Source organism: Lolium rigidum, chromosome 7 (assembly GCF_022539505.1).
Source record: "Lolium rigidum isolate FL_2022 chromosome 7, APGP_CSIRO_Lrig_0.1, whole genome shotgun sequence".
NCBI classification, from domain to species: domain Eukaryota; kingdom Viridiplantae; phylum Streptophyta; class Magnoliopsida; order Poales; family Poaceae; genus Lolium; species Lolium rigidum.
Genome location: NC_061514.1, coordinates 65,603,488 through 65,675,576, shown reverse-complemented (window position 1 = coordinate 65,675,576; position 72,089 = coordinate 65,603,488). Strand labels below are relative to the sequence as shown.

The 72,089-nt window shown below is 44.1% G+C and overlaps 3 protein-coding genes across 3 annotated transcripts; all 3 read left to right on the top strand.

The window, feature by feature from the left end:
• Positions 1-24,605: 24,605 nt before the first annotated feature.
• Positions 24,606-25,875, top strand: LOC124675338 (ethylene-responsive transcription factor ERF025-like). The gene has a single exon (XM_047211409.1). It carries the CDS (start codon positions 24,792-24,794, stop codon positions 25,362-25,364), a length of 573 nt encoding a protein of 190 aa, XP_047067365.1. The 5' UTR covers positions 24,606-24,791; the 3' UTR covers positions 25,365-25,875.
• Positions 25,876-30,518: 4,643 nt separating this feature from the next.
• Positions 30,519-37,146, top strand: LOC124671469 (dehydration-responsive element-binding protein 1E-like). Its single transcript, XM_047207837.1, has 4 exons — positions 30,519-30,529; positions 31,347-31,515; positions 33,161-33,626; positions 36,722-37,146. Exons 1-4 carry the CDS (start codon positions 30,519-30,521, stop codon positions 36,973-36,975), a joined length of 900 nt encoding a protein of 299 aa, XP_047063793.1. The 3' UTR covers positions 36,976-37,146.
• A 5,560-nt stretch (positions 37,147-42,706) lies between these two features.
• Positions 42,707-47,282, top strand: LOC124671468. The gene is made up of 4 exons (XM_047207836.1): positions 42,707-42,825; positions 42,935-43,490; positions 43,646-43,853; positions 46,442-47,282. Exons 1-4 carry the CDS (start codon positions 42,707-42,709, stop codon positions 46,915-46,917), a joined length of 1,359 nt encoding a protein of 452 aa, XP_047063792.1. The 3' UTR covers positions 46,918-47,282.
• Positions 47,283-72,089: the final 24,807 nt, after the last annotated feature.

Below are 72,089 nucleotides of genomic sequence, written 5' to 3'. Positions count from 1 at the left end.
TATATATATATATATATATATGCTCGATCAATATCGTAAGACAAGTTATCTTATATATTTATATGTACGAACCTGTACGCTTAGAAATATACGAAAACTATTGAAATGAACTCCTAACACAACTCCTGCCGTGGCACAGAAAGTGTCCAAATTCCTGCCGTGATAGCCCTAACCCTAAACCCTAACAAAACAAAACCGCGGCACAGAAAGTGTCCTAATTCCTGCCGCAGCAGAGACTATTTAGTCGCGGCCCGTGTTTCGAGCCAGGACTAAAGGTGTTGGCCCCAGCCCGCTCCGCGGCCTCCACGTGGAGGGACATTGGTCCCGGCTGGTAGAAGGACCGGGACTAAAGATTGCACCTCTAGTCCCGATTATTTGATCGCGATTGGGGAACCGGGATTAAAGGTTCTTACGGACCGGGACTGAATGTCTTGTCTCCACTAGTGGTGTTTACCGTTGTGGAAATATTACCAAAGGTTTACCCGGTCTCTTATCAAGGTTGGAACCTCTTAAACTATAGAGATGTCATCCATACTCTCGTACCTCCAAAGCACCATTAAAAATGACAGAGGAATATTTTTCTACATACGTTCCAGGAAACAAGTCTCTTTCTACGGGACCGTGGATGTCGCAACCGAGGAGCAGCCTTCTCTAGAATCTGGTTAGCAAGTGGACCACAAAAGTCCATGCCCAAAGGCAGCGTTAGAACACCAACGCAAAGACGGGTGTATAGCAAGGTTTAAAATAGCGTGCTAAATGAAATAGCGTCGGTCTCCTTCAAACGCTATGGACGCTATATCATGCTAATTTCGTGCTATATTTTAAATAGCGTTTTGAAAAAAAAAATTAAATATAGTCTAAAAATAAAGGATTTCGCTAAAAAGGTTGGATATTTAGTCCAAAAAATGACTGAATCATACATACATAACCACATACAGCAAATAGATCTCTAATTTTTCAGAAGGCTAACATCAGTATTTCACAAGGCAACAACATAATATAAATTCTTTTTTAAGAATCATCAGCATTAGCAATATTAAGTTCTACTAGTCTAGAAAAGGAACCAACATATTGTAGTTCATCATCACGAAAAAGTGAAAGCAACTTAGGTTGAAAAAATAGCGCGCTAACGCTATGAAGTTTTAGCACATATATCATGCTATTTCACAAATAGCGCCATAGCGAGCAAAATTACTAAAATTTAGCGTAGACCCTCCAAATATGCTATTGCGTGGTATTAGCGGAGAAATAGCGCGCTATTTAAAACCTTGGTGTATAGGGCGTCGCCTCCGCGGAAGAGTAGTCGTCTGGCCTCGACCGGCGACGTACACAGATGCCCCCGACAACAACTCAACGTCTAGGTCGACCAGGACCCCGCCGGGGTGGTGTGGAGGCGCCCCACGTGTGCAAATTGCTCTCGCATCATGCAAGCTACGGGTGCTCACATCATGATCCGGCCGTGGGCGTCTACAACTACAAGGCCGTGCGCGTCTACGAGTCATGAGTGGGTAATGATCCGTATGTCTGCTTGTGAAAAAGGACAAATTATTCCCTCCGTCTTTATTTATTTCGTGCCCTATGTTTAGTCAAACTTTATTAAGCTTGATAAAAATATACGAAAACATAGAAGCACCATAATACCAAATGCACAAAATATGAAATATACTTTATGGTGATTTCTAATACTATAGATTTTATATGGTTAAATTGTATAAAGTTTGACCTTGCCTAAACCTAAAATGCAAAATAGTTGAGTACACACGTCACTCGTCTTTTCCCAAAAAAAAAAAAACTGTCACTAGATTTTTTTGGCTACTATGGAATACTACCCTCTTCAAAATATAACGCGTATAAACTTTGTAAAAGTTCATCTAAGTTGCATAAATTTTATGGTGATTCTAATACTATGTATTTTATATTTTTTATATTCTTTCATAAATATATTTTGATGTGTATAAATTTTGACTTCAACTAAATCGAAAATGCAAAATAATTGAGTGCACACTCACTCGTCCTTTTCCAAAAAAAAAATCTTACTGGACTTTGTTGGCTACTATGGAATACTACGATCATCAAAAATACAACGCGTATAAATTTAGTAAAAAGTCGTCTCTCTTCCTTTTAGAAATTTGCATACAAAAAATATGAACATCTACAATATAGAACATGCACCAACATGCTACCATATAAAAATATTGTATTTATTCAACATTGTAGACATTAACCACATGGCACATGTGGTCAACTCCCTACATAAAAAAAAATATGTCATGTTGGTTCCTATTCAACAAGATTTATGCCATGTTATTGAACAAAATATACAAGAACTTCTTCCTAGCTAAGAGATCATACCTTTCATCCCAAAGATAAATCAGTTATCCTGATTGTACCAGGTGTTATCCTTTTAAAAATAATTTCAATCATGTTATTTTAAATTCATGTACTCATGAATTCCAAGAGATGCCACTAAGAGATAATCATTATTTACAACTTGTTTTTATCTTCTCTATATGTTGTGAGATGTCCAAGATAAAACTATTTTTTCTCCATCACAATATGTTGTAATAAGAAGAAACCGGTAGAGCAAGAAAATAGCCACGAACCCAGGTGTAGGTGGAACCATTTTTAAAATAATTTTTTTATTTCAATGTTTCAAGAAAAAATGAAACAATCCACGCATTTACATACTACCTTGATACTCATTTGTGCAAATTTATGGAAAAAATGATCGTATGTGCCTACAAAAAAATAGAAAATGGAACTTTTATTCTTTAAATGGTACAAATCAAGTTCTTATATTGTTACTTGGATACCTTGTCTCTTTCTCAGAAGTTCCATACTTTTCTATTCAAGTTTCAAACTTGACATTCACATACATATACATTCTCTACCCGCATAAATATGCCATTTTAGAATATATATTTGTTACTGATTTTATTGTTTAAAAAGGGTTCACATGTATCTAGGTTCATAAAATTCATGAACAGTATAACTTGTGCGGTGTCAAACTAGAAAGCTATAGCGTCTACCTATACCAAAGCACCGGAGAGATTATCGGTGTGCTTGGTTTGTGCCAAGATTGCTCTATCAAAATTTTAACTAGCCAATATTTGGTTGAGTTTTTCTTTGTTCACAAGTTGATCAACATTGGCTCTAACACAAACTAGAGCTAGCAGTGAATGACCCGGACTTTTGGCTCTCGGGTGCAGGCGCACCCTATATACTCTAAAAAATGTAGTAATTTCAAATAAAGTTAAAAAAATTCTAATCCTTTTGGGAATCAAAGATAATCAAGTATTGTACTCGTATAAATTTGTTTGGCCAAAAAATGTTTCACATTGACTTCAGGCAAAAAAAATAACAAATCTATGACGAATATAGCGTGAATAGTACTTTAATATAGGACCTTTTTTTCACCCATGAAACAAGAGAAGTTATTCCATGGTGAATCTTTCGTATACGAGTACAATACATGATCATCTTTGATTCCCAAAAACATTTGAATTTTTTTGACCTTTTCTGAATTATTATATTTTTTTTTCATATAGGGTGCGCTTGCTCCCAGGTTCACCCATGCAATTTCGTAGCAGTGAAGCATTGACAAGCTACAAGGTTGACAACTATCTAAACAAGAAGTAATTTTTGGTCATGACAAGCAAAATTTCCATGATACGCTTTGTAGCAATCCAAACACACTAAATGGTGCACCAACCACACGATCAGACGTTACTAAAATATTGACCAACTCAGACGTGACGTCCTGCTTGGCTTTTCCGCGTTGTGCAATCACGTTGCACAACGTAACGTCTGAGCGGTCGCAGCCTGAGGTGAGGTGAGCTTCAGTGCTGGCAGTGGTTACATAGAGCTTACAGTTGCAGTTGGCAGCGATGCAGAGCCAGGTGTAACCGTGTTAACTGCCGAAGCACTGACGGTCCGTACGACACAAGACACTCTTGAGACGGCCGGACAGGGGTCGAGCCGTCGAGGTCGCCTGTCGCATCGTGGGATGAGACGGCAAGAACGCGGGGCAGTCATGGCCCGCCGTCGCGGTCCATCGGAAATCATCTGAAGCAGCCTCGAGCTGAGCGGGGCCAGGTCGCGGATCTCCGTTTGGCAGCCAGCTCTACGCGGCTGCCGCCATGGCGTCTGATATATGTATCAACCAGTCGCATCGAATTTGACATGCGATATTTTGGAGCGCCGACTTGTTGGTGACTGCGTCGTGTGTGCTTTCTATGAGCCGAGGCAGTCGATAAACTGCAGGTCATTCCGACGAAATAGGAGAACTGGGAAAACACACCTCGCTTTGTAACAGGCGTCGCAATCCCCACTTTGCGGTGATTCTATTCCTATGCCATCGGTGGTTTTTATCTCTATCTCTATGTTGCCATCATTTTTGGCCATGATTCCCTTCTGCCACCGCTAGTACACACCACACAATTATGGGGCTTTACCCAGTCATGGTTTCAAGAGTTTTTATGTGAAAAATAATCGGTACATGATTTAAGTACTCAAGTTGTCAAATTATATTAAGGGATTGTGAGAATTTTAATCCCGCTGAGAGGATATATTGGAAGCCGTCGGATTTCGTAGCGTAAGGTGGATGTCAATGGAAAAGAAAGAACAACTTTTCTTTTGCCTCAGTCGCGTCGTGGTGCGGCCGAGCGAATGTTTGCACGCCATTACCATCCCTCAAATTCATCAGTTCTCATCTTTATTCCGATGACTACAATGCAAGGATCATGCATGCCAGAAGTAACGTACCTTAAGCGGATTTATACTTAGAAACATATTGTTTCTCAGTCAACATTTTGAACGAACCAATGAACTTCCTATGTTCACTAATATAATACGTTTTTATAAATCAGATTACTCCCTCTAACCCATAATAAGTATAAAAATTGCAGTGGGGTTTTCCCCACTGTTTTACCATCAAAAAAGAAAACCCATAATAAGTATCAGGGTCTTAGTTTAAATTTAACTTATGGGTCAAAGGGAGTAGTTTGCTCAAACATCTTGTATTCGCGAACGGAGGGTTCGTGCACGTAAAACTTGAAACTTACCATGCATGGTGTGGTGGGATCTAAGCTTATTTCAGTTTGCTAAAACATCTCATATTACATACCAGAGCGAGTAGCCATACTATGATTCGTGCACATAAAAGTAATGAAATTTACCATGCATGTTGGCGGGATCTAAGCCATTTCTTAATTTTATTAGCACATGCACAGTGATAAAATAACCGGAGAATATATGAAGAAAGAAGTATCTTATCTTCAAGGCCGTCGATGTCGCCAACGAACAGCGGCCACTCTGTCCGGAGCCCTAAACGTCAATAACAAAGGGCCATGCAAAGTACAAGCACGAGGAGGGCGTAAGTACACCTGTGCTGAGGGTGTCGCCTCCGCGGATGCGTCGTCGGGAGCTCGGGCCGCGACCGCGATGTACGTACACCGTCATCGACAGTGTCGTCGATGGCCCCGATCCCAACTGCCGTCCAGGTCGAGCTGGTCCCGATGTGGAGGCACGTGCCATTGTCAATACTTTGCATCGTCTCTACAAAGATCCGGCTATGTACAGGTTTGTTGCGTGTCTAAAAGGTCGTGGACGACGATATATATTGCTTTCGCACACGAGTTCTCTAGCTTCACAACTCACGAGCAGTCACTAGTCACTACTTGTCGCCTTGGTCCTAGTTCCTAACATCTTCAGAAACAACTAAGAAATTAAGAAATACTCCCTACGTCCGTATCTTAGAAGTTTTGGCAATCTGTTAGATCAAATCTTTTTTTTTAACGGGAGCAAAAGCTTTGCCCCAATCCATTAATTAATTAAAAAAGAGTGTTTGGACAAGATAGTCCTTACAAAACAAGGTAAAACAAGACCTCACACTCCCGTCATGATTTCGCCCAAGCGTTTAGCGCCCGCATACACCCACAAACGGGCTTCTTTCTTAATCTTATCTAGCAAAACTAAAGGGGCCGTTCATTCCAAATTTCCCAAGTGACAAGGAGTGTGAGGGAGGCAACGGCTTTGCGGTTTGGCGTTGATCCGCTAGTCATGGTAGTGCACCAATGCTTGACCGAGAGGCCCGCCCATTGGGATGGTTGAATGTCGGGTATGCCTAGCCACGTCCGTAAGGAGGTCCAAAGCCGTGCGGTGTATCGGCACTCCACAAAAAGATGACACACCAACTTCATTGTTTGCTTGCAAAGAGGGCACAAACCCCGATTGGACCAACCCCGTTTTTGTAGCCGGTCGACGGTCCAAATCTGGTTTTGAATAAGAAGCCATGCAAAGAACTTTGCTTTAGGGGTGGCCCAAACCTTCCACACCGTCTTATGCATGATAGAGAGGGTGGAGCCAAGGAATTGCACTTCATAGACGGATTTGGCCGAATAGAGCCCATTCTCTGTAAGCTTCCAAGAGATGGAGTCCTCCACATGGTCGTCAAGGTGCACATCAAGAAGCAAGGTCCAGAGCTCAACAAATTGGGAGAGATGATCCATAGTGAAGTTTTCATCCAAAGTGATTTTGTGCACCCAAGCATTCTCTTTGAGAGCATGGCAAACCTTCCAATTCTTTCTCTTGGAGATATTGTATATGAGGGGGGCGATGTCAATAGGCTTCCGACCCCCAAGCCAAGGAGCATCCCAAAAAGTCGTCTTACACCCGTTGCCAAGAGTGATGGAGGTGGCGGCATAGAAGATGTCCATGTCGTTTGGTACAAGGGTTTGTGGCGCCCCTCCAAATTTTGGTGTTGTCGGTCCACTCAAGCCAAGGACAACGGAGACGGAGAGCCGTGGCGAATTTATCCAAGTTAATGACTCCAAGTGACATAGGCATCCCAAATGGGCCTGCCTCATATAGTACCCGGGGTTTATTGAAGGCCCACTACCCGAAGAATAAGAAGACTCGAGAGCCCAAGATGTATTTAAGGAAAAGATAGAATTGTAATAGGAAGTGTTATTTGGCGGGATGAGTTAGAAACCGTCCCGGACTATGTAATCCTTGTATAGCACGAATCCCTCGGCTCCACCTATATAAAGGAGGGGTCGAGGGACGAGAAGATCATCGAATCATTGTCTACAAACCCTAGTTTTCATATTCGTCGAGTACTTTTCGGCTGAAACCTTCGAGATCTACTTGCCCTCTACTTCTAACTAAACCCTAGCCTATAATCCATAGGCATTGACAAGTTAATCCCTTGTCAATTGGCGCCGTCTGTGGGGATTAGAGGCGTAAGGATCTGATCTCGATGGCACGTTCAAGATCTTCGACATCGTCAACCGGGAGCAACACTATGGATCGAGGTAAACGGATCGCTACTCGGTCCTGTTGATTTTGTTCCTCACCCACCCTCCCGTTTGGATGCATATGCGTATGCGGCGGAGCCCTTGGAGATGACGTTCGGAAGGTTCCACTTTCGCGTCAAGAAAGAAGGATCGTATCGTGTCGAAATTCCGATTTCGTCGGGATCATCGGCGGTCGATTCTGAATTTTCAAGCTATGCATCATCAACTGAGTCAGAAGAAGAAACTTCGGCAACATGCTACGTCAGCACCAGAGCAAGAGAGAAACTCGCCAAGATCTTCAGCAACGCATCGTCTCGGGTCATCCGCGGACTCATATATAGCGATGGCTCAAGCGATGTCGACGATTACGACTTCATCGACAAATCTCTCACGGTGGGCAAGGTCTTCATCAATCTCAACAATGATGTCACCAAACCCAACATAGATCCGAGTACAAAATATCATCAGATTTATGCTATCGAAGATCAAGAGGAAACATCGGAGGCTTTCGATCAATTGGGAAATCCTTTTGTCGATCCCTCAGATCTAAGGAGAGGTATGGGCACTAAATACGTCGGGCCCACACCACGCGTCAGAGTCCAACTTCCACAGGCAGCACTGGGATAGAGCGGCAAAAGCCATAGATGGTTCGGAACCAATGACGACAACAGCTACGAGCTCAAGAACTGCAAGCTTATCAATATATGCTCGCACGAACTGCCCGAGAAATAGAAAAACGAGACGACTGAGCTAAACGGAGAGAAAGGAGGCAGCTTCCGCATCCGACGAGGAGAAGGGCGGACCTAAGTGGACAATCTAGAGTTTCGGGTGATAGCCACAGGGAGGCTCGGAACGAGAGGAAGATCAAGGCTACAACACATACCCGAAGCGAAAGAGAGTACTTGGTTCAAAACCTCGACATGTCCTTTATGACGATAGATACAAGAGGAAATATTATCCCTAAGACACCGGAAGCTGGGTATATGGCGACACAAGCTTACATCCTCGCATCCAAGCCGCCCCCGGGAGATCCAAGGGAAACATTATACAACATGGCATTGGCGGGAGTTGGAGCTATGGGGACAGCGTTCGTAGCAACGCCTCCCGAAGGAGCAGACAAGGCAAAATAGTCCACAACCTGCGGCGAGCAACGGCGGCAGCTCCGGAAGGACCAAGTGGAGCAAGAGACACGGGAGTACAAGCGAGGGTCGATAGAGCAAGGCAAAGCGAGAAGAGATCATCGGCAGTCCCGGAGCTTAATGACGAGGATATGTGTGGTCTACCGTGCTTCACGAGAAGAGTCCGAAAAACTCGAGTCCCCTCGAGATTCAAGTTACCCGATCACTTCAAAAAGTTCGACGGCTTGCAAGACCCGGAGGACTGGTTAATTGATTACCTCGAGACGGTGAAGCTAACTCGGAGGAACTAGAGCAACAGCGATGCAAAGTATTCAGGTGCACTTAAGTGGAGCCGCTCGATCTTGGATCAAAAAACTTCCGCCAGGATCCATCGACAGCTGGGAAAGTTTCGAGGACGTTTTCGTCAAGAACTTTAGATCCACATGCAAGAAGCCTGCATCGTTGGAAGAGTTGAGGGCGTGTCGACAAAAGCCGGATGAGTCAATGAGAAAATACATCCAAAGGTGGAACATCATAAAAAACTCGGCGAGAAAATATATCCGACGAGAGAGCAATAGATGCGTTTGTCGCAGGAATCGAGGCGCGGAGATTTTGTCGAGGACTTGGGAAGGACCAATCCAAAAACGAGTATCCGCGTTGATGGAGATAGCAAATAGATGGGCGGACGGAGAAGACGCTGTCCACAATAAACGACACAGGTCGCCGAGAGGAGGACCGTAGTCGAAATTATCGAACGAGGCGACGATTTCCTCGGCGGTATCCGAATTACGACGCCCCGGGGCAAATTTCGGCGAGGATTTCGGTCAAATACAGGAGCAAGCAACAGAGATGATTATCAGAGAAGCAATGAGCAGCGAGGCGATAATAGGGACGATTCCCGTAACAGGCAAAATAGTGGGCCAAGGTTTCCACGACCTTTTATGTCTCCCGAAGAAATGCTGAACGGACCATGCCAGATGCATTTTTTCCTCGATAGCAATGGAAAAAGACAGTCAGGACACCCTGCGGAAAGATTGTCGAAATTTCCAAGCAATGTTCGGATGTGCGAGAAACGCTCACGCACGAGCAAAGCACGAGAGAAACCCTCGGGAGCCTAGGAGCGAAATTCATCTACCGCCACCTCCCGCGATTACGAGAAGGCAATCAACACCAGCTCAGAATAGCGGCAGCACCAAGCACCACCACCCTATGTTGATCCTAACTCCAACGGAGCAGGTGTCGATGATTCAGAAGGGAAGGCCATCCAATAGAGCTCAAAAAGTAATCTCGCGACAGTGTTCATGGCGGAGAAAATGCCTCCACCAACAGGTTGAGTACCTCAATTGGTCGGGACAAGACATCGGCTTCACCATAGCGGACCACCCGCAGCAAGTTCCTCGACCGAGGCGGTCGGCACTCATTCCGCCGGCGGTTATCGCAGGATTTGACGTTTCTCGAGTATTCATAGATGGCGGCAGCAGCCTAAACCTCATGTATGCGGATACATTGAGGAAGATGAACATATCCTTAGCAAACCCGAAGCCAACGGACACAAGGTTCCACGGCATCACACCGGAGAAACCAAGTTACCCATTGGGGAAGATTAACCTCGACGTTCGGTTTGGAACCCGAGAAAATTATAGAATCGAGAAGGCTGGAGTTTGAAGTCGTGGATTTCCCGTCGCAGTACCACGCTTTGTTGGGACGACCAGCATACGCTAGATTTATGGCGGTACCACACTATACATACCTGTTATGGAGATTGCCTGGACCCAAGGGACCAATCACGGTCAAAGGGAGTTTTGCTTTAGCTGATAAGTGCGACAAGGATTTCCATCGATTGTCAGAAACCTTCGGGATGCAAGCGGAATACTTGGCGTCGAAGAGCATGACTGATTACGACGTACGGCCAGACGTCGGAAAGCCAAACAAGGAATCAACTTTCAACACGAGAGAAAAATTCTAAGGAGGTGCGGATTCACCCGACGGATCCAAAAAGACGACATCCATTGCAAACAACATGGATATCGCATAGGAAAGCGCGCTCGTCGAGTTCCTCCGTGAGAGCTGGAAAATCTTCGCATGGTGTCCAGCTGACATGCCAGGAGTACCCGGGGAACTTGCCGAGCACCACCTAAATTTGGATCCAACGAGCGAAACCAATCGGACAACCTTTGCGGCGCTTTTCCGAACCAAACCGCAAATCCATGCTATCGAGAAATAAATCGACTAGAGGAAGCTGGTTTTATCGGAGAGATATCTACGAAGCCACATGGGTAGCTAACCCGGTGATGGTGCCAAAGAAAAACACGACAGTCCTTCGCATGTGCGTCGACTTCACGTGTCTCAACAAACATTGCCCTAAGGATCACTTTCCCCTCCCAAGGATCGATCAAATTATCGACTCCACGGCAGGTTGTGAACGTCTTTCCTTTTTGGATGCATATTCTGGTTATAACCAGATCAGACTAAAAGAAGATGACGAAGCCAAGACAGCGTTTATTACACCTTACGGCGTGTTTTGCTACAAGACAATGCCCTTCGGTCTAAAAAATGCGGGAGCAACATATCAGAGGATGATGCAGAAGTGTTTAGCAACACAGATTGGGAAAAACGTGCAAGTATACATCGATGATGTCGTCATAACATCAAAAAAGGGGGCAACGCTGATCGAGGATCTCAAAGAAACTTTTGACAACCTCGACAAATTCTCGCCTCAAGGCTGAACCCGACGAAGTGTTCTTTTGGGGTCCCGGCGGGAGAACTTACGGGATTTCTAGTTTCAGCAAGAGGGATTGAAGCAAATCCCGACAAAATACAAGCCATAGTAACAATGAGGAAGCCAACAAAGTTGAAAGAAATACAAGCAACTAGCCGGGCGAGTCGCAGCTACGAGCGGATTCGTCGCCGGAGTTAGGAGAAAAAGCACTACCATTTTATGCGGCGATAAAGCAAGGAGATAAATTCCGGTGGAACGAAGAAGGCTGATCGAGCTTTCGAAGATCTAAAGCGAAAAATATCGACACCACCAATCTTAGTGGCTCCTAAGGAAAAGGAACCTCTCCTACGTATATTGCAGCCACGCCCCAAGTGGTTAGCACGGTGTTAGTTGTCGAAAGAGAAGAAGAAGGGAAAATCCATGGAGTGCAGCGACCGGTATACTTCGTGAGCGAAGTCTTGTCGCCCTCGAAACGAGAGGTACCCTCGGTACCAAAAGCTAGCATATGGAGTGTTCACGACGAGCACGAAAATTGCGCCACTATTTTTCGGCACACCCGATCATAGTGGTCAATGAAGCTCCTTTGTCAAATATACTTGAACAACCCGGAAGCTACGGGTCGTGTCTCCCTTTGGGGAATAGAACTTTCCCCTCGGGACATCACGTATGAAAAAAGAAAAGCAATAAAGTCGCAAATACTACCGGACTTCATCGCAGAGTGGATGGAGTTGCAAAATACAGGACCCCCAGATTTATCGAGAACCTGGACTATGAACTTCGATGGGTCCAAGAGGCTAGAAGGGGCTGGCGCAGGAGTAGTACTCATATCACCTGAAGGCGACAAGTTGAAGTACATCCTTCGTATGACGTTCCCCAACGCATCTAACAATGAAGCGGAATATGAGGCTCTCATACACGGGATGAAAATGGCGAAAGCCTGCGGAGCAACTCGACTAAAAATCTTTGGCGACTCACGGTTGGTAGCTCAGCAAGTTATGAACCAATGTGACGCGAGTCAATGATAGCATGATGGCATACAAGGAGGTGTACAATGAGCTCGAGAAATTGTTCGATGGATGCGAAGTAAAACATATTAGCAGATTGAGCAACGACGAAGCCGACGTTCTTGCAAACATCGGGTCGCGGTGCCTTGCGGTCCCACCGGGCGTATTTTGGGAGGAGATAACGAGAGAGATCCACCGAGACGACAAAATCAAAAAAAAGGAGAAGAAACCCTCGGGGGCTATCAAGGAGAAGCAAGAGGAAGAAGAAGAAGAGCAAGACCTGGTCCTAGTAATACGAGATACCATGGATGCAGCCATACATATCATATATCCTCGGGAAAGAAATACCGGATGATCCAGTTGAGGCAAGGCGAGTAATCCGACGCTCCAAAGCTTTCACGGTGGTTAAAGGAGAATTATATAAGCGAAGTATTTCGGGCGTCTTGCAAAGGTGCGTTACACCCGAAGAAGGAAGAATAATTCTAAAGGACGTACATGAAGGAATATGTGGCCACCACGCAAGTAGTCGAGCTATCGCAGCCAAGGTTTTTCGGGCAGGATTCTACTGGTTGACAGCAATAGAGGACGCTAAGGACATAGTGCGAACTTGCGACGCGTGTCAAAGGTTTGCCGCAAAACCTCACTCTCCAGCAGCAGAGCTAGCACCAATACCTTTGTCATGGCCCTTTGCACAATGGGGACTCGACATGGTAGGCAAGTTACATAAATCGTCGCCGGGAGGAAAGGAATACATGCTAGTAGTCGTCGACAAATTCACAAAATGGATAGAAGCGAAGCCGATAAATTCACCGGATGGAGCATCCGCGGTAAAATTCATAAAAGACCTCGTCTTCAGATTTGGAGTGCCCCACGGCATCGTCACGGACAACGGCGGTAACTTCACGTCCAATGAATTCAAAGACTATTGCGAAGAGGTGGGTATCAAGCTGAACTTTGCATCGGTTGCACATCCTCAAACCAATGGGCAAGTCGAGAAAGCCAATGGCATCATCTCGCAATGGCATCAAGAAGCGCTTGTTAGGACCACTAGAAAAAGCTCGACATACCCGGCCCGAGGAACTACCAAGTGTGTTGTGGAGTATCCGAACAACTCCAAATACAGCGACACAAGAAACTCCGTTTTTTCGGTACATGGAGCGAAGCGGTACTACCAATCGAGATAGAGCACAACTCTCCACGTGTCGCGGAGTATGACGAAGAAACGTCGAGAAAAGCATTAGAAGATGACGTGGACGCACTTGATGAAGCTCGAGATGAAGTATTATCTCGAGTAACCAAATATCAACAGGACTTGAAGAATTACCACAGTCGACGTTTGCGGCCAAGATCTTTTCAGGTGGGCGACCTAGTTCTTCGGCTCACGCAAAAAGTCATGAAAAACTCGAGTCACCGTGGCTCGGCCCTTACATCGTCACGGAAGTAATCGGAGGAGGAGCATACAGGATAAAGGACAAGAAGACAGGGGTGGAGGAGCCAAACCCCTGGAACGTGGCGCAACTCGGGCGGTTCTACGCCTAGAGTCGAAATATAGTCCTTGTAAAACTTCAATGTACTCGAAACGCCCGCGAGTTTTCGGACGCACTCTTTTCCTTTTTCGGGGCACCGAGTGGGGCCGGAGAAGGTTTTTAATGAGGCGGGCTCGCGGTGCTGCAATATAATAAAGATAGTGGCTATATCACCTTCTTCTTTGTCAACGCGACCAAAGTCATCGCTCCGACGAATTTCAATATAGTTCATCGATAAAAGAAGAAAAAAATCTTGCCTTGGTATTCAAATACCTCGTGAGTCAATAAAAATACAAAATAGTACTCAATAAAAGCTCGGGGGCTCATACTTGCCTTCAATATATAAATGCCTTGGTCCACAACCTCGCAAATATACAAATATAGAAAAAAGTCACCGAAACACTCGGGGCTAGACAAACATAGAAATATAATGGTTGCTTTACAATATGGTCATGGACTACAAAGAAGAAATTTCTACAAGAAGCAAATAACTAGTCTTGATTCAGTATGTCGTCAAGAGTAACTCTGTTCTCTTCAGGAGCAGCACCAAGAAAGTCGGCATAATGGCCATCGGCAAAAAAGTCGGCATCCATCCGAAGAAGGTCCTCAATCATTTCTTCGGCTATAGGTGTAACCTTCGTGTTAATCCTATCAACACCAACTCTCCGGCGTTTTACCTTTTGATGAACCCTCTCGACAACTTGGGCAAGGTCAAGCTTTGAGTGACAGATCTGGAGCATGATAAGAGCAAATCTGGCACCAGCTACCAGTTGTGCTTTGACAAAATCGTGGATACTGCGAGCATCCTTGAATCTTTCCATCAATTCAGGAAGAGTTTTTGGTGGGACATTACGAGGAAACATGGAGTTGTAAACCATGGATAAGGTTTTGGTACAGAAGTGAAGGAAATCACGGGTTTGAGAAGTACGATCCTGAAATCTGGTAATTTGGCGGGTCCTCTCCGGAGTGGCCCAAAACAAAGAACCATGGTCCAAGGAAAGATTGACAAGGAGGTTTGTCCTAGCGTTTACCCTTTCTTCCTCGACGACGAAGCATCAATAAAGGCACCTATCAACACAACGAAGGGACAACCTTTAGGAGACAATAGCATGAAGATGAAAGATATCACAAGACGAGACAAACATACCCGACATATCCGCAACTGGCTTCATTCATTAACTCGAGCATGAAATTTTCTCGAGTAACCGCTTTTTCAGCTTCGTAAACAAGCAATCTCCTTAGCAGCCATAGCCTCGTGGACTTGCTCGAAGGGCAACTTTTTCGGCTTCGGATGATTTACGAGACTGCTCCATCATCACAAGTGTTTGCTTTTTCGCATATCGAAGTTGTTGTCGAAGATCATTCAATTCTTGCGACGGGGTATCATCGACGAGTGCGATATCGAGTACAGTTCTCTCCGCGCGGAAGAAGGCGAAGCATTGGAAGGAGTAGGAATTGGAGTATAGTTATCAAATATCAACCGAAATTTAAAACGAACAACATTAAAAAACAGGCAAAGATAGAGTTCTTCATTAATCTCTCGAGAATAATTACAAGGGCGCTACGGTGGAGCTAGGGAAATACGTGTCGCCAAAAGACTACTTTGGCGACAAGAGCAAAAGAAGCAAAAGAAAAACGAGAGGCATGCAACTAGACCTCCGGCCTTGATGAACTAGGAGTCGACGTTGGCTGGATCCCGAGATACGCCAAGATTTTCTTCGTATTGGGCTTGGCCGCCTTCATCGGTGACTTCCACCTCGACTGTTCTATCGGATCGGTGTCGCCAACCTTCGTCCGGTCGAGAGTCCGCCGACTGTCGGCAACCTGAGCAACGGTATTTTCAACGGCTACCTTCATGTTCTCATGGCGCAGCTTCAGCCCAAGATCTTCCGATGTATTGAACATCTTGGCGAGGTCAAGGAAAGTCGAAGGTTCCTCTTTCTTCGGGAAGAAGTAGGGGAACAACGCCGACAAAGCCCCACTGGCATTGGCCACACCTTCACGAATTTCGCGTCCATGGGACTCTAGAAGAGAAAGTGCGTCAAGGAGAGGGTCATTGACAGATTTCTCCAGATCAAAATCTTGGTTGGTTTGAGCTGCCACATAAAACAGAATATTAGTCGAAAATCAAGAAACAAGAAGTACAAACAAAAAAGAAGGGACAAGCGATATTACTCAGCGTGCGTCGACTTTGCGAATTCAAGCGCTTGATGATCCCTTGTTCTCGTGCAACCTCGCGCAGATTTTTGCTCGTGCAAGGCAGATTCAAGCATCTTTGAGCCTTTGCTGCAATTCTTCGACACTAGCAGCCTTTGCCTTGGCATCGTCGGCTTCAGCTCGGCTTCGCTAGCGGCAAGTTCAGCCTTCTTGCGAGCCGTTTCACTTTTCTCAAGATTCCGAGAAAGTGTCTCGGCACGTTCGTTAGCCTCCGCAAGTTTTTCGTTGAGAAAGGAAAAGAAAGAGAAGAAAGATTCAAAATAGCGACAAGCGTAAGGAGTAAAAACTCAAGGAAAAACAGCAAGTACAACGAGTCGTTACCTTCGGCTCTGCTGGCATACTCGCGGTACCCAATAAATTGGGACCCGATGCGGATGAGATCCTTGATCATAGGTCTGTCAAAGAAAAAAGTAAGAAGGGAAAAACTTCGGCATTACAATAGTAAGGGTCCGCAAAAGCAAAATAGAGGAAATATAGATCTCGATAAACTTACATCATCTAAGAGCTGCGACGAAGAGCTGCCCAATTGAGGAGGAGGCTCAACGACCATTTCAACCCTTGCCCTTTTTGGCGAAGGGACAAGGGGGCTTGACGGTGGAATAGTAGTGACGACGTTTTGTTGGGGAGACGATGTTTCATCTCCTTCAACTAACGTGTCTGAAACAAGCACGATACGTGACGTGCTCGGTCCGAGGAGCTACGTCGATGATCGGTACTTCTTCCTCATCACTAGTAAACAAAAATTGACGAGTATAAAAAGCAAGACGAGAGTTAAACCTTTCGAGTACATCAAAAAAGGAGGAGAGATAAAATTGACTTACGAGCTGATGAGGGACTCAAAATAAGGATCATAAGCTGCCTTCGGATCCGAAGGAACAACTTCTTCAGCCTTAGAAATGCCAGAATCCTCGACTTCAGTCATTTTCCTTTTGTTCTTCGGAGAAACAGCAGGAGGAAGGGATTCAGTCGACTCACTGGCCTCAGACTCAGCCTCTCTCTCATGAGAAGCCGCAGATTTGTGAGAACCCGCAACTTCACTTTCAGGAACAGAAGAGCCCTGAGTATCGTCGGCAACGATGGTCATTTCTTCGACCTCTCCACCCTCAGGAAGAGGAGGAAGGGAAGTTACACTAGGATGATCCTGAAAAAATAGAAACCAAAGAAAAAGTAAAGACATGACAACACAATGAAATGCAGGAAAAAAGGTGCAACAAGATAAAAACGCGGAAAGATAAAATACCTTGGGGAGTGGATTGGTGGAGCTGTATGGTTCCACACGACAAGAAGAAGGAACTGGATCTTTGCCCAGGCGAGAAAGTCTTCGAACCAACTTCTCCAAGTCCTTGGTGGAAAGGTCACCGGAGATTCCGTTGGCGTCATTTTCACCGTAGTACGTCCAAAGGGGATTTTTGCGAGCTCGAAGAGGCTGCACTCTAATCCTAAGGAAATAGGCGGTGATTTGAACACCAGATAGCTCCTCGCCTCGAGTATTTTGAAGCTGGCGAATGCGAGACATGAGCGCCTCTGTCGCCTTTTCTCTTCCTCAGAAGCTTCGGCATCCCAGGAGCGACGGCGCTGAATTTTGGCACTCCCGTCGAAGGGAATTATGTTGTGCTCAACGGAGTTGGCGCTTTCTTCGTGAATGTAAAGCCACTTCTTGCGCCATCCTTGGACGGAATCGTGAAACTTGACGTCGAAATAATCGACATCGATACGAATACGGATAACAACGCCACCTATGTTATAAGTGACGTTGTGGGAGCCATATGCGGCGGAGGCGTAAGATGCGTTTCCAAAGAGCCCAATTAGGAGCGACTCCAAGAAAGCATTCGCAAAGGGTGATAAAAATAGAAATGTGAAGGATGGAATTGGGGGTCGGATGATGCGGTTGAATCCCATAGACAAAGAGAAGACCGCGGAGGAAATCATGGATTGGGGTAGAGAGGCCGCGGATAAGATGATCAACGAAACTAACCCGATACTCCATTGGAGGCTTGGGATAGCTTTCTTCACTGGGAAAGCGGATGGCGCCTTCCTTCTTCATCAGGCCAAGCCTTTTCATCAGGTTGGAGTCTTGGTTGGAGATCTTGGATCTCTCCCACTCAAAATCTTCGGCGGCCATCGCGGACTGCGGAGTGCCGTGGCGGGTCAAACGCGCACGCGGCGGCATCCACGGAAGCGGGTTGAGCAATGTATGCGAGAGCGGGAAATCGGCGAAGATTGGGCGCAGAGGAAGATTTGCGAAGAGGAACAGGTGAGCGGCGCAAGCGAGGGGATGAACGGAGGATGAAGACAGGTTTATATAAGATTTGGGTGAAGCAGTGTACCGTTGGATGAGGAAATCGTGTGGTGAGAATTGATTTTCTGGTTACAAGGGCAAAAAAGTATTTTTACGGGGATAGGCGTTACCGCACGAGCACCAGTAAAAGCGGAGGACGTGTGTCCCCCATTTGCACGACGTGTCAACATGGTGGGAACGATGGACCCACAAAGCAGAAAAATATCGACCGATGATAGAGTTGAAGAAAATTTGACAAGGGAAAATATGTCGACAAGAGAAAGGAGAATCGCGACAGGATAAGTTATTTGAATGCATCAGGAGCCTTTGGTCAGAAACAAGTTTTTGCCCAAATGCTCGGGGGCTACTTCGAAAAAAGAAAACTTTCGACAATGGCAAATATAGAAAATGTTGAGCCTACAACCAAGCACAAGTTCTTGGCTGTAGCCTCGGGGGCTACTCCCATCGGGAGCGCTGTTCGCGCACCCGATAAAAAAAAAAAAAAGAAAGAGAGAGAAGAAGAAGGAGGAAAGAATATCAAGAGATAATGGCAATATAGTGACAAGGTGGACTAAAATGTTGAGCCTACAACCAAGCACAAGTTCTTGGTCTGTAGCCTCGGAGCTACTCCCATCGGGAACGCCGTTCGCGTGCCCGATGAAATTAACAAAGGAAAAATAGAACAAGCAAGAGAGTATATTTCGAGTTATCATTAACTCTCCATATACTCCCATCGGGAAAGCAATATAAGTCATATTTGACTCAATAAAATGTGCCATTCCAACAGCTCGGAAAAGCACTCGACAATATATTCTCGGAACGCCGAAGTTGCGATCAATTTCGAATGCCGCAAAATTGCGAAGGTAAGACCCCGGACCTATTCGTTGGGCGTGGCATCGCCGAAGACTGCGCTCGCTACCTTTATCCGTATCAACGAGATACGAAGAAAAATCCTAACGGACGCGTTAGGTACTCGATAAATTTAACCGGGACTCGACGGAATGGTAAGACCTTAAGCGGCGCCTGTCGAAGTTTACACCAGTATCCCGAAATCATGTCCGGGGACGTGATTTTGAAGTAGGTTTTTGCGGATTGCCACTAGAGCGGTTAACTAGTACCCGATCCGTCGGATGAACTAGCCCCAACTACCAATATCCCTGTACAATATAGAATTTTATGAGAAAGAGTATGAAAGTTAGAGCTTTCGAGTAAAAATAAACGAGTGGAGATTTTCCTTGATTCTAATGATTCAAGCAAAATCTCGGGGGCTACTTGACATAGGCATCCCAAATGGGCCTGCCTCATATAGTACCCGGGGTTTATTGAAGGCCCACTACCCGAAGAATAAGAAGACTCGAGAGCCCAAGATGTATTTAAGGAAAAGATAGAATTGTAATAGGAAGTGTTATTTGTAATCCGGCGGGATGAGTTAGAAACCGTCCCGGACTATGTAATCCTTGTATAGCACGAATCCCTCGGCTCCACCTATATAAAGGAGGGGTCGAGGGACGAGAAGATCATCGAATCATTGTCTACAAACCCTAGTTTTCATATTCGTCGAGTACTTTTCGGCTGAAACCTTCGAGATCTACTTGCCCTCTACTTCTAACTAAACCCTAGCCTATAATCCATAGGCATTGACAAGTTAATCCCTTGTCACCAAGGCCCCCAAGCATTTTTGGGCGACAAACCGTTTCCCAATTAACTTTGCATTTTGCACCGGTGGTGGTGTTTAAGGCCGACCAAAGGAAGGCCCTCTAAATCTTGTTGATGAACTTGAGCGTGGCCGATGGCACGACAAGGGGAGTAAGGTAGTAGGTGGCTTGCGAGGAGATGACCGATCGAACGAGGGTCTGTAGTAACAAGATTGCCATTCCAAGAGGGAAGCTTTCCCGCACATTTTTCTTCAAGAGGTTGAAAATCCACCCACTTTAGTTGCCTAACCGAGAGTGGTAGACCAAGATACTTCAAGGGGAAAACGGATCGCATGGTCGGGATGCCATGGAGGGTGTCCTCAAGGTTCAAACCACCGCAACGAATTGGGACCACGGTGCTCTTTTGAAAGTTTGTGCGAAGGCCGGTGACTTCGCCAAAGCTCTCAAGGATCTTGCCCAAGTTTTGAATGTCATCATTGATTGGGGCAACAAAAAATTGTTGCGTCATCCGCATAAAGAGAGGTTCTAAGGATTGAACCATGTCCCCGTAGTTTGTGAAGCAACCCGTGAGTGCTGGCCCGGTCAAGAATTTGTGTGAGCGGGTCAATGGCTAGCACAAAAAGGAGGGGGGTAGAGGGTCCCCTTGCCTAAGCCCCCGACCATGGGAAATGGGAGCACCGGTGATGCCGTTGAGGAGCACATGGGACGAAGCGGTGGTAAGTAAGGCGGTGTTCCAATTCGCGAAACGTGGCGGGAAACCCCGGCGTTGGACAAGGTCAACAATATACTCCCAACGGATGGAATCAAAGGCTTTCCGGATGTCAAGCTTGAAAAGTAGCGCCGGCGTCTTGCTTTTGTGGAATCTTTCTGCAAGGTTCTTGACATAGAGAAAGTTGTCATGTATACTTCTTTTCTTTATGACGGCACTTTGGGCATTGGAGACAAGGTCATTCATGTGCGGACTTATGCAAAGCGCAAGCACCTTGGCGATGATTTTCGCAATAGCAAGAGGGCGACATTGGAGGAGTTGAGCCAATGGAAATGCTCCACATGAAGGCTCTCGAAACGGTGCACAACCTCCATGACGTCATCCTTGATTGTGCCCCAACACCTCCTGAAGAACATACCGGTGAACCCATCCGGACCGGGTGCTTTGTCAAAAGTCATTTGATCAATGGCGTTCTTAACTTCGTCCTTGGTGAAAGGGTCCCCAAGCCCATCAAGGGCCGGCTCGTCGAAGTGGATTTATAACAATTAAATCTTCTTTCCTAGGTTCTCCGCGGCCGATGACCGTGAACGACTTCCTATTTGTCAATGTGATCCGTGACCCATCCTTGGTTGTGCTTGAGGCGGTAAATGTGATTTTTCCGTCGACGAGCGTTAACCTTCCAAGTGGAAAAACTTCGTGTTGGCGTTGCCTTCCTTAATATTGGTGATGCGGGAGCATTGCTTCTTGCGAGCTCTCTCAAACATCGTATGTTATGAAACAGAGATACTAATTAAGATGTGTGTATGTATGTATGTATGTATAATGCTTGAAGGGCCTTTGGCTGAAATTTATTAAAATAGAGAAGAAAGAGTTTTACAAAAAGGCCAGAACGTGGCCAGAGTCGGCTGAGGTAGCCGAAGGCTAACAAAAATACGAAGGCTAAACAAAAACACCCACAACCATAGCAACAGAGGGAGCCACCTCAAGGCAGAACGTCCCAGGGTGTGAAGCAAACCTAGAACTCCATAATGCATCCATAAACTCGCCATGAACGGATGTCTTCCATAATAAGCTCGAACAGGCGCTCGACCGTGCTGCTCTCCTGCTGGAAAATGCGGACGTTCCTTTCTTTCCAGATCTTCCATGTATGTATAATGCTACGTTTGCGCACGCGTAATGCAATGTTTGCATGTCATACATCATACCCTGATCAATTATATTATTGACCTTATCAAGTCTTTTGTAGTCCTATATGACCTTACATGGACACCCAAATAAATTCATTAGAATAAGAATATCTCAAAAGATGTAATACACACAACCAATTGGTTCAAAGCACATGGGCCGATGAAGCTACTTTTAAGACAGAATGCTGTAGTCAGCGTTAGGTTACAAGATGTTGGAACCATCATACAATGGAGAACTAAACGCACGCACACCACACAAGCAAGATCATGACTACATATGAAGTGCAAACGATTAAAGGTGTAGGCCTGTAGAGAAACCTAGTTGCATAGCAAAATGCATGCTTGGACGAAAAAGGCATAAAAAAGGCGAGACCCGATCTAATTTTTTTTATGTCAGTTCAGTGTTTAAGGCCACTATGTGGATTTCATGATGAACGGAATCGGGGGCGGACCCCTAAAAAGCATAATACGTTGTCAGAAATTTGCAAGAAAATCAACCCAACCATAGAAACAGCACGAGTTAGAAAAACCCTAACATTGTCGATTAGCATTATGAATGCATTATCATTGTCAAATTTGCATTCTCCGGTATAAACTTTGGGCAGTGGGGATAGCATATCCAAGAGATCAAAGGAAGTGAAAGTATCTTTCGGAAACTAAATAGAAATTACCAACAACAAAATCTAATCAAAATTAAAATCAAATTAAAATTTGACAAATAAATATCGCAAATATGAGTTGTGGCGCTCTGACTCTTTTTTCTCGGAGTACGCCATGAAAAAGACGCATCGTTTCCATAGAAGAATTGGGAAGCAGCCAGTCCAATGCCCATAAGCATTGTGGTCATCAGCAGATCTAGCGCCCCTAGTCAGCCGCTCCAGGCTTGCCAGCGTACCACACTCTATGTAGTACATTGTTTTATTTGACTTAGTACATTGTTATATCTAAAAATTGACGTGTTAAATATGTATGTCCATGCTTTCAGAAGCTTCTGGGTCTGGTGACGGTAGCTTTCTCCCCTTTTACATATACTTATTACGCACATGAAGGATGAGCGACTCAACTCTCTTGTATTCAACTTCACAACTAGAAATATATAAAGCATGTTCACATAACAGGTGTTGTATATCGTAAATTATGAGTCCTCTATTAGTTTTGATCATATTTTATTTTCAATAATCAGCATTCATGTCCTTCTTTGGTCTTTGTTGCTTGGCTTCCGCAATCTTGGTGGGCCTTCCAACCAAACGTTACTATCCCGCTCATATAGAAAAAAATTTGACTGATAATTTGATCAACAAAATCTAAGATATACACCATAAAAAGTGTACAATTGGAAAGTTAGTTTGAATATGAATCTAATGGTATACTTTTTGTGGCATATATTTCATATTTTGTTGATCAAATTAATGGTTAATGTTTTTCTTGAACTTCGTAATAACCTAATAAACTGGTATGGAGGTAGTAACATGTAAAAATGTAAATTAACGACCCGGTTTGTTCTGTGTTAACTTAGAATCACCTTAATTCTCGGTTGACTAACTATATATGTAGTTTATGTGCAGCCGGGGAAAAATATGTGCGCTTGCATATTCACATGCAATTCTCTTGTGTATGGATCACGATGTGAATTTAACGGTTCCATAGTCGATCTAGAACTAAATAATTCTCGGTTGACATAGAACTAGCGGATGGGATAAGTTAACTAATCACATTTATGTTACTTTAAGTGTGAATCGTTATTTCTATATCAGAAAAGTTGTCATTGTGAGGTCTAAGTGGATACATTGCAGCTTGAAAAAGGGTCACCTGACTTAGAAAAGTACATTCCCTTAACTGATGCATAGCAACATAAGTTGGACATATCACGGTGGATTGTATATAACTCCAAGATTTCCAAGCGACAAAACAAATATAGGACAATAAGAGCACAAGTGATAATTTATTTTGTCAAAAGTGTGAGTCCTTCCGGTCATACTGATGGTCTATTTGGCTTGCACGATTCCACAAATAGAGTAACACAAAATAAAACATGAATGCAATCTCCTACTTGTTTGAACTATACATTATTTTACTTGCACCAAAATTGGTTTCCTTGCACCAAAAGGAAACGAAATATTATTTGGATAAGGTTTTGTTGATTGAAATTTTCTATGAAATCGCAGTTCAAAAGATTTCTTAGAAAACATCATGTAGGATTCAGTTTTAGAGATCGAATACACCCTGTATACTACCTTTGTTCTTGTATATAAAGCCACAAACTCATTTTTTTTTGTGACTCACAAAATCATATTTTAGGTATCAAGAAAACAAAGTCAACTAATAACTAACACGATTAATTATGTGAAATAAACCTATGTTGTTGGTTAATCGTATATGTTGCATCTGACGTCCCCTCGATGGCTGCGTGCAACACTCACATTAATGAGCACCATGACCCTGAGATAGAAATCTAATTTTTTTTATTAGCGTTAGACATGAAAATTTTATTTTTGAATAGCAACCTTGTATTAAAAAAAGGGAGTGCTAAAAATTTCTGAAGATTCAAATCCGCCAAAATTTCTAGATCGAGAAGAATTATATTTCCATGTGAACAAGAAATATATCTAATGAGGTAGACCCATGGAGCTAACAACATTATACATTACAGATACAAAAAAAAAACTCTCACCCACGTCTGAAGAAAAACAGAAGGCGAAAAAAAAAATGAAAGCTACACATCGTTCCATGATTAGAAAGCCCGAAAGCGACGTGATTCTTTCCCAAACTTACCTTATAGTTGTTTGCTTCCCGGGCACCAGCTCATCGAGAGCGAACGCAGGCCATGGCGTCCCTCACGCGCGCTTCCCGCCCTATTCTTTGCCTGGTCTCCCCCTTATATAGCCGACTTCCTCCTCGTGCATTTATGGACGAACTGGATGCGCGCCGCCGCCGGACACTCACACAGTCCCCCACTGACCCCCACCAACGCAGTCCTTCGATCGATAGCTGTTTATGCTTCATAGCGATTATAACTATAGTATAAGCTAGCCAGTGCAGCTAGCTAGCTAGAGCCGCCATTACCCTAGCTCGCTGATCGAACAATGTCGACGGGGAAGCACCCCTTCTACCGCGGCATCCGGAGCCGGTGCGGGAAGTGGGTCTCGGAGATCCGCGAACCTCGCAAGGCGCGCCGCATCTGGCTCGGGACCTTCCCGACGGCCGAGATGGCCGCCGTGGCGTACGACGTGGCCGCCCTCGCCCTCCGCGGGCCAGACGCCGCGCTCAACTTCCCGGCCATCGCCGCCACTCGCCCCGCTCCGGCGTCCACCTCCGCCGAGGACATCCGCGCGGCGGCCGCCGCTGCTGCCACCTCGTTGCAGCACGATTGCTCTGCCGGCATTGGCATTGCTCCCGCGCAGCAGCAGTTCGGCGGGAGCAGCAGCGCCGCCGCATCGTCGGCGGGCGGCGGGGCGCAGCAGGACCAGGCGGGTATTGGGTTCGACCAGTACTTCCTGGATGAGGAGGCGCTGTTCGAGACGCCACAGTTCCTGCGCAACATGGCAGCTGGGATGATGATGAGCCCACCGAGGCTCAGCCCCGACTCCTCCGATGGATCGCCTGACCCTTCCGATGCCGGGGAGAGCCTCAGCCTCTGGAGCTACCGTGACCCATAGCTCCATCATCGATCATCCTGCTGCCTTAATTAATGCTACAACTGCTATTGCTGCGACAGGACTACTATACTGAACTATGGAACCTAAATAATGAGGATTGAGGAGATAGGTAAGGAGGAGGCGCATACCGGTGTGGAGCCCCGTTTTTTCTCATCGGTGACGTACGCATGGCAGATGTTCTACCTCTATCTCTCCTCTCCTATGTCTGTCTAATTTTTCCCCTTCTATTTGATGTGTTTTTGGAGCTTCTGGTTTGATAAGAGCCAGAAGGGAGGTCTTGGGCTCTCTTTGCAGTATCCGACCGTAGCAGCATATGAAGCTAGCTTCTGGGCGATACTTGCTTAAAATGTCAAGTAGGTCAGGGGGAGGGAGGCATGTATGCACTGTTTATGTGGATATAGTTGTGTAAGTTTGTACTGAATGTTGAAAATGATAGTAATATATATTCTGGGGGTGGATTGGCTATAGGATGTGCGCACAGTGCATCGCTCCACCTTTCCCCTTTTCTAAACACTGGTTGTTGATGCCTATTTTGTAGATTTAGTGTAGTGTGTGGATGATGCGTGGGCTTTCCACTTTTTGTGGTTGGTGATTGAAAAGGATGAAAACAACAACTACTTGGGTAGACGTATGTTTTGATGTTCTGTAATCAGCAAAGTGTATATGTAATTTTGACGGTTAAAAACTTACAAAAGTTACATGCCAAAATTAGCACTCTCAATGAATCTTCCGCTCTAATGATGTGCATACATTGTTATATTATAAATAAATGTACATTATTATTTTAGCTCGTTAAAACATTGGCAGTACCTTATTATTCGAGCAATCATAATTTATATGACAGAGACTATGATAGGTTTTAGCACCATAAACTAACAATTTTGCGGCGCACAATTCTTCATAGCTTGCCTGAACCGAACAAATAACTACCTTTTCTGCATAAAAAACGTTTCCACAAATATCCAAAAAAATAAAAACTTTATCGAAAAAAATAAAAACTCTTCCACAAATATCCGTAAGATTCCCTCACAAAAACAAAAATATTCTTAAGATCAACACTTTTCTACAAGAAAATGAACGCAGGCCAGATGTCCATATCCTCCACTTTGCAATAGACTTTTCATGTGTTTATAACTAGAAAATCCTTTGCTTTTACCGTACTTAGCTATTTTTCCACATTACAGGAGTTTCATAGGATTTCACATTATTAAATCCTAAGTTTTTTTCCAAATTTATATGCCTTTGTATCAAAGGAATGTTGTTGCCTCAGTTCTTATGTTTGGATTTTAAGATCTCAGTTTTATAGAAAATTTGAACACGCACCAAGGGAGTGATAATTAAGACTCATTGTGTAGGGTCTACCCATTTTTCCTACATATTTTATGTTCGATCGAAACGACTATTCGCGTAGCCATATGGTTCTCTTGCAATTATCTTTTTGTTTGGTGCGATAAACCCACAAAAATGTTGTGTTTTTCTTTTTCCTATGTTTCTCAATCTTGCAATCTTTTTTTTGAAACACAGTACAATCAAAGACGCTCATACATACGTTTACCCACTCACCCCTATGAACGCACACACGCACACCCTACCCCTATGAGCACATCCAAGAGACTGCGTTGAAGAACTGATTCGGCGGGTCTTGAGATTGACGAAGTCACCACATGCACATCGCTATCGACGGAAACGTCGCCTCCCACTAAAGAATATTCCACCTTTATAAGACATCAAAGTGTCAAATCTGGGATTTGAACTATGTTGGGCGGGGGGTGCTACTATCCTCCTAACCATCCAATCACAGGTTGGTTCAGCCTAGAAGGAGCACAAACAGCACAAGGCTTACTAGAAAAGGAAAACCAATAGTTCATGTGCCATTTACACATTAGTAAATAGAAAAATAACGGCCAAAAATTACTACAACTCCGTAAATCACAGGAAACACCGAGTTGCGCACCCCCTGAAGCAACACGTGTCCAGCCCCAGCCTGTAGGCGTATGTGGCAAACATGAGTGGAGTTCCGACGAGACGACAAACCAAGGCTCCGGCGTGACCCACCTCTATGCAGCAGCATGGGTTCTTGGGCAGGTGCAGCGGCTCGCCGGTGGCCCAAGCGCTGCCTGAGCTCCTGCGCGCGCACCAAAAGCGGGAATCAGCTCGCAGGCACGGCCCTACGCCCGTACGGATCGCCTGGCGCGCCGGGATCCCATTGGATCGTCTTCTACAACTATGCAACCGCAAGGCGACGCGCACGGCGGCGCTGGGTGGGACGATATCATTTTGTCGCCGACGTATATACACGGCCGTCCGTACGATTCGTGTGCCCCGCCGAGCATCTGTCTCTGCTGGACTGCCGATCTGGGATCTCTAGGCTCCGATCATGGCACCCAAACCTCGAGACTAGTCGTCTTCTTCTTTTTTTTTCAGCAAGGACAAGCAAAAGATTTGGTCTATTCCATTGATTAGGATACAAGCTTTACAAGAAAGTAAGAGATTACAACTTGCTAAAGGCCTACTCTTCCAGCAAAATACACATTCCATTAGCGCCCGCCAACACCAAGGCCTCAACTCCTTAATCTTTTATAAAATGACCGGCCGGAAGAGAGGCTTGCTTGTTTTTTTGAAGACCCGCCCGCTTCTCTTGCTCCAAATTTCTCAAGGGAAGAGGAGGGAAATGGAGGCCAGGTCCTTGTGTTTAGTCATGGTCTCCTACATTCTATGGATTGATACCGTTGGCCAAGCTTGGAGGTCGATGGAAGAGAAGGCCAAACCTTGGGAGGCCCCGAACAACTATCAGTCCACAGCTCAAAAAGAAAAACTATCAGTCCAAAGCTTTTTTTGGATGGCAAGCCACGCAAAAACTTCATTTTGGGAGGGCCCCAGATCTTCCAAACCTTGGCACTAGCGGGCAAGAAATTAAGCCTTGTATGCGGATTTGGAGGAGTAGATGACTATGTGAGACTATATATTCATCGCCGGCTTCAGATCGCTGCGCGCACGCACGCTCTTCCTCTCTATCTGTCTTACCTTATTGGATGAATTATTTTCCACGCCCAAAAGATAAATAAACTTTCCTTCACTACTAGTAGATCTGGAAACATCAAAGGACACGACTCAGCTTTAATATCATCTCAAAGACAATTGATCGAGCTCACCTGGGTAATACGCCTCGTTTCTCTTTTGAACTATCCTGCTTACGTGACGATGGTTTTTACAAGGTGATCCCAAAAGAATGGAATGCTTATGTTAAGGGGCATGACCCAATAGAGATTTGGCAAAATAAAATCAGACACATTTGGCGATTCGTAAGGGGATGGGCTCAAAATAGGAGCGGAGTCTATAAGAAGGAAAAAAAAAAGATGAATATCCATCTTTGATAGGTTGGATATTACAGCTTAGTCGTATCCTTTAATTACACCCGAACGGGATGAGCTTAAAAATGCGAAGAAGAGATGAAGAATATAATTGGGCACAACGAGCAAAAGTATAGCATGTGCAAGAGGGGGAAACAATATGAAGTATTTTCACCTAATTGCAAATGAAAAGCACCGAAAAAGAAAATATTTCAGTTAGAGCAAGACGAGAGGACTATACTTGGTCAAGAATGTCTGAAAGTTTATATTACCAAATTTTATAAGAAATTATTTGGGGAGCCGACCAAAAATAATTTCTCTATGAGGGAGGACATCGCATCTGATATACCACAAATTTCGGATATCGAGAATAATATACTCACGGCTGTCTTCAGTGAGAAGAAGTGTTTGATGCAATATAACAAATAGACCATAATAAAGCATCGGGACCATACAGGTTGGCAGCCGAATTTTACAAAACATTTTGGGAGATCATCAAGCGTGATTTAATGGCATTGTGTGTACAACTACAACAAGGGGAGTTGCAGTTGTATAAACTTAATTTTGGGGTCATAACAATGCTTCCAAAAAAGAAAATGTGGTCCAAATCCAGTAATATCTACCCATTTGCTTGCTCAATGTGATTTACAAAATCTTCATGAAAGTGGGAACGAACCGGATAATTGGAATTGCTCCTAAAGAAATAGGACCTACTCAAACAACATTTATGTCGGACCGTCATATCCTAGAGGTTGTAGTGGTTTTGCATGAAACTATCCATGAACTTCATAGAAAGAAAATAGATGATGTTTTGTTTAAGATCGATTTTGAGAAAGCCTATGATAAAGTAAATTGGCATTTCCTTCAACAAACTTTGCGGATGAAAGGCTTTGCACAAGAATGGTGTAAACTCATTGCAGATTTTGTTCAAGGAGGATCTGTCGGGGTTCGGGTCAATGATGACATTGGTCATTATTTTCAAACTAAAAAAGGTCTTAGACACGGTGATCCTCTTTCTCCGATGTTATTCAATATTGTGGCTGATATGTTGGCAACCCTTATTGCATGCACAAAGGAGGACGGGCAAGTAGGAGGTTTGGTTCCTCATTTAGTTGGCGAGGGTATCTCGATTTTGCAATATGCGGATCATACAATCCTATTCATGGAACACGACCTAGAGAAGGTTGTGAACATGAAACTAATTTTGTGCATCTTTGAGCAACTCTTTGGGCTCAACAGAAACTACCATAAGACTGAAATATTCTGTTTTGGTAAAGCGAAAGATGATAAGGAACAATACAAACATATTTTCGGTTGTACGGCTGGTGATCTTCCCTTTCGCTATATTGGAACCCCAATACATTATAGAAATCTTCTAAATAAAGAATGGAACCCGGTGGAAAACCATTTCGAGAAAAAATTGGGATGATGTTAGGGTAAGCTTCTCTCATACGGAGACATTCTATACTCATTAACTCGGTTCTTACGAGTCTTCCTATGTTCATGTTGTCTTTCTTAGAAATTCCTATAGGGGTAAGGAAAAGACTAGTTTTTTTTAGGTCACGCTTCTTCTAGAAAAGTGATAAATCAAAGCGAAGATATAGATTGACGAGATGGAATATTATCTGTAGACCTAAGGATTAAGGCGGGCTAGGTGTTGAGGTACTAGACATTAAAAATAAGTGCCTATTAAGTAAATGGTTGTCTAAATTGATGCACAAGGAAGGGGTTTGGCAGGAACTTTGGAAGGGTCTAATGAAGGTCAAAAGTGACTTCTTGGACAGAGGGTCTTTTAAAGTGGGAAATGGACAAAAGGTAAGATTTTGGGAAGACTCTTGGCTAGGTGATACGCCACTAGCTCAACAATATCCCAATCTTTATAATGTTGTGCGCCGGAAAAATGTTTTGGTACATGACGTTTTATCAGGCGCTCCCTTGAACATGGAGTTAGACGAGTATTATCTAGTGATAATTGGGAGACATGGATACTTTTAGTTAGAAGACTTATGGCAGTAACTTTAACAAATGGTCAAGATAAGTTTGTTTGGTCTCTTACTCCAGTCAAATCTTATTATGTAGACTTGTTAAATGGACATACTATTTTTCTTCAAAAATGTATTTGGAAGCTCAAGGTTCCATTGAAGATAAAGATTTTCATGTGTTCCTTCATCAAAAAGTTATTTTAACAAATGATAACCTAGCAAAACGTAACTGGAATGGTTTTACGAAATGTTGTTTGACTCACAGGAGTCTATCAATCATTTATTCTTTGATTGTTCGATGACATGATTAGTTTCGGAGAGTGGTCTATTTTACTTTTGATATTGCACCACTAGCTAATGGGACGGAATATGTTCTAAATGGGGTGGACAAATTGACTAAAGCGCGTATTCGAGTAGGTACGTGTGCTTTTGTTTGGGCTTTGTGAAACTGTAGAAATGATTTAGTTTTTAACATAGAAAGAAATTTTAATTTTATGTAGGTTATTCGTATGGCTACTCATTGGATCCACGAGTGGTCCTACCTTCTATCGGAGGTGCAGTGTGTGCATATGGACTATGGATGCAACCGTCTAGAGATGGTTGCACGGGATATTTTCAGCTAGGTATAACTGCTTGTTCAACCTTAACAGAGTTCTACATAGATGTGAGGACGAACATTTATTTATAAATAGGGAGAAGTGCCACTTCATGGTTACAGAAGGTGTTGTTTTTGGACACAGAGTTTCAGGAAGAGAAACTGAAGTAGGCCGTGCTAAAATAAAAGCTATAGAGACGCTACCATACCCAAAGATATTAAAGGTATAAGAAGATTTCTTTGACATGCATGTTTTTATAGAAGATTTCTTTGACATGCATGTTTTTATAGAAGATTTATTAAAGACTTCTCTAAAATATCAAAACCTCTAACTAATCTTTTGCAAGGGTGTTCCATTCTCTTTTAATAATGCTTGTACAGAGTCATTTAATATTTCAAAGAATGCTTAACAAATCCGTTGTCATGTGTTGTGATTGCATAGTTCTCGGTAGATCGACTATGCACCTATAACGGTAACAACAAGGCCTCTGGTAATTCCAGTCTAGAAATTACTAAAGTAGAAATCCATCCCAAAATACACATCTCAACTTGTCGAGCCCACTGCGCCAGCCATAGACATTAGAGAAGGCCCATGGCTCCTTTCCACCGCCTTATACGGCGCAAGCCATCGGGGACGCACAAGGAAATCGTCCGAGTGAGATAAAGGCTTGGCCCATGTACCTTTCGGCAGTTAACTCTTTCCCTTTGTTTTCTTCGACTATTTCTTCGTTATTGTTTGAAGTTTGAGGTGCTCAAATTTTTTTTGAATCTTTTTGAAAAGCTGAACATTTTAAAACCGAACAATTATCAAAAACATAATATTTTTCCAAATTTGAAGAACTTTACAAATCTGAAGAATTTTCAAAATCTGAACATTTTCAAAATATCAAATATTATTTAAATAAAAATATTTTTCAATATTCAAACATTTTTAAAAGCTTAAGTATTTTAAAAATCTGAATGTTTTTTAAATGCGAACATTTTTCAGAACTGAACATAAAAAACAGTTTTAAAATCAAACGTGATTTAAAATCATACATCATACGTTTTTTAATCGAACATTTCTCTAAAACAGCATGAAACAGAAGAAACCCAGCTGAAACTGACGAAAACCGGCAGAAACAAGCAAAAACCAACCGGAACTAAAAATGGAAAACCCAAAGTTCCACCTCCCTAATGGGCCAACCCATCAAATATCAGCCCAAAAGAGCTTCGGCGGTCTTATAGGAACAAGCGAAAAGGCCCCATAGGCCTGCGCGTCACCATCGCTTCGCTTCCATCCGTGCAGCCTCTAGCTGGTCTGACAGCCAAGTGCAACTACCCCGCCCTTCACTTCACCCCCGCTGGCTCCTCGTGTCACACCGCGTTTGCAGCAGCGCAACGCACGCGTTCTTTCCCATCAAATGCATAGCTATATAAACCGCCGCCGGCGCGGATCTTTTCCCCTCCCAGACTCAGTAAACTCAAACCAAGTCAGACAACAGAGATATCTCGACGAGGCAGGGGCGGCCGCGTCCCCGAGCTGCTCAACGTGGCCCCGTGGGACTTTGGTGGTGGGGGTCTGCGTTCATTGTCTCAGACAGGGAGCAGCTCAACAGCCTGACTCCGGTGCCATGCAACAACCATGCATAGGACGTAACACTATGTCAGTATAGGTCAAAGTGATCATCCATGCAATAGACATGCACGCATCTATCATGAAAGAGATCATACATCAAGGTAACAATCGGTTTTAGCCTCAGAGGGACTGTAAAACAGCACTTTCCAAACGGTCTGCAGTTTTGGCCAAAACTGAGAAATACTATGATATCAAGAAACTGCAGTATTTCTTCTCCTTGCAAAAAATACTTTAGTTTTGCAATACTTCAGTTTTGGAAAAACTTTGTTGCCAAACTAAGCCTAATCCATCTCGAACGGACTGATGGACTGGCGTACTGCGGCAGTGACCACTCCTCATCGGGAACGCAGTCTCCGGTGGGCGGCGCCAGAGAACAGGACTCATCCTCGTACATGACGGTGTCGTCGTCGCCGCCGAAGCGGCGGACCGGGAGGACCAAGTTCAAGGAGACGAGGCACCCGGTGTACAAGGGGGTGCGCAGCAGGAACCCCGGGCGGTGGGTCTGCGAGGTGCGCGAGCCGCACGGCAAGCAGAGGATATGGCTCGGCACCTTCAACACCGCCGACATGGCGGCGCGCGCGCACGACGTCGCCACCCTGGCGCTGCGCGGCCGCGGCGCGTGCCTCAACTTCTCCGACTCGCCGCGCAGGCTCCGGGCGCCGCCGCAGGTGCCCAGCCACGACGAGATACGCCGTGCCACTACGGGAACCAGTCAAGGTGCCGACGGCCGGCGGCCGTCGGCACAGCTTGCTTTGCCTTCGGCACAGGCTTGTGCCGACGGCAGCCGTCGGCACCTTGCCGTCGGCACAATAACGCCTCGGCACAGTCAAAGTTGCCGTCGGCACAGCCTGGCCGTCGGCACAGCATCCTGTGCCGACGGCAAAGCCGTCGGCATAGAAATAACGCCGTTTGGTAATTCTGGCTCGAATTTTTTCAAAAAAAAATTAAAAAAATTTCAATTTTTTTTTTCATATTTTTTTATCCCAATTTTTTTAATCTCTCACATGCACCATTTTAACTCTAACTACACTTAATATTAGGTCAAATTCCACTCATGGTCAAACTTCCCGGTCAGTCACCCATCCTCACACTACTCCACCCCTAGCACGCTTAACTTCTTGGTTCCATTTAGACTAGATTCCATGAAAGAAATGACACCTCGTTGACAATAATACCATATCAATACTATTAACCCTTATTACTTGATGTTGCACATCATTATTTTTTGAATTCCAAACAATTACCTACATAAACTACAAGAATAAGTATATTAATCTTGAATTCAAATGGACAATAAAATGATTTATTTTTTCTTTTTATTTAATATGGAATAATTAATATCTTTAAATCTCTAAATCAAAATTTGACAAATAATATGTCTAAATCGATTAGAAAAATGAGAGGAATCCAAATATGACATCTATATCATATTTTGAATCTAAAAATATTTTTTCCAAAAAATCTTGAGCATTAGATCATGTACTAGTATTTCAAATCGGGCCGGCCTCCTCCCGATTCGGCAGGAATTTGTCTTTTTCATGAGGGATGGACGTAAAAGTTCCAGATACACCGGTAGGGAAATTTTTCATCTTAGGTGGTGTAGTATTTTAAAAAAATATGTTGGTACCAATGTGAAACTTTAATTTGGTGGTTGCTTCACAAAACACCCCGTTTTCGGCACCTCAAAAATGGAAAATGGTTTTTTCGTGCGATGAAATGGAAAACTTCCTCCTGCAATATCGTAAGACATCCCAATATACACATGTATGCACAATATGGGCATATTATCACAAACTATGTCGTGATTCTATCCATAACATTGTCGTTTGACCTAAATGTCATGAAACCTCGAACATGATAGCTCATTTTGTGAAGGATTTTTGTGATGTTCGCAATTTTCCAACTTTAATATTTTTTCTTGTAACTATGACACATAATATGACACCACGCGAAGGTTTCACATTGTTTGGATCGTTTTCGATTTTTTTATGCCCGTTTCAAACTATATTCAAAACGGTGGGCATGAAGATCCTTTGCCCGGGGCTGAGGCTCACCAAACTTGCACTGGATCTCTGATGAAATAGCATGTTGTGAATCTAAAAATGATTTTTAAAAAAAATCTTGAGCAATATTTCATGTACCTGTAGTTCAAATCTGGTCGGCCTCCTACCGATTCGGCAGGAATTTGTCTTTTTCATGAGGGGTGCACGTAAAGGTTTCGAGATACACCGGTTGAGAAATTTTGCATCTTAGTTGGTCTAGTATTTTTAAAAATGTGTTGGTACCAATGTCAATCTTTAATTTGGTGGTTGCTTCACAAAACACCCCGTTTTCGGCACCTCAAAAATAGAAAATGGTTTTTTCGTGCGATAAAATGGAAAACTTCCTCCTGCAATATCGTAAGACATCCCAAGATGCACATGTGTGCACAATATGGGCACATTATCACAAACTATGCCGCGATTCTATCCATAACATGGTCGTTTGACCTAAATGTCATGAAACCTCGAACATGATAGCTCATTTTGTGAAGGATTTTTTGTGATGTTCGCAATTTTCCAACTTTAATATTTTTCCTTGCAACTATGACACATAATATGACACCACGCGAAGGTTTCACATTGTTTGGATCGTTTTCGATTTTTTTATGCCCGTTTCAAACTATATTCAAAACGTCCGGCATGAAGATCCTTTGCCCGGGGCTGAGGCTCGCCAAACTTGCACTGGATCTCTGATGAAACAGCATGTTGTGAATCTAAAAATGATTTTTACAAAAAATCTTGAGCAATATTTCATGTACCTGTAGTTCAAATCTGGTCGGCCTCCTGCCGATTCGGCAGGAATTTGTCTTTTTCATGAGGGGTGGACAGAAAGGTTTCAGATACACCGGTTGAGAAATTTTGCATCTTAGTTGGTCTAGTATTTTTTAAAAAATGTGTTGGTACCAATGTCAATCTTTAATTTGGTGGTTGCTTCACAAAACACCCCGTTTTCGGCACCTCAAAAATGGAAAATGGTTTTTTCGTGCGATAAAATGGAAAACTTCCTCCTGCAATATCGTAAGACATCCCAAGATGCACATGTGTGCATAATATGGGCACATTATCACAAACTATGCCGCGATTCTATCCATAACATGGTCGTTTGACCTAAATGCCATGAAACCTTGAACATGATAGCTCATTTTGTGAAGGATTTTTTGTGATGTTCGCAATTTTCCAATTTTAAAATTTTTCCTTGCAACTATGACACATAATATGACGTCATGCGAAGGTTTCACATTGTTTGGATCGTTTTCGAATATTTTATGCCCGTTTCAAACTATATTCAAAACGGTGGGCATGAAGATCTTTTTCATTTTAAATATTTCAAGTTTGATATTTTTCCAAGATAGAACTTATTTTTCTGAAAATTTTGATATATTATTTGTATTTTTCTGAATTATAATGATTTAGTTATGATTTTTTTAAGATTAATGTCGTAAAATGGAAAATAGCTATGCCGACGGCTTTGCCGTCGGCACAGGGCTGAAATATATGCCGACGGCTTTGCCGTCGGCACAGGCCTGACGTTGTTAGCTCGCCGTCACGTGCGGAGAGGCTATGCCGACGGTCGAACCGTGCCGACGGTTGCCGTCGGCACATACCTTCATGTGCCGACGGTTTACCTGTGCCGACGGCTGACCTGCTGGCCTGGCCAGAACGAGTCCTGTGCCGACGGCCCCGATATTTTGCCGCCGGCACAGGATCTGGCCGTCGGCACCTTGACTGGTTCCCGTAGTGCGCCGGCGCGCCGCGGTGGAAGCGGCTGAGCGTTGTACTTCCATCCGGGGCCGTCCGTGCAGCGCAATGCGGCTAGCGAGGCGGCGGTTGTTTCGCCGGTGGACTCGTGGGGCGAGGAGCTCGTCGCCAGCTGCCCTTACTTCCCCATGGTCATGGGCGGATTGGAATTCGAAATGCAGGGGTACCTTGACATGGCGCAGGGCATGCTCATCCAGCCACCGCCGTCGGCGTGGGTCGAAGAGGAGTACGCCTACGACTGCGACGTCAGCCTGTGGATCTACTGATCGCGCGGGTCAAGGACGACCTGGCTCCGCCGCGCATATACATAAGCCTTATTATTATATATGGTCCTCTTGGCCATTGCATGCTTAAACAACAGAAAAAAAATGCTTAAAATTGGGTTAGTGATTTACTTCCCGTCTTCAGTCTCGGCTTTGTCTCGATGAGATCTTGGAAACTTGGGTACAGTGAGTAGGTTTCATAAAGATGTTACAGTATTTGTCCAGGATCACCATGCGACAACTTCTTACAAAATAGGACTAGGGACTAGGGAGCGGTGTTTTGGAAACATGGGTCCATATGCTCTCTATATTCCAAATGCATCTTGCATACATTTTAAATTTTAAAAAAATTGAAACTAAAAGTTCGCACGTACATCTTCACGTGCTACGTGCTCACAAAGTCGTTTCATAAAAAATCGACTTATCATGTGACGTGTGTAAAAAAAGACAAAATTCAGTGCTAAAAATAATACTTTTCACAAGATAAACTTTCTCTTTTTTATATAGACCACACAAAATACTGGTTTTTCGTGAAACTTGACGAACACACGTATATTATGAAGATGTACATGTAAAAAAATTTGTCCAAATTTTTCGACATTTCGAAATATAATTTTTTAGTAGAGGGAGCATACACACCCGGGAGCATCTACTAAAAAAATATACTATCAATACAAAATGTAGTATCCTTTTATAGAAACATATACCCACATAATCTAGTTTTGAAATCCTTGTCCATACAAAACAACTATAAAGAAGGACTATCAAGAGCAAATGGTTGAATCGCAAAAAAAATCTAGAAAATGGTTTGGGCTTTGTAACTTCTCTTTTAGTCTCAAAAATCATATTTCAATATGTCTTCGGGATGTACCAAACTTTGTTCTTCCTATGTGTACTCATGTGTGCTTAGCAAATACCATACCTAGCCATGGGCAGCCTGGCCCGAGGCTAGGCCCAAAATTCCTGAGTTTGGGCCTAAAAATGTTGGCTCGATGGATGGACAGTCCTAGGTATTCAAAACCGTGGAAATGGGAAGCGGCCCAGCCCGTCAGCTAGATGGGTTTTCGGACTTTTTGGCTAGGTCAGACCTAGATTTTGAGCATCGCATTTTCTTGGCCTCCCAACTGACGCCCCGCTATGGTAAATACTTGTTCCAATCATGTGTATGCATGCATACAATTTTCTTGTGAAGCAGCACGTATACATCTACAACTAACAAGATGTCGATGGTGGTTGGTGGATCAACACTCGAGCAAATTGGTTATAATTTCGAAGAAAAGCACAACTTCTTGCAACTAGCATAATACGAATGTTTTTTTTTTGCAACACCAACGAATAACTAGAAGTAGCAGTCGGTCGACCGAAGGTAAATGGAAAAATTGCATGGCCTACTACTCAATCTTTGCAGCGAACATTGTAAAGAATAATAGAACATGTACAAAAATAAACCACACAAACCACACCAAACAAACAAATACCTAACGGAAAACTTCGACATGTGCTAAGGAGCGCCTCCTCCAAATCAATAATATCAAACCGCATGCATCTAAAATCTGAGAAGTTGTCTCATGCAAATGGTTCAAGTTACCTTTCAAATTTCGTGAAGATCACAATTCATAACAGACATATCAACTCATTAAATCGTAAAAATTATATTGTAGAAGTGATATGTCCAATCAAGTACAAAAGTGCAAACATAGTGTGGCTACACGTGGTATAGAGCTTTGTCCGGATTTGAACTTGAGCTTTGACCATGTCTCTTGAACAATTTGAGTACATACTACTCCGTATTTCATAAGAAGATTCTATATTTATCGAGGTAGTAATGGGATCGAGTGTTTTGACGTCTCATCATAGTATCTGGCTTGGCTTGATTCGTGATCGTTAAACACCAATACTTGCTGGCACATGACTTACTCTAAGATCTTTTGATTTTGGACGTGACTAATTCTTGATCGGCCGAGTATCAAGTTAATCATCGTTAGTTGACATCATCAAGTTTAATGTGTAATTGAGAAATTGTGGCTGCAATTGCAACACTACATGCAATTGTCAGGTTGACGACGCAGATTTAGCGGTCACAGCAGTCGAGAGTTATACAATTGGTGGTTATTTTTACAATGTGTTCGTTTCTTAATTACTGGGTAGGTCTCTATGATGGTGAGACAGCGACAAAAGTGAGGACTGGAGCTTGAAGGTTCACCGAGAAAGTTATAGAGTTGGCAAGGGCTACACAACAGGCGTTATCCCCTCATGTGGCGATGCTGATGATCGAAGGACCTTAGAGTTTGTCATAGAAGTTGTTCGTTTTGTTGTTCCTAAGTTGTGTTGATCTGAATTTCTGTAGTGAGCTTAAGTGTCCGTGTGTTTTTGTCCGTAGTGAGTTCTCGATATCGAGTTCCTATCGGCGGGTTTCCTACGAATGGAAGGGCGACCTCTTTCTGGTCCCCTTGTGTTTTTCTTGTTAGGCAATTTTATGAACTCCGTTATCACAAGTAGTGAAAGTGGGTAGCTCGTTTTGAAAGAAAAAAAAAAACAGACTCAGACGAGAGTTCAAGATCTAACGTGACCTGCCTAGAACTAGCCAAAAACAGTTCAATTGTTCGGAACACTTTGAACTCGAGTTTAAAGGAAGGAGACGCTCTGGGACCATAAAATCCAATCTCAGACCTAGGGTTAGCATCCCGATACAGTTCCATTGCGGAACCGAACCGAGCCAAGAAAGGATCCTCGGGGCGAGGCCGTCGGATGCCGGTCCCGGCCACCACCGCCACGCGCGGTGCGCGGCCACCCATCCCGGCCACCACCTCTGGCGTTTCATTCCCCCTCTGGCCTGGCGAGCCGCAGATCTCCATGCCCCGCCCGCCGCTTCGGCCGCACGCGAGCGCCCTGCTGCCCAAGCGCCGCCGGCCACGTAGAGCGGTGGAGCGACCCGACGACGGGACGAGGCAGCTAGCGGGTTTTTGAACCCCGCGGTTGCTCCGATGGACGCGACGAGGCCTAAAACAATTCGGCCGCCACATGAAAGCCAGCTCGGCCCGGCACGGAGCTCCACTCTCATGCGCCCGCTCCCGCTTTGCGTACGCAGGGAGGCGCCAGCCTGCCATGGCGAATTCAAATCTCACTTCGAAGTTGCATGGATAGACGCAGGTGGTCCATTCCCGTCTCAAGCTATGTGGTTGAGATTTTGGAAGTCCTTGGCTCAATTTCGTTGCCTTGATTCATGTTCTCCAACCAAGAAAAGTGCGTCTCACCGGTGAAAGGAGTGCTTTCCCATCAACAACTTTTCTTTAGTTCCTCGCTTAGCTGCTTCAATGCGTTTTGTCGTATTCTCCAAAAAGTTGTACTCTACTCCGTGGGCACCGGTATTACCAATTATCGGAAATACCGGTCCAAATACTGTTCGAGATTTTCCAAACAAATTTGAAAATTCATCTAAAATTTGCCAAAACTCTTCAAATTTGAGTATATTACAAAAAATTATGTAAATGCCAAAAGGTAATCTCTTATACCAGTGGTTACCGAGCAAACCAGTTATCGGCGAGATCTCAAAAATATCGGCTGAGAAAAAAAACCCTAGTCAAGCATAAATTAGCCTCCTGGAAAAAAAAAACCCTCTCCCCCTTTGAGTAGCTCCCGTGGGCGATGGGGACGGAACCCTAGCCGCCACCCACCCTCGCCCCCTCGTCTCCTCCCTCTCCTTGCTGCCTCCGGCCAACCGGTAGCGGCAGCGCGACTCTTTTTTTTTCCTTTGCTTGGAGATCTAGGTATGGGCCAAGGTAGCCGGCTTAGGCACCGTGCTGGGTGAGGGGACGCTACTTCGGTGCCGGCATGGTGGCTTCGTGGCGTGACCGAGATGGGGGCGGCAATCCCAGACGCGACAAATGTTTCACATGAGGCGCGGGTGGCGATATACTAGGAGTAACAACTGCCTAGTCAAGTTTTTTTTTTCTCATTCTCGAAGAGATACACCGTGGGCACCGGTATTACCGGTTATCAGAAATACAGGTCCAAATACCGTTCGAGATTTTTCAAACAAAATTGAAAATTCATCTAGAATTTACCAAAACTCTTCAAATTTGAGTATATTACAAAAATTTATGTAAATACCGAAAGGTAATCTCTTATACCGGTGGTTACCGAGAAAACCAGTTACCGGCGAGATCTCAAAAATATCGGCTGAGAAAAAAAACCTAGTCAAGCATAAATTGGCCTCCTGAAAAAAAAACCTCTCCCCCTTTGAGTGCTCCCGTGGGCGATGGGGAGGGAACCCTAGCCGCCATCCACCCTCGCCCCCTCGTCTCCTCCCTCTCCTTGCTGCCTCCGGCCAACCGGTAGCGGCGGCGCGGCTCTGTTTTTCCCTTTGCTTGGAAATCTAGGTATGGGCCAAGGTAGCCGGCTTAGGCACCGTGCTGGGTGAGGGGACGCTACTTCGGTGCCGGCATGGCGGCTTTGTGGCGTGACCGAGATGGGGGCGGCAACCCCAGACGCGACAAATGTTTCACATGAGGCGCGGGTGGCGCCGACCATGTTCGAATGGGCCTGAGATCTCGTCTAGGTAATGTTCTGGTGCGTGTTCGGTGAATCCACCCGAAGATGGTGGTGGTGAGGTTAGGGTCGGCTCCGTCCTTAGACTGCGGTAGGTGGTGCTGGCTAGCAATGGCACATGCCTTGGGCCATTTCTAGGCCCGATCTAGGCGGGGCAGGGCCCTTCTGTTCCAGTGGTTTCATGGGTTCCTAGTACACATGGGAATCCCACCCCTAGCCAACACGCCTAGATCTAGTGACCGCTTGGCCGTCCCGTTTTGTGCACTGCGGCCGCGCATGTGGGCGATTGCGTGCTCGTCATACCTCACTGCCTGAGGGCTAATTTGTTGGACTTGACTTCATATGTCCGCTCTGGTTGTTTTGTCGTGTTCATGCTTCCACTAAGAGGACGTGAGATCTTAGATATCGGGTCGGCGACCTCGGAAGGTGGACTACGCGAGCGAATCCACGATGAGTTGCGTGGCGATTGTGATGGTTTCTGTCCTTGGAAATGTTGATGCTGAAGAGTGGGAAGCGAGGGATCATGTTGTTGGCGGTGCTTTGGAAAAGACAGCTAATAGACAACAGTCCGGAGGCTTGGCTCAAGAACAGTGGGCAGTCCAAATTCCGAAGGCCTAGCACCAACGACGACGATGCATGCGGGTGTCGTAGCCCTCTGGGGGAGGGGGGTCGTTGTGGGTACCTTCTTCACGCTAGTGCTCCGAGTGAAAACCCTTGAGCGTATCAGCCTCGAAGACGGTGGCGTGTTGTGTGGTCACCCTCTTGGGGGTGTCGCCATGGAGCTCTAGACTTAGGTACCCCTTGGTCAATCGGTCTCGTCCCGGTGTTTGTCTTTGATGGCAAGTTTAGCTCTCTTTGTTTTCTTTTTCTATCTTTAAGTTGTTTTGTAGAGATTTTTTCTCATCACTTTTGTAACGGTTTGTCTTATGACTTTATTTATAAAGCGGATCGAAAGTTTGTCTCGAGAACAAAGAACTATCCAGTCGAGTATCTACTCACAAAGTGACAACTGTGCTGTTCCGCCGACAGTGGCCTACGGACAAACTACATGTTTACTATGCACGGTTATTTAATCCAAACTGCTCACATAAGCTCTTGCTAAACCCAGTCAAACACGACAAACAATTCTTGAAAACGGCATGAGCATCCAATGTAGGCAGTTGTAGCTGCAACCCTCCCTAAACCCATGCGCACGCTTCTGAATCCCAGCCTGCAAAGTGCAAACATCCTCTGCATCTGCATCTCTGACCTAGTGACGTGGCTCAGCTCCAGCTTCCAAACAAAAATTTACAATTACGTGCCTACGTACCACCCAAAGCACTCCACTCTGACTACCTCGTGCGTGTCACAATCCCACAGATTTACAAGATTATTACTACTTGTACTGTCTTCGTCTCCTCTGCTTTATGTTCAGTGTTCACCCGTCACCACCCGCTCGAAAGGTCGCACAGTTCCCGTCTCCTCTGCTTCTCCGGGGCACAGGCTACCAGAACATCACATTCTTATCACGGTGCAGCTCAGTTCGGCAGCCGTGCAAGAAAGTGAAGGTGCCAGCCATGGAGCTGGAGGCGAGGCCGACGCCGGCGCTGATGCTGAAGGAGTGGCTCGAGCTGGAGTTCATCGCCGAGCTCTCCCGCGACGGCTTCGGGTGCTACCCGCGCCACCTGGTGGCCACACGGCGCAACGGCGACGTCATCTCGAGGGTATCCGCCGCAGTGAGGGCCGCGCTGTTCCGGCTGCCGTCGGGAAGGGAGGTGGCGCTCTCCGGGAATTCCCCGAGGAGGCCGCGAATGGGCTTTTGGAAGAAGCCGATGGGAGACGAGGTGGTGGACAGGAGGTCGCGCAGCTGCTCGGCGTCGACTACCTCGAGCGGAAGGAGGGATAGTCAGGCGTCGGCAAAGTCATCGCGGCGACGGAGCTGGGAGCGTGTCCTGTCGGGTGGCGCCGGCCGTCGTAACCATGAAACAGAGGTAAGATTGCACTCTTTTCTTGAGAATTCAGTCAATTCACCCCACGTACGTCTCGATCGGTTCCACAGAAGCTTTTCTAGTTTTCTGCCAGGCCTTAGCTCATCCTGTTTTGCAACTGATCGCGCGATTCCTCTTTCGGCGATCGACAACAACAGGTTGCGAAAATCAAGGCAACGCGCCACCTGGATCAGGAGCAAGAACGGAAGCAGCGCCTGAGCCCAGTTTCCGTGATGGATTTCCTCAGCCAGGACGAAGACGACGGCGACGAAGACGAGAACGGCGGTGGTGGCGGCGAGGGCAACGACGGCGGAGAGGACGAGACGGCGTCGCCGACGTTCCAGCGAAGCATAGCCAACATTCGAAGTAAGTCTTTCATTTCGCACTCATTTCGCTTCGTTCTGAAGTGAATTCTCTGTTGACTTGAACCCAGTTAGTGCACGCTAGTACGTTAACTAACTACTACCTGTAAATTACAAAGTACCCTCGCTCCTAGCTTTTCCATTAATTAACACGGCTAAAGTCAGGTTCATTAGCTGCTTTTAGATGACTCGTTCGCGCACTAACATCACTGTAAAATCATTTTAGATACTGTCTCCCGACAGGCGCAACGCTAGCAGGCTCGCTCGCTCACGTTTGTAACAGAGCATTTTCTGCCACGGTGTCTCTTTCCTCCTGCGTGTAATCGTACGAGCTGCTGCCATCTCGTAGTCGATTTTGGTTCGTACTTACCACTAAGGCTAGCCATAGTGGTAGTATCTTAGCTAGTATCATGCACATTGGTCCCATAAAAATGCTGATGTGGCAGCTAATTAAGGAGGAGAGATGAGTTTAGAGTATCATAGGTGGATCTTGTATCATAGCACATATCACAAGAAAAGTAAATGCCAAACAAATCTTGTACATCAATTTGCATTGAGATTCTAAATAGCAATAAATATAGCATAACAATGATACTACTCCATGATACTACCCACTATAGGTATAGTATCATACACAAGTATCATATGCATGATACTACTATATGATACTTAGCACTATGGCCAGCCTAAAGTCTAAACACCACAGGCTAATTAAAGTATTTTTGGGGGCACAAATGATATGGGGACAAATATAATAGAGCAAGTACAGTTTGATTGACCTAATTAATCGATGTATGCACACGATTTATTGGCGTATTGGCCACACGCTACGAATATATAGCCGGTGACCCATTCCTGTCCCGTATCCTATCAACACAGGGACATTGCGGCTGTACATAACTATTGGATACTAGTGTAATAAGTAAGGATCAGTGTACAACGGGAAAAGAAAAGGAGCAGAGGGGAACGCGACGTTGATGGCCAAGCGGCAACGCATAATAGTTGCGTGGAGAATTGTATATGAACACATTAAACAAGTGTTAGCTTGGGGGCAACTTGATTCTCGATCGCAAGCATGCACTATCTGGAAAGTACAAAGCATGTCGTATTCTAATGCAATTTGAAAAGAGGGATAGGGAAAAGAGATACCGTATGATTATCGCCTTAACAATTGGATAGCGGCTGGCCAGTGGATGTGATCATGTAAGGCGTACCATCCATCTGGTGCTCATCCAGAGTAATCTTGCTTTAGCTTTGCGTACATGTACTTTAGTAGTATTCCGTAATTCAAAAAGAGACATATGCTAATTCAGTAGCATTAAGGACTTCCAATGTATGATGACGTGCTAATTAACTTATTGGGTTCTAAAATCAAATCAAAAGAAATGCCATTTATAATGTGTCACCCCTACCTGTTACTGGTTGACCGTATGATGCACTACTTATTGGGTTCCAAAGCTAGAAGTGGTGACGTTTGTAATGTACCCATTGAATGGAAATGGATGGTGTACTAACTTATTGGGTTCTATAAGTAAAAGTTATGTCATTTACAGTGTATCGCCCTAGGTGTTACCGGTTGTCAACGTACTCTTTTTTTTTTTTGCCGGGAAGTCATCATTGTGGTTTTTTTTTCAAGAATGGGTCCTTGTGATCTTTCAATAAGTATATACTTGGAATTTCCCGCAAAAAAATATGCTTGGAATTAACAATTTAAACTGGCTATTAAAGTGTCACATGTAGTATCAAGATGGGCATAAATAGATCATAGCCATTTCATAAATCGATAAAGTCTGGCCCTAGTTAGAACTTTACTATGCTTGATGCTTTACCGCTCACATTACATATTCTCAAGTTCACGTAAAATATTATCAAGCTCTAGCACGGTCAAAATCATCCCGCACCATAAAACATAGTATCATCAACGTAATGTAACACTGCTAACCACCATGCACAAAATCTTCAACCATTTAATTAAGCCACATAATTGACAAAAACAATTGAAATATCTATAGCAACATTGAAAAGAATGTAGCAGTGGGTCTCCATGTCTGAAACCTTTACAGGCTGAAAAAAGAAGAAGTCCATTTGGTTGTTTAATTTTAGTGCCACCTTGTCACTCTCAATCCTTTACCATTTCTTACATTTCATTTGTAACACGGACTTCAGAAAATTCCAATTTATTTTAGCATATGTGCTTTTCAAAATCAACCTTAAATAAAAGAGCCCTCCTTTTATGTCTATGCAACACATGTAGAATTTAATGCAAAATAACCACTCCATTTACACCTTTAATAAAAGCAATTAGTAATTCTGAAATTTCTTCATCTCCTACCACAATAGCCATGTTAATTTAGTGAAAGTTGTAAATAAGACATAAGACAAACAAATGTGCCTACACCGTTGGATTTGATCCACTTCTTTAGATTTTGGCAGCAAAGTGGGAACACCATAACTAAATCTAGAAATAATTCCCTTCCATAAAATATCTAAACAACATGAACTAATCATCACGCCATAAATTCTAGATTTTTCTAATACATGCTAATTTTGCAGCTCATTCTACTTGGCTGATTAAATACTTCTATTATGCAGGAGCAAGTAATCAATTGCTTCAGAAAATCCGGCAGTTTGAACAGCTAGCCGAACTAGACATATCCGATGTGGATGACGCTACCACGACCACCGAGGACATAAATTGCCACGTGGACATAGAATCTACGGATGACTCTGAAGGTGCGCCTACACAAAGCCTACTAGACCTCCTAGAAGAAAGCTCATCGGGGTCTACCCGCTGCGTCAAGAAGCTTCTGATAGATTTCTTCCATGATGAGAAAAAACCAAATGGTGCAAGTCAACAGAAGTTGGTGTTGGAGACAGCACAAGCATGGTTGGATGGGCAAAGTTATTCTCTAAAACCAATCTGGACAGTGGTGAAGACGGAGATTAAGTCACTCGAGCAATGGAGATGCTTAAGAGAAGATGAACAAAAGCGAGTAACTATTGATTTGGAGCGTGCGATCTTCTCATCCTTGGTTGAAGAATTAGCTGATGAGTTATTTCACCTCTGACAATGAGAAGGTGACTTCTGGAATCTAATTGGAACATGGAAATAATTGGTAGCAGCTTCGACTTTTAACATTGTTTTAACTTGAATCATTGAAGACGAAGCCCATCACCTATTGTAGACATGTTTAACTGTACAAGAATCTCACAACAGAATGTGCCAGATACAGCGACGACGGTAGTGTAATATACAACGACATTTATGGCGTTCAAGCTTTGTATATTTGGGAATGTATGCAGTAGAAAGTAACATGTTGCATTGGATATAGATCTTGTGGTATATAAGGGGATATAGAAGTTTGAAAAAATCATGTTCTAGTTGTAGAAAATTGTGAGAATGTATATATTCTTACAAAACCCATGAACCCACTTACATTTCACTCATTGCTTTCTTCTTTTTCACATATCAAATTGCCACAAACAAATTTTAACTGTAACAATTAGCACTGGACTGCGATATATGCACAAACTTACAGCGTAGTGCTCACCAGAACCTAGGTCCAAGAAGAGAACATGAGGAGAAAATACAGGGAATATAGAGTAGTTATGTTCACGCCATTTAACGAATTTGTAAAATATCTCTCTCTCACTTAATTTTCTTGGAACCATTTAGTGACACTGGGTCACTGGCAATTGCACGGTTCAAGCTCACATTGTTTCATCTCATAATGTAGGATATGACCTTTTTGGACCAAAGCCAGAAGCTGCCAAGTGGTCGACCCTCGATAACTAACTAATTGACCAAGAGATGAAAGTAAATACTATAATTAAACCCAGAAGTATCTATCCAGAGAGATAGGCTCGAGCATAACACAAGTGGCGACTTGTGTCAGTAGTAGTAGTTGTTTGGTGGTTCTAGGATCTCAATCTAATTCTTATTATGTTTAGAATACTTTATACTTTTGAAGAACCTTTATAATAGATCTTGATTCTATTAAAAAAACCTTTCCCAATTAGTCCGTAGGAGATTCCTTCCCAGGTGAGTTCAAAGTGTAAACCACGCGCCTAGCCTGTGTGACCCCCATATGCATCCCAAAATGCCCAAGCATCATCCACATTTCTGAACCTCATATCAACTTGAGGTACCCCCTTACCACTTCCAGCTATTCCACAACACTGACAATTGCAAAGCACCACATATAATTCCGTCAAATAGTACAGCCGAGCTCTCAATTGCAAAGCAGAGCACTCAATTTCTGAAATTTTCGAATGAAAGCCTAGAATCAACGGACTAAATTGCATCATGCTAATGATCGAACTAAAATTTAATCAAACTAGTAAATAAGCCCGTGCGTTGCACCGGTTGATTAAATTCAAACATTCGATCCAAAATCTTGTTTTGTCCAGAATATTAGGGCACATCTCCAACGGCTGGACGCAAACAATTGAAATATGCGCCTGCACCCTTATCCAGGGACCCAACGCAGTAGTGACAGGGTTGTCCGCTCAGACGCAAACACGGCCAAATATGCGTCTCGGATGCGTCGGCACGGATGTTGCGCGGTCCCGCCACTTGACCGTGTCCTGCCACCACGGGCCCGCCTGGCAGCGAGCGCGAGGCCTATTTCGACCACATCGCTTCGGCTGTCTTCGCTTCCACGTCTGCGCGGTCTTTAAAAGGCGTCTGACATTGTCCCAGCCATTGCCCACACCTCCCTACCACTGTCGCACCCCACCTTCACTCCCACACCCGCGACCGCGCGCTGTCGCATCACCATGGGAAATAAGAAAATTGACTTCGAGGCGTCCGGCAACGGTGTGAAGAAGGAGGCCTCGCCAAACAGGGTGCCGCTCGCCGTCGACATGGCGCGCCTCATGCATGACAACTGGATGTCGTGCGGCAACTGGCGGAGCGTGCACCTGCCTACCGGCTCAGCCACCTCCAGGTGCATGTCTTGCTCGTGCCTAGACACGAGCCGAAGAGAACAACCGAGATCCAGAGAGGCAGCGGTACCTACCACCGGACCTCTGCGCCGACCCAGCCTACAGCGCCGACTCCGATCGATGGCACACTTGGCGCGGGATCGAGACGAACAACAGGAGGAAAGTGAGATTCCTCGGTGACCGGGACTACCCGTACTGTCCTCCTCTGTCGCCCCCACACCTTGTTGCGCCTCGTCGATCACGCCAGCCGTCAGCTCCGGCGCATGCCCAGGACGACGCCGCGCTGGCCTACTACAACGAGGAGGCCAAGGACGATAGCGACGACATCATCACCACCGTATTCTATGACTGGCAGATGGCCACGGAGGAGGGCCGAGAGTTCCAGTTGTCGAACAACATGACCGAGGAAGAGCTCTCGAGGCTCGCCGTCCTCGTGTCGAAGGGACGTGCCTCCGCTGTTGCCCCAGTACACCGAGATCATGCCGACATGCATCACAAAAGAAGAAGCCCTCGAACGGGCGTTGCGGAACTCGGCCGTGCACCCACCACCGCTCCATCTACGCCGTTCAATCCATGGGTTGCGTCGGCCGCTCTACCTCTACCACCGGCAGCACCAACATATGTTCCGCTGGCTGCTAACTGGTTGTGGGAGACCCCGGTCGCCGTCGAGGACGACGACGCCGAGCAATAGGCTAGGGTATTCTCCATGTAAAAAAATCCTTTTATTCCCTATGTAAATTATTCTTTTCAATTGAATGAGAAAATCTTAAAAATATTACGCGTCGACCCATCCGTTTTGTGTCGGTCCGCTGAAGATGCCCTTAGAGACAACTTCCCGATACGACACTGCAAGGCACGGACGGGAGACGACGTATTTTCTATAGGGTATTATTCATTTTTGAATGTTTTCGTAGGCAAAGATTTTTGAAGTATTATTTATTTTTAATTGCCCATAAAATAGATGTGACACCATGCATTTCTCTTTTGTGACGAAAGAGTAGCCTACTATTTATGCACCATCATAGCAAATAAGAAACTCATAATCCCCGTTTAAAACAAAAAAAAAGGCTTTTTAGTTAGTGAGGGAGTGCGCCCACCAACCCTATCAATTTGTCTTCCCAGGTCGTATTCTCCTCCACGCCGCCGCTCGGTCACGCCTCCCATGTCCCCTTGCCGATCTCCTTCTTCTCCACGTCCGGCAGCGTCGTTCTTGTCTCGGACGTGAGCATTTCTGGGCGGCCACCAGCTTGTGTCCCAGCTCGCCTCTTTCCTCCGGTCCTCCCTCCGGGTCAAGTGCAGGGAGAATTATTTTGGATCTCATTTGATACAGCAGGCAACATTCTCCTTTAATTTCCTTCCTTTAATTCATGCAGGCAGCGGATCAGACCAATCAATGGTGCTATTTCTTGTTGATTTCCTTTCCTTGCTGATATTCCAGGCAAATTGGAAGGTATATAAACCGGTGAAATTGATTGTAAGGAAACGATGTGGGACTATTTAACTCAGAAAATCGAAGCTACGCTTTCTTTAGATGGATTCGGTCGGTGTGTTTGCTTTCGTGAATATCTGTTAGGCCCAAAAAAGAGGAAGCCCAGTTTATGGGTTGAGTACGAGGGAGATTCTTCCGATGTGAAGGCCGTGCGCGGAACCTATTTTTCCTCTTTGGACGAACCATTTTCGTGACTAAGCGGTGGCACTACTTATAAATATTTCTAAAAAAATATGGATAGATCTAAAACGGACGAAAATAAAGGGGAGAAACCTTACTTCTTTTATTAGTAGGTAAAGATAACGACCCGGACGTTTGGAACCTGGGTGCGCGCGCACCCGTTTACGTAAAGTTCAAAAAATGTTATTTAAAAAATTTCAAAAAAATGTGAAGTAAATTTTTGCATGTACATATTATGTTGATACTTACTCGTGTAAGTTTTCACGAAAAAATACCATTGTGTGTGGCCTGCATAAAAATGACAAAATGTCCAAATGAGAATAGTGAACAGGAATTTGTACTATTCACAGGAATAGGAATTTGCATTTTGTCATTTTTGTGTAGGTCACATACAATGGTATTTTTCCGTGAAAACACACGAGTAAGTATCAACATAGTATATACATGCAAAATTTTACTTCACATTTTTTTGAAACTTTTAAATAGCATTATTTTGAACTTTACGTAAACGGGTGCGCGCGTACCCAGGTTCCATTCACCATTTCCGGTAAAGATAAAGATAAATATGAGTAACCTTAGTGACTATGATTATACACCCAAGCAATTCCAATAGCCACTGGCGGGCCTACATGTATTCATGGGTATTCACATGAATACCTATTTTTTTTGCTAAAAAAAATCATGGTGTATACAGCTTACAGCCCAGCAAATCAACAGCCATCTTGGCCCAACGGAAAGGCTCAATCCAAGGAGGCAAAGCAGCGAGCGAACTCGCGTCCCAGACTCGCACGCATCGCTCCAGACTCGAGGCGTTTTCGCCTCTGGCGATTCCAAGGCGAGCGAAACGGCACAGTCTCCGCGTCTGGCGATTCAGAGGCGTAGCGTCTAGGGCGAGCGGCCGGAGCACTGTCGTCTTTATATTTGTCAAATTTTTATTTTTGTACTGCATGCTGTGTTGCATAGTTTTTTCTCCTTCAGGTTTTGTATTAGATTTTTTTTTTCTAAATTTGAATACCCATTGGAAAATGTCTGTGCCCGCCCATGCCAATAGCCACAAAGCCTGTGATGCATTGGTATTTGACAATATGCCAAGGAGAAAATATGCAGAGAACACGATTTGTGCCCTTCTTACCTCAATCGGATTTCTTTCAGAAATTTTTCTTTCACAATATCAGACACAGTGATTGGGAGAACGAGTAACCAAGTTGAGCACCGATATACTATCTACAGAAACCTTCAAAGTGCGAAGACGATATCATCGTTAACAAACAAACAGCAGGGTATCATCGGTAACAAGTACCAGGGTATCTAACTGAAGGTCTGTTGTATAATTTGGGCTAAAAACGGGTCATTACCTCGGCGGCGTGACGCGGGATGGTGGAGGCGCGGTCTTGCGGCGGCAGCCCTCCCCGCTCCTCTCTGCCAGGACCCTAATGACTAGTTCAGTCCTGTCACTCCCCTCCCGCGACGGCTCCACGCACCCTGTACTCTACCGCCGCGCAGCTCCTCTTCCTCTCCGATGGGCGGATCCATGCTGCGGCGCGGCGCAGCTCCCTTTCCTCCCCGATGCGGCGCAGAAAACTGCCAAGGAATCTTTTCTCCATTGTGTCATAATCATATTGACCGTTGGATGCATAATGGATGCATTTTAATTTCTCGAATACGAATATCGGATAATATGGACTATCCACTACCAGTTTTCACCCCTACACATGTCTGTGCTGCTGCGCTATTATTGTTTTCGTGTAAGCCTAATTTTGTGGTTTCTGACATGATGAAGTTTAAAATAATAATTTAGACGTAAAAGAGATACAAGTAGTATTTATTTGACAATCACATATCTATGCTGCTGCACTATTATTGTTTTTGTGTAAGCCTAATTATGTGGTTTGTAACATGATGAAGTTAAAAAAATAGTTTAGACATTTCTGTTAGTTTATCTTATTGTAGAATCTCCCCCTATTCTTCAGGAACTAAAATAATCAAATAATCACATTATGTTACTATAATGACACAACTATCGAGTAAAAGAGTAATGAACGTTCACAGGGCAGAATTTTACCATCACCATTTGATGGCAGGAACGCTGCTTTTTACACAATCTGAATTGTGGTGCTCTTGCATAAACATTGTCCTATCATGTTTATTATTTCTCCTCTAGTTTAAGGATTTTATGAATATCTAGTCCTTGGTAGAAAGTTACAGTTTCAGCATTCATTCTGCATATTCCTTCTGGTGAGACATGAGGAACACTCATCTACATGTTTATTTTGAGCTGATAGGTACAATTAAAGTTGCAAAACCATCCAGCTGAACTTTGGGAGGATGCCATTAAATATTCCATATCCAATGCTTTTGAAATCATGGTAGTAAGTTTTACAGGCATGCAAGGTATACTTTTTAACAGTGCATAATTAGAGATCTAATATTTTCCTGTCGCCGCTGATAAAACGTTCCACTATCACCTCAACTTTGTTTTCTGCATGATGTGCATGTGTAGTGGATTTATTGCGGCTAGGATTCCAGTATGCATAATACACTTTACTTTTTGAGTTGCTACGATCGGTTAAATTATTAAGAATTTTTAAACCCATAAAAATCAACAGCGTTCACAATGTGCTCCGTGTGTGTATGCCTGTTTGCAACCTCCAAGAGGTGTGCCTGATGACCTTGCCAAGGTGTAGTGTGCTCCGTGCGTGTATGCATGTTTGCAACCTCCAGGAGGTGTGCCTGATGACCTTGGCAAGGTGTAGTAGCTGTGTGTTCTGTGTGTGTATGCCTGTTTGCAACCTCCAGGAGGTGTGCTCGGTGGCCTTGGCAAGGTGCACTAGTTGTGTGCTGTCTACTGATGTACTGTTATTTGATCCAATGTTAGAGTTGAACATCAATATTATAAACTGGAACCCGAGGGGTCTAAATTGTCCCAAAAGAAGAGACGTAGTGTCTGATCTTGTCGCATCTTCTTCCTGTCAAATTGTTTGCCTCCAAGAATCAAAGATGGAGCATGTTGATGCTTTCACTGCAGCCCATCTAGGAGGGCACGAGACTACGGCGAGTATGCCCAAAGGCCAGCGATTGGTACAAGAGGTGGAATTTTGCTCTTATGGGACGATTCCAAGGTGATGGCCTCAAATATTACACAAGGATCCTTTTTCCTTTCGGCTACTATGTCTATTGTTGGCTCCGACATCACTTTCAAGCTAACTACGGTGTACGGGCCAACTCGTGCAAACCTCAAAGACGCCTTCTTTGCCGAGATTGTTGCCAAGAAGCCCCCTCCCGGAGCTAGATGGGTTGTAACCGGAGATTTCAACCAAGTTTACCGGGCTAGAGACAAAAAACGCAACAACTCCAACCGTAGCCGCATTGTTCGATTTAGAAACGCCCTAAACACTTGCGATCTAAAAGAGATACATCTACAAAATCGCAAATACACTTGGTGTAGGATAACGTAGCATAGAAAACAAAAATTTTCCTATCGCGAACACGCAATCCAAGCCAAGATGCAATCTAGAAGACGGTAGCAACGAGGGGATGATCAAGACTAACCCTTGAAGAGATTCCAAAGCCTATAAGAGTAGGCTCTTATTGCTGCGGTAGACGATCACTTGCCGCTTGCAAAGCGCGTAGAAGATCTTGATCACGATCGGTTCCGGCGCCACGAACGGGCAGCACCTCCGTACTCGGTCACACGTTCGGTTGTTGATGAAGACGACGTCCACCTCCCCGTTCCGGCGGGCAGCGGAAGTAGTAGCTCCTCTTGAATCCGACGGCACGACGGCGTGGTGTCGGTGGCGGTGGAGAAATCCGGCGGAGCTTCGCTTAAGCGTGCGGGATGTGGTGGAGGAGAGAGACCGCTAGGGTTTGGGGAGAGAGGGGGTTGGGCGCCGGCCCTCTAAGGGGTGCGGCCAAGGCTGAGCCAAAGAGTGGCTGCCCCCTCCCTCTCCTCCTCATTATATAGGTGGAAGCACCAAGAGTTCTAGTCCAAGTCTTCGAATAAGACCCCAACACTAAAACCTCCCATATGTGGGAAAACCTACCCAAGGTGGGAATCCAACTTGGGGTGGGATTCCCCCTTTCCATGAGGGGTTTGGCCGGCCACCCTAGGGGAGTCCACCATGGACTCCTCCCCTTTAGGGTTGGCTGGTCATGCAAGGTGGAGTCCCTCCGGGACTCTACTTTCCATGGTGATTTCTTCCGGACTTTTCTAGAACCTTCTAGAACCTGCCATAAATGCACCGGATCATTTCCAAACTTGGAATATGACTTCCTATATATGAATCTTATTCTCCGGACCATTCGGAACTCCTCGTGATGTCCGGGATCTCATCCGGGACTCCGAACAAATATTCGAACTCCATTCCATATTCAAGTACTACCATTTCAACATCCAACTTTAAGTGTGTCACCCTACGGTTCGTGAACTATGCGGACATGGTTGAGTACTCACTCCGACCAATAACCAATAGCGGGATCTGGAGATCCATAATGGCTCCCACATATTCAACGATGACTTTAGTGATCGAATGAACCATTCACATACGATACCAATTCCCTTTGTCTCGCGATATTTTACTTGTCCGAGGTTTGATCTTCGGTATCACTCTATACCTTGTTCAACCTCGTCTCCTGACAAGTACTCTTTACTCGTACCGTGGTATGTGGTCTCTTATGAACTTATTCATATGCTTGCAAGACATTAGACGACATTCCACCGAGAGGGCCCGAGTATATCTATCCGTCATCGGGATGGACAAATCCCACTGTTTGATCCATATGCCTCAACTCATACTTTCCGGATACTTAATCCCACCTTTATAGCCACCCATTTACGCGAGTGGTGTTTGGTGTAATCAAAGTACCTTTCCGGTATAAGTGATTTACATGATCTCATGGTCATAAGGACTAGGTAACTATGTATCGAAAGCTTATAGCAAATAACTTAATGACGAGATCTTATGCTACGCTTAATTGGGTGTGTCCATTACATCATTCATACAATGACATAACCTTGTTATTAATAACATCCAATGTTCATGATTATGAAACTAATCATCCATTAATCAACAAGCTAGTTTAAGAGGCATACTAGGGACTTCTTGTTTGTCTACATATCACACATGTATCAATGTTTCGGTTAATACAATTATAGCATGGTATGTAAACATTATCATAAACACAAAGATATATAATAACCATTTATTATTGCCTCTTGGGCATATCTCCAACACTTGGAGCAATGAGCAACAAGACCCGACGATGAGCAAACTTGACGGCTTCTTTTGCAATGAAGATTGGGACTTGACGTTCTCAAAACACATCCTAAATGCGCTTTCGTCCTCCCTCTCCGACCATTGTCCGTTACTTTTGGTTCGAGGACCGAAGAGACCAAGAACCTTTCGGTTCGAAAACTTTTGGGTGAAAATGCCGGGATTTCAAGACACGGTGAATGAGGCTTGGAATAGTGAGTGTATCCATAGGGAGCCATGCCAACGACTCTTTCACAAGCTAAAGAAGACCGGTTTGAGCCTTAGGCGTTGGAGTAGAAAGATCTTCTCTAAAGCAAAAGTGGAGCTACATATGGCCCTCGAAGTTATCCTAAGGTTGGATATTGCTCAAGAAAATAGAGCCCTTAGCAATGAGGAGAGAGATCTTCGTGCAAGACTAAAGAGAAGAATCGTTGGTTTAGCGGCTCTTGAAAGAACAAGGAAGAGACAAGCCTCGAGGGTCACAAATTTGAAAGATGGGGATGCGAATACAAGATATTTTCACCTTAGAGTCAATGCTAGGCGTCGGAAAAACCACATTCACCGATTAAAGCACAACAATGGTTGGGTAACGGAGCATGCCCAAAAGAAAGAGATCATTCATTCTCACTTCAAAGCGGTAATGAAGAGAGGACCACCACGTTCCTACAACATCAATTGGTCTTCCATTCCCTCAACACAATGTGATCTTTCGGAGTTGGATGCGCCTTTCACGGAAGAGGAAGTTAAACTTGCGGTTGACAACACCGCGAGCGATAAAGCGCCGGGACCGGACGGTTTTACGGGTGCTTTCTTCAAAACGTGTTGGAACACTATAAAAGGGGACATTATGGCGGTCATCAACCAATTTTCTAGCCTTCATTCCAATAACCTACATTGGCTCAACTCCGCAAACATTGCCCTTTTGTCCAAGAAGGAAGGAGCCGAGGAAGTCTCCGATTTCCGTCCCATAAGCCTTATCCATGCAATTGCTAAACTCATTGCAAAGATGATGGCTGCCCGCCTAGCCCCACATATGAACAAGCTAGTTTCCAATGCTCAAAGTGCTTTCATCAAAAAGAGGAGCATCCATGACAATTTCTTATATGTGAAAAATCTTGCTAGAAAACTTCACAAGTCAAAAAAAGGCGACTCTTCTATTCAAGCTTGACATCAAAAAAGCTTTTGACTCGGTGAGATGGGATTACTTAATGGACCTCTTGTGCCATATGGGCTTTCCTAGTAAATTCCGTGATTGGATATCCGCCCTCCTCTCCACTTCCTCCTCAAGAGTGCTCCTAAATGGAATAGCCGGTGACCCAATAAAGCATGGTAGAGGCCTCCGACAAGGAGATCCTTTGTCGCCTCTTCTCTTTGTGATAGCCATTGATCCGCTTCATCATCTACTTCAAAAGGCCACCGATCAAGGGCTTTTGCACCGCCTTAGAGGTCGCGCCCCTACGGTTCGCACATCACTATATGCCGATGATGCCGCCATTTTCATGAAGCCTATCAAGAGTGACATTTGTTTCCTTGCTTCCATGCTCGAGAAATTTGGAGAAGCTACCGGGCTTGTTACTAATTGTGCCAAGAGCCAAGTTGCCCCCATTCGTTGTGAAGGCCTCGACCTTGATGATATCCTCCAAGACTTTCCGGCAACGCCCACTACTTTCCCTATGCGATATCTCGGGCTACCGTTGACGGTCAATCATCTTAAGAGAATCCACTTCCAACCGCTTGAAGACAAAGTTGCCGCCAAGCTTATCCCATGGATGGGGAAACATGTCACAATGGCCGGTCGTGCTTCTCTTGTTAAATCCGTTCTTACAAGCGTTGTCACCTATTCCGCAACCGTCCTCGACATCCCCATGGAGGTGCTCATGAAGATTGATAGTATTAGAAGGGCCTTCCTTTGGGCGGCTTGTGAGAAAATCACCGGTGGAAAATGTAAAGTCAATTGGGAGGCGGTTTGCAAGCCTAAAATCTTTGGGGGGCTCGGAATCCTCAACCTTGGGAAGTTTGCGGCGGCTTTGCGCTTGCGTTGGCTTTGGAACGAGTGGAGCGATGACCCAAAACCTTGGGTCGGCCTAGGTTCACCATGCAATAACAATGATCGAGAGTTATTTGCGGCGGCTACAAAAGTTACAATAGGAAATGGAGAAAAGGCTTTGTTTTGGGAGGCTCCTTGGTTAAATGGGACAAGGCCGAAGGATATTGCTCCTCTCATCTTTGAGCGGTCCAAAAAGAGAAACTCTTTGGTCAAGAAGGCTATGGAAAATGAGTTTTGGGTCACACAAATCGATATCCAAGGGGGTCTTTCCTTCGAGCATATTGCACAATTTACCCAACTATGGGAGATGCTTCAAAACGTTCATTTGGAGGATAACAACAACGATGTCATCTCTTGGAAGTTGTCAAATGACGGATGCTATTCGGTGAAATCGGCCTACATGATGCAATTTGAGGGGCACATCTTTTCCACCATGCCCGACATGGTGTGGAGGCCATGGGCGCCTCCAAAATGTAAACTTTTTGCTTGGTTGATTATCCAAAACCGGGTGTGGATGGCGGATAGACTACAAAGGAGGGGATGGCCAAATTGCGTGCTTTGCAAGTTATGTAACCAAGTTCAAGAGTCCGCCGATCATCTTCTCTACAAATGCCGGTTCACCACTAGAATTTGGATTGAGTTGAAGGAGTGGCTTGGCCTTCATGACGTGGACCCGAGGGCGTGGCACAATAGGAGGACGGTGAAGGAATGGTGGACAAAAAGTATCCTTCAAAGAGGTCAATCAAGAAAAGCGATGGCCTCCTTAGCTATGTTGGTTTCTTGGGAGATTTGGAAAGAGAGTGTAAGGGTATATTGCCCCTATGTGTGGTTTTGGTAATTAATGACAACCCCTATGGACTAATGTTTTCATTGAGTTTATATGAAGGAATATTCCATAGGTACTACTTGTAGTCCATGTGTTGGATTCAAGTATGGATGCAAGTATGGATGCCATGAAGATAAAGATATACCTTGTGTATTGGCATCAAGATCATCGATTTAAAGATATATATATGATATGATCAAGAAGAATAAATGAAGATGGAGTTCTTATGTGGAGCTCAGTATTAGCCATGCTCTAGCTTATGTGATAAGCAATGAATGATCAAGATCTTAAGTGCTTGATTCCAAGTGAAGAATTCAAGTTATGGCTCTAAGTCAGTGTCATGATAGTCTCATAAGTTGAGCTATGGTTGACTAAGATTTAGAGCATTCAAGCAAATGAAGAATTCTATATACGCCTCAAGATAGTATGATAGAGCATGAGAAGATACAAGGTTGACCAATACAAAGAGTGAAGAATAGATTCAAGTTTGGTCAACACATGAAGCATGAAGAATGTGCCACGAGAAGTCATGTGGTAGGGTAAGCCGTGTCAATTATGCTTTATGAACTAACCCATCATATATGTTCCCTTGTGTTGTCTATGTGGGTTAGGTATCTTTCCATGGGCATGCATCAAAAGTGAGATCTCATATAGCCCATGAGAGGATGACGTCAAGTGGTGATCGTCATCAAGGTTGAGTTGGGCAAGTTCAAGACTCGAGCATCTCAAGAGGATCATGTGCTTGAAGCTTGCTGTCCATTTTGGTGATAATGGACATATGAAGATGTGCATCAATGGAGCTTTCCCATCATGGTGTATGGGGGAGCATTTGTGAGTTTTCACGAAGCAACAATGATCAAGTGAGGCATTCCGGCTTGAGTTGAGCTTGAAGATCTATCATCGAGATCAAGCGGGATGCGCAAGGCAAAGGTATGGCCTTGCTAGGTTTTCCTTTACCGGTCTCAAGGTGGTTGTTGGGAGACCGGGTTATAGGATACATAGCCGCACTATCAAGAGGGGCTTTCGGTTGGGTAACTTGATCGCATCGTCTTAGGGAGCTCAACCCTTTGCATGCTTTGCATTCCATAAATCTATTGCTTCTTGGTGTTTCTCTGTGTGAGGTTCTTGAGCTTGTTGCTAGCTTTACAACAAGCCCAAGTTCATCGAAAACGGAATCCATATGCATCTTCTATTGCGTTTTCAAGCTTGGAGGTTTTACCGGTGTCTCTTTTATAGATAGGTCAAACATTCATCTTATGGTTTCTATTTCGTGGGTGGACAATGATGTTTCTATGCATAAAGTTGTAGGGCTTGTTGTCCTTATTCCAACAAGCCCAAGATCATCGAAATCGGAGTCCGGACGCAAAAGTTATCATGGTTTTTGTAAACCATGTTTTCATGTTTGGTCCGGTGGCGCCGGCTGTCTGACCGGCTCGTCCGGCACAGACCGGCTCCCACACCGGTGCCATCCGGACGGTTTCCAGGGGGCTTTCAGGGGTGCCCGGTCGACCGGGTTTTCCGCCAGGCGGCCCGGTCCCTGGCCCGGTCTGACTGGGCTTTCCGCCAGGCTGCACGAAAAACTCTCATATCTGCCCCAAACGGTCATATTTTGTTTGGTTATAAAAGGGGCTTCTTCCCCAACAGTTTTCTAGGGTTCTTGAGCATGTTTTTGACCACCATTGTTGAACCTCTTGAGCTTGCTTCCTCTCCCTTCCCTCCCATGATTCTTGCTCATTCTTGAGGGATCTAAGAGAGGAGATCTAGATCTACACTTCCACCAATCCATTTCTCCTCTAAGTGAGGGGAACTCTTGGGATCTAGATCTTGGAGTCTTTTGTTGACTTTCCCCATTGTTCTTCCTCTCCAATCTCATCCTAGCATTTGTTGTTCGGGTGGGATTTGAGAGTGAAGGATTTGAACACCTCTAGTGTTCTTGCTTTGCATCATTGCATAGTGTTGAGCTCTCCACCACGATTAGTTCGAGTGAGAGACCGTGAGCTTGTTACTCTTGGAGGGAAACCTCCTAGTTGGCTTGGCGGTTGGTGCTCCGGTGATCTCTTCAAGAAGATTGTGAAGAGGCCCGGGCTTCTCCTTCGTGGAGCTTGTGAAGTGGTTGTGGAGCTTGCCATCTCCGGAGCGGAGGAAAAGCTAACCATAAGGAAAGGGCCATTATCCTTCGTGGGTGTGGTTCGGAGAATAGGGTGAGCCTTCGTGGCGCGGGGAATCCTTCGTGGGACCTCCACTCCTCCAAACGTGACGTACCTTGTTGCAAAGCAAGGGAACACGGGAATACATCCTCGTCTCCGCGTGCCTAGGTTATTTCTATACCCGAGCTCTCTTTCCTTGTGATAGCCATCGTGCTTGAAGTACATATATCTTGCTATCACTTGTGCTACATATATCTTGTGTCTATCTTGCTTAGCTCCAGTTGCCATTGTTACACTTAGTTGAGCTTAGCATATTTAGGGTTTGTGCTTGTAAACTAAACATTAGTTTAATTCCGCATTGTTACAAGACAAATCCGCAAGAGTTTGTAATTGCCTATTCACCCCCCCTCTAGGCGACATCTCGATCTTTCAATTGGTATCAGAGCAAGGTCTCTCCTTGTTTAAGGCTTCACCGCCTTGAGAGTAAAGATGTCGGCTAGTAACTTAGTGCACAATGACACAATTATCTTTGTTGGCACAAATTATCTCTTGTGGCGAAATTGCTTGCTTTGCAAACTTCGGACCTTGTGTCCAAACATTGAGCAATTTCTAGATGTAGGTTTTTCTCCTCCGATGGACCCTCAAAATCTATCTTTAGAGGATGAGAAAAACTTACATCTTGAAGCTCAAGTATCTAATGAGCTTGTATTCTCTTTGAGACCAGATTTTCATAGGTTCTTGATATATATAAAGCGAAAATCGTCTCATGAGATGTGGATCAAGCTTAAGGAAATGTTTGGTGGATCCACTTCTCATTTGGTTGGTGGTGACTCCGAGGAGCTCTCTTCCCCTTCACATCATGAAGAGCTCCAAGTTGCTTCCACCTCCGGCCGTGATGAGTTCTCATCTTCTTCCACTTCACCAACGTGTAGCAAGACACGAGGTAATGATATGGTGAGTGGTGAGGAAAATTGCAATGTTGATATTGTGCTCAATAGTGATGATTCTTCATATCTATCCCATTGCAATGCTTCCTCTTTGGACTTAAACACATCTAGCATTGAAAATAATCTACATGCTTGTGTTGATAGTCCTCGCATATCATGTGTAAATTGCTCACATAAATCCCATGATGATATGCTTGCCTTGTCTTGCTCCCGTAATCAAAATGCTTCTATCTCCTCTAGTTGTTTTACTAACAATGTAGAGGAAACCGAACACCCTATGGATCAAGACATGTTTTCAAATGAGGATTCAAGAATTTCTTCATCTTCATCCTCCGGTATGCACATGTGCCTTATGGCAAATGGATCAAAGGTATCTCCTACTTTGACTCCTAACACTTCCTCTAATGATGAGAGTGATGATGATGATAATGATGAAGAATATAATATCTTGGTGCATAATATGGCAATGGTATATGCTTCTCTTCATGGTAATAAAGAAGCTCGTGCTAATCTCGAACACTCTATGGATACCTTGAGTAAATATAGGGAAACCATAGTGGAGTTGGAGTCCCATGTTGAAAATGGGGAAATGAGATTCACTCTCCTCAAGCATGAGCTAAAAGATGAGAAGCATATTAATTTTATGCTTACACAAAAATTGAATCCTATAAGCATGAAAATGAGAAAACTATTGTTGATGCTTGTGCTACTAACTCTACTTCTTGTGAAGCATCTATCTTAAAGGAGAATGTTGAGTTAAGGGCTCAACTTGAGTTGCTAACTAGCAATTATAGGGAATTGGAAGAAAGTCATAAAAAGCTCTCGGGCTCTCATGATGACCTTCTAATTTCCTATGATGGGCTAAATTTAGCTCATGAGGCTAGTATCACTAAGGTAACATCTTGTGAGCCTCATGTGGACATTAGCACAATCTCTACTACAAATGCTAAATTTCCATGTGCTAGTCCTTGTAATCCATCTAGTCAAAGTAGTGATACACCTTGTGTTGGATTACTTGCTTTGCCTTGTTGCTCTAACAATGAAGCTTCTACTTCCTCTAGTACTTGTATTTCTACTAACCATGTAGAGGAAATCAAAGAGCTCGAGGCCCAAGTCCTTTCTTTAAAGAAAGACTTGGAAAAGCGTCATGAAGGGAAATCCGCACTTGACAATATGCTAAGTGTGAAACAATCCCCCAATGACAAGAGTGGGCTTGGATTCAACTCCAATAACAAGAACAAGTCCAAGAGCAAGAGCAACAAGAAGAAGGGCCAAGATAAAGTCAAGGATCCGGCCAAGTTGGTTTGCTTCAAGTGCAAGGTTGAAGGGCATCATGTTAGATCATGCCCATTGAAGAAGAAGAAGCACTTGAGTGAGAAACAACAAGGGAAACGGCCACAAGGTCAAGGTCAAGCTCATGCTCGAGCTCAAGTTGAAGATAGGCCACTTCCCAAGAAGAATCAACATATTGTTCCCCAAGAGAAGAAATCAATAAAGAAGAGAAAGGGGAACACTTGCTACTTATGCCGTGTGAAGGGGCACTTTGCTTCTTCATGTTTAAGTGGTACCTTATCCAACCCTATCATTGTTGATAATGATTATTCTCTTGGTAAGGATAAGGATGGCAATGTGTTTGCCAAGTTTGTTGGAACTCAAAGTGGTTTTAAGAAAAGAACCATTTGGGTTGCCAAGCCTATTGTGACTAACCTCTTAGGACCCAACTTGGTTGGGGTCCAACAATCTCAAACTTGATCAATAGGTGCATGTGGAGGTCATTGGAGACTTGGCTAATTCATGAAGAATTAAGGGATCTTCATATATTATTTTGACCAAGCCAAGTCGTATGGATCATTATCTATATCTTATATCCAATGTTCCTCCTTGCGGTAACTTATACTTCAACTCTTCATATTCATTGTAAGTTACTTGCCCCTTTGCATGTTTGATTTTGTATCAAATATGTGTTTGTATGTGTTGAGTCTTACTTGCCTATCTTGTGTATTCAAGTATGTTTGTTTGACTCATCATATACTTGTGTATTGTTGTGAGCCTAATGCATCTTGATGACATCTTATTTGGCTCTCTTTGAGTGATTAATGGAACATCCCATTTTGGGGGAGTGATATGCATTGTGCATCTCTCTTTCTTTAAAATGTGTGTATGGGGGTATCACCACTTAGTATTGATATTGCAAGATTATCTAGTCACTATGTGGTGTGTCATACTCATGAGAAATTCAAATTCTAAATGTCCATTAAACATTTCTAGTTGAATTTTAGTTGCCTCTTGTTTAGAAGAAATGTTTTATCACATTATGGGGGAGTAATATGTTTTGTACATATCACAAGCCTAGAAAATGTGAACATATGAGGTTATGCCACTTAGATTTGATGCTCTTAATTATCTTGTTCCTAGGTGGCATGTTTGCTCAAACAAGCTCCACTTCTATTAAAAGCTTTTATTGGCTCATCTTATGGACTCTTGTTTGATTAAGAAATTCTTGGTACGGTTTTCCTCAAATACATATCTCTATATCTTATTTGGGACACCGTTTGCTTCAAGTTATTCTAATCATTTCCGTGCGTGATTGTTTGACTAATTGAAGCTATCAAGAATCTTCATCCATGCATAGTGCTTAATTCTATATACTTATCGTATGCCTTTTATTGAGAAGTTGATCCTTACTATCATTGTCAATTCACCACCGCAAATTATTTCCAATATACTCATTGTCTTTGACAATTGATAACCTTGTATGTGGTTGAATTCATGGATCATCTTCACCTTGGATTGCTTCTTATTTACTTATTTTATTTCCAAGAAATCTTTGTTGCTCCCATGTGTCTTCTTTGTCCCTTTGAAAAATCTTTTGATAAATTCTCTTGATTCATATCAAGTGTTTATTTTGGAAGACAAACCTTTTTCCTTACGGTACATTGTGCCATTGTGAAAAGTGTAGAAGGGTTTGGTTTATTTGTTCGAACCTTGCTCTTTTTGGGAGTTTGCTATCTCATTCCTTCTTACATGTTTTATTTGCTTGAATGAGATAAATCTTTGTGCATGTTTGCTTTATTTCATCCTTTATGCTCAAAGGTTTCCTCTTAGTTCATTTGTTGAACTTTGTTGAACAAATCTTTTGTGATTTGCGTCTTTGATATATGTTGGACAACAAATTTGTTTGGTCACATCTTTATGCTTTCTTCAAATTCATTTGGTGTTTTGTCCAAAGTATATCTTTCTTGGATCTTTAAAGTCTTTATGCATGCTTATATGTAATTTGTTTACATTTGTAGCGTGCTTGCCTTCTTTGATCCATTATATAGGGTATACTCCATCAAATCCTAAACGGCTAAGATGTGCATGAAATTCAAATTTCATCTATAAATATGCACATATTTATATGGAGTGTGTCCTATGTATTGTGGTTATTCTAACCATTTTGTACCCAATAAGTTTGGGGACCAAGATGTACTTGAATGTTGTTTTAGGTACATTGGAGATGCAATGGAGGCTTGTCTCATCTATAAGGAAGGTGTTGTCACCATATGATAATTGGAGTCAAGCTAGGATGATGAATGGACTCTTATCTACTACATCATGCCATTGGTATCTCGGTAACAAGTATCTTATTCGTGCATTCTCCTATAGCATCCAACCTCTTGTAGGTTGCATCTTGGCATGAAATTATTTATTTCGAAAATATTGCGGTTCTTGAAAAATCCTTTGAAAAGAAAACTTCTTATTGAACATTTGAGCAATTTGAGAAGATGCATATGATAGGAATATATATATATATATATATATCATATTTATGATTCACCTATCCTAAATATGCTTTCTAGCAATTTATTGCATATCAATTCCTCAAGAGCTCTTATGTGCAATATTGATAAAATTGTGAAATAAATCCGTATTTGTGATACTTGTTGCCTCTCTCAAAACATTTCAACTAGCTTTACTTCCCTTATTGTTAGTTGTGATGTTTTTGAGATTTTAATGGTTGAAGCCCATTCATATACCACAAGTGAATATTGGAGCCATAAGCTATATATGCTTTTTAAGCAAACATTCTTTGGTATATTTTATGACTTCATCTTGGATATCTTGTCTTATTTATTTTTGTTGACCTCTTGTGTGTGCATGTTTCTTTATGGATCACTATGTCCACTTAAGAAACTTATATACATGAGAGCGTTAATCCATCACCTTGATATCCTTGTTCTTTGCCAACCATCTTTTACCCTTTTGTTTTTAGTGGTGTTGGTAAAGAAGATTTATGAGTGCTTGGTTTACTTGTTTTTATTCATGCACTCATATCTCGTAATTTTTGGACTCAAGTTATTCTTGATAAGCATATTATCTTTATCTTCGCTTGTTCTAAATGATATAGAGGGTGTGAGGATTCCATGTTTATGCATATGGTATTCAAATGCAACCATTATAAATTATGCACGAGCCTTGGGGAGCTTCCTTATTTTTATTTAGATCACTATATCTCTCTTATCATGATATCTTTGTTTGTCCAATTGGATCTTTGATTGCTTGCTTTATTTGTTAAAACTTCCTTCACCATGTTATCCTCGTGCAATCTTTGATCCTCAATATAGTTTGACTTCCTTCAAATATTCATCATTGGATATGTGCATTTGATTCCACTCAAATTATGAGAAGTGCACACCTTGGGGAGGAACTCACATTATATTGGCTTTCTAAATTTTTCACCCATTTTGACAATCGATGCCAATGGGGGAGAAGTTTAGAGGGTTTAAGGGAATGGTTTTATACTTAAGTTGTGCTTAAGTGTTTTGCCTCTCATGCATTCCATATTTATATGTCTTGCATGGTTGTATATATGTAGTGGAAATTGTCCCAAAGGTTAATCTTGACAATGTATGCAATGAATTCATGTTCATCACAGGTGCATACATTGTTGGGGAGTTTTCTCTATATATATTGGTTCTACTCACATCTCTTGCATTTGTTGTAGTTGTGTGAGTAGAGCCGGGTTTTGATATGGGCTAGTAGCTTTGTGTTACTTGACCATATCAAATACAACCTCTTGTATACAACTTATTCTCGGATAAGTTGCGTACTTGTTTCTAATATTCATTATATAAACCCTCTTATTGTGGTTGTCATCAATTACCAAAATGGGGGAGATTGTAAGGGTATATTGCCCCTATGTGTGGTTTTGGTAATTAATGACAACCCCTATGGACTAATGTTTTCATTGAGTTTATATGAAGGAATATTCCATAGGTACTACTTGTAGTCCATGTGTTGGATTCAAGTATGGATGCAAGTATGGATGCCATGAAGATAAAGATATACCTTGTGTATTGGCATCAAGATCATCGATTTAAAGATATATATATGATATGATCAAGAAGAAGAAATGAAGATGGAGTTCTTATGTGGAACTCAGTATTAGCCATGCTCTAGCTTATGTGATAAGCAATGAATGATCAAGATCTTAAGTGCTTGATTCCAAGTGAAGAATTCAAGTTATGGCTCTAAGTCAGTGTCATGATAGTCTCATAAGTTGAGCTATGGTTGACTAAGATTTAGAGCATGCAAGCAAATGAAGAATTCTATATACGCCTCAAGATAGTATGATAGAGCATGAGAAGATACAAGGTTGACCAATACAAAGAGTGAAGAATAGATTCAAGTTTGGTCAACACATGAAGCATGAAGAATGTGCCACGAGAAGTCATGTGGTAGGGTAAGCCGTGTCAATTATGCTTTATGAACTAACCCATCATATATGTTCCCTTGTGTTGTCTATGTGGGTTAGGTATCTTTCCATGGGCATGCATCAAAAGTGAGATCTCATATAGCCCATGAGAGGATGACGTCAAGTGGTGATCGTCATCAAGGTTGAGTTGGGCAAGTTCAAGACTGAGCATATCAAGAGGATCATGTGCTTGAAGCTTGCTGTCCATTTTGGTGATAATGGACATATGAAGATGTGCATCAATGGAGCTTTCCCGTCATGGTGTATGGGGGAGCATTTGTGAGTTTTCACGAAGCAACAATGATCAAGTGAGGCATTCCGGCTTGAGTTGAGCTTGAAGATCTATCATCGAGATCAAGCGGGATGCGCAAGGCAAAGGTATGGCCTTGCTAGGTTTTCCTTTTACCGGTCTCAAGGTGGTTGTTGGGAGACCGGGTTATAGGATACATAGCCGCACTATCAAGAGGGGCTTTCGGTTGGGTAACTTGATCACATCGTCTTAGGGAGCTCAACCCTTTGCATGCTTTGCATTCCATAAATCTATTGCTTCTTGGTGTTTCTCTGTGTGAGGTTCTTGAGCTTGTTGCTAGCTTTACAACAAGCCCAAGTTCATCGAAAACGGAATCCATATGCATCTTCTATTGCGTTTTCAAGCTTGGAGGTTTTACGGTGTCTCTTTTATAGATAGGTCAAACATTCATCTTATGGTTTCTATTCCGTGGGTGAACAATGATGTTTCTATGCATAAAGTTGTAGGGCTTGTTGTCCTGATTCCAACAAGCCCAAGATCATCGAAATCGGAGTGCGGACGCAAAAGTTATCATGGTTTTTGTAAACCATGTTTTCATGTTTGGTCCGGTGGCGCCGGCTGTCTGACCGGCTCGTCCGGCACAGACCGGCTCCCACACCGGTGCCATCCGGACGACTTCCAGGGGGCTTTCAGGGGCGCCCGGTCGACCGGGTTTTCCGCCAGGTGGCCCGGTCCCTGGCCCGGTCTGACCGGGCTTTCCGCCAGGCTGCACGAAAAACTCCCAGATCTGCCCCAAACGGTCATATTTTGTTTGGCTATAAAAGGGGCTTCTTCCCCAACAGTTTTCTAGGGTTCTTGAGCACGTTTTTGACCACCATTGTTGAACCTCTTGAGCTTGCTTCCTCTCCCTTCCCTCCCATGATTCTTGCTCATTCTTGAGGGATCTAAGAGAGGAGATCTAGATCTACACTTCCACCAATCCATTTCTCCTCTAAGTGAGGGGAACTCTTGGGATCTAGATCTTGGAGTCTTTTGTTGACTTTCCCCATTGTTCTTCCTCTCCAATCTCATCCTAGCATTTGTTGTTCGGGTGGGATTTGAGAGTGAAGGATTTGAACACCTCTAGTGTTCTTGCTTTGCATCATTGCATAGTGTTGAGCTCTCCACCACGATTAGTTCGAGTGAGAGACCGTGAGCTTGTTACTCTTGGAGGGAAACCTCCTAGTTGGCTTGGCGGTTGGTGCTCCGGTGATCTCTTCAAGAAGATTGTGAAGAGGCCCGGGCTTCTCCTTCGTGGAGCTTGTGAAGTGGTTGTGGAGCTTGCCATCTCCGGAGCGGAGGAAAAGCTAACCATAAGGAAAGGGCAATTATCCTTCGTGGGTGTGGTTCGGAGAATAGGGTGAGCCTTCGTGGCGCGGGGAATCCTTCGTGGGACCTCCACTCCTCCAAACGTGACGTACCTTGTTGCAAAGCAAGGGAACACGGGAATACATCCTCGTCTCCGCGTGCCTCGGTTATTTCTATACCCGAGCTCTCTTTCCTTGTGATAGCCATCGTGCTTGAAGTACATATATCTTGCTATCACTTGTGCTACATATATCTTGTGCCTATCTTGCTTAGCTCTAGTTGCCATTGTTACACTTAGTTGAGCTTAGCATATTTAGGGTTTGTGCTTGTAAACTAAACATTAGTTTAATTCCGCATTCTTACAAGACAAATCCGCAAGAGTTTGTAATTGCCTATTCACACCCCCCCTCTAGGCGACATCTCGATCTTTCAGAGAGGAACGCTCGTGTTTTCCAAAATAGTGCAACAACATCTTTCATGTTGATTGCGAAAATTAAGGACGAGATGGCAATGTGGTGCCACGCCGGGGCTAAGGCCTACCCCAACTTGTTTGGGACTGAAAGACTTGGTTGTTGTTGTGAGAGTAGGCTTTGGCTCTCGAGCTTGGCTTATGCCGAGTTGGTTTGTAAGACCTTTCTAAAACTTCTTCTTAATCAATGAAAAATGGCAAATATTTTGCCTTGTTTCAAAAAAAAAGATAACAATGTGAACATGAACCGTGTTTTACTGGAATTGAAGTATGTATATCAAACTTCCATATGCCCTTATTTTCATTTAGATTTGTAGGATCTGCTAAGTTTTCAGGTTGACTGTGAAAGAAAAGTTGACGTTCCGAAAATGTCTCAAGTCAAACTTTGACCACCTATATTATTTAAAATATTCTGATTGGAAACTTCAATATCATAACTTAGATTTTTGTCAATAAATATTTTCATAATACTATAAATTTTTTGAGCCTTGGCGCAGTGGTAAAAGCTGCTGCCTTGTGACCAGGAGGTCACGGGTTCAAGTCGTGGAAACAATGACCCAATGTGGTCCAACCTTTCCCCGGACCCGAGCAAAGTGGGAGCTTCATGCACCGGGCTTCCCTTGCCCTTTTTATAATTTTCTTGGTCATTATAATTACAGATACATTGCAGGTCAAAGTAGATGTTGCAGGTGCCTCGCTCATGGTCACCGTGCCGCGGTTTGCTATGACCCGTTCAAGTGCTCTCGTTGCCTTGAGGACGGTCATCGTGCACGTGACTGTCGTAATGCTTGGCGTCCTCTCAGCTTGTTGGAAGGCCCTATCGCGTCGTCGCCCCGCCATGCGAAGGCTCCTCGTCAGGCCCAGGTTGAGGTCTCGGTCCCGTCCGATGTGCCTCATCGTCGGTCATGGGCGTCAGTTTTTTCTGCTCATCTTGGCTCTTTGGCCCCAAAGGACATGCAATCCGCTTTGGAGAAGCAAGCTGAGGTTTTCCAGGAGGCCACCCGTCCTCTTCGTGAGGTTGTTGTCTCCTTGCACGGCTGGATGTTAGCGATTGGGAGCTTTTTGGAGCGAGCGGAAGCTGCGTTGGGTAGGCTTGGGTAGGCTCTCCCAGATGCCTGTCGATCCTATGGCTTCGCCTGATGTTGGCAAAGTGGGCGCAAGTGGAGTGGGCCTTCATGGCTGTTTCTCTCCTCATGCTAGGGCGAGCTCGGCTCCGGTCTTGCAGATCATGCCTGAGCTCATGGAGTTGTGTAGTGGTGTGCTTCCGCCTCCTTCCGTCGAGAAAGTGAGGCCTAGCTTGCATGGGTTCTCGGATGTGGCTTCTCCGCTGTGTCAGGCACCTAGCTTTGAGAAGTGTGGAGTTGATGACGCTGCAGTCTCTCCCTCTCCTCAGTCCGGCATGTAGGTGGTTCCTATTGATCATAGGGTTGCTAAATCTGGGCTATTGCCAATGGTGCCCGGAGCTTTCGTCGCTAGAGAGGTTTGCGATTTTCTCGCCACCTTGGCTGTTGCCTTCCCTGAATCAGCAGTTGGTTGACGGGTGCCTCCCAATATCGTGGCTTGTCTTCTTTTTTCGGTGTGCTGGGAGTGTTCGTGCTGGACTGTTTGTAGTGTTGCTTTGTGTTGTCTGTTAGGTCTGGTTGTGGACGTGTGTGGGCGTGTTGTTTGTGTGAGCTTGACCTTGTAGGTTTTTGTCCGATTTTCTCCTTAAAACTGGGCACTCTCTTCTTAATTAATGAATGAGGCAAAGCTTTTGCCACCGTTTCAAAAAAAACCCTACACATCAGAACAGCAAGTTATCACTCTAAAAATGAGTCGCAAGTTATCATGCAATTTCTATACATTTGAGAATTTGTTGCAGTCCCTTCCTCTATATCAATATGATTTCTATATTTTCCGTAAAGAAGCTTTCAGGTGTTATTGTTCCTTGTGCTTGCAGGTGGACGAAACGACAGATCATCTTCTAATCCAATGTGCTTACTCCAGGCAGCCATGGTTCTGATGACTCAATCTGTTGAACCTTCTGATACGTTGTCGGACTGGTGGAGCTCCTCCCAATCTCGCCTGCTGCCTGATAAGCGGGAGGGATTTGATTCGGCGGTCATTTCGGCCTGCTGGAATCCGTGGAAGCAATAGAAATACAGGGTTTTGATTAACATCAACCAAACCAGTCAGGAGGCAACCTTAGCTGCGCTGATTCGTGATGAGTCGCAGGACTAGGCAAGAGCGAGCGGCTATAGTCAGTGTTTGCTGTTTTCTGTTGCATTCCCCCTCTTTTTTGCACCAGTTATTTCAGCGAGGAGGCAAGGACGGTTACACTATTTAGACTGGGGTGTGGCTGTACTGCCATTGGCAATTTGGCATGCTGCCGTAACTGATACGGAGTATACGCGGTGCACCTGTGTTGGTGCGTCGTTCTCTTTCTGTCCTTCCCGAGCGTGTAGAAACATTTCTTCCACCCATTAGATTTCCACAGAGAGTGTTGTACGGCTTCTCGCCATTCCAAAATTTGATAGAAAGAAATCACAAGTACGAGTACTGTTTTTTTTTTGGACCGAGTCAAGTTGGTGGTGCGTCGTTATCTGGTGGATCGGAAATTCTCTGA

Coding starts and splice junctions, on each gene's coding strand:
- LOC124675338 (XM_047211409.1), top strand. CDS start 24,792: ATGTCGACGGGGAAGCACCCCTTCTACCGCGGCATCCGGAGCCGGTGC.
- LOC124671469 (XM_047207837.1), top strand. Junction 31,516..33,160: donor CATACCCAAAGATATTAAAG/GTATAAGAAGAT, acceptor GCAATACTTCAG/TTTTGGAAAAACTTTGTTGC. Junction 33,627..36,721: donor CACTACGGGAACCAGTCAAG/GTGCCGACGGCC, acceptor GAAGCGGCTGAG/CGTTGTACTTCCATCCGGGG.
- LOC124671468 (XM_047207836.1), top strand. CDS start 42,707: ATGCGCACGCTTCTGAATCCCAGCCTGCAAAGTGCAAACATCCTCTGC. Junction 42,826..42,934: donor ATTTACAATTACGTGCCTAC/GTACCACCCAAA, acceptor CTTTATGTTCAG/TGTTCACCCGTCACCACCCG. Junction 43,491..43,645: donor GTCGTAACCATGAAACAGAG/GTAAGATTGCAC, acceptor CGACAACAACAG/GTTGCGAAAATCAAGGCAAC.